Source organism: Chelmon rostratus, chromosome 17 (assembly GCF_017976325.1).
Source record: "Chelmon rostratus isolate fCheRos1 chromosome 17, fCheRos1.pri, whole genome shotgun sequence".
Taxonomy (NCBI): domain Eukaryota; kingdom Metazoa; phylum Chordata; class Actinopteri; order Chaetodontiformes; family Chaetodontidae; genus Chelmon; species Chelmon rostratus.
Genome location: NC_055674.1, coordinates 657,501 through 710,000, shown reverse-complemented (window position 1 = coordinate 710,000; position 52,500 = coordinate 657,501). Strand labels below are relative to the sequence as shown.

At 46.5% G+C, this 52,500-nt stretch overlaps 3 protein-coding genes across 3 annotated transcripts; 1 reads left to right on the top strand and 2 right to left on the bottom strand.

Annotated features, from left to right (window-relative positions):
• Positions 1–5,375: 5,375 nt before the first annotated feature.
• LOC121620698 (keratin, type I cytoskeletal 13-like) lies at positions 5,376–11,487 on the top strand. Its single transcript, XM_041956858.1, has 8 exons — positions 5,376–5,897; positions 7,569–7,651; positions 7,988–8,144; positions 9,354–9,515; positions 9,611–9,736; positions 10,184–10,258; positions 10,345–10,490; positions 11,164–11,487. The coding sequence occupies exons 1-8, from the start codon at positions 5,418–5,420 to the stop codon at positions 11,234–11,236; spliced, it is 1,302 nt and encodes a 433-aa protein (XP_041812792.1). The 5' UTR covers positions 5,376–5,417; the 3' UTR covers positions 11,237–11,487.
• Positions 11,488–12,629: 1,142 nt separating this feature from the next.
• si:dkeyp-113d7.1 (uncharacterized protein LOC407709 homolog) lies at positions 12,630–20,118 on the bottom strand. Its single transcript, XM_041956854.1, has 3 exons — positions 19,915–20,118; positions 16,991–17,721; positions 12,630–15,351 (listed from the first exon to the last, which is right to left on the bottom strand). Exons 2-3 carry the CDS (start codon positions 17,456–17,458, stop codon positions 14,251–14,253), a joined length of 1,569 nt encoding a protein of 522 aa, XP_041812788.1. The 5' UTR covers positions 17,459–17,721; positions 19,915–20,118; the 3' UTR covers positions 12,630–14,250.
• Positions 20,119–21,256: 1,138 nt separating this feature from the next.
• si:dkeyp-113d7.10 (zinc finger protein 263) lies at positions 21,257–43,992 on the bottom strand. Its single transcript, XM_041956855.1, has 5 exons — positions 43,576–43,992; positions 31,720–32,019; positions 30,487–30,837; positions 29,569–29,804; positions 21,257–29,044 (listed from the first exon to the last, which is right to left on the bottom strand). Exons 1-5 carry the CDS (start codon positions 43,982–43,984, stop codon positions 28,814–28,816), a joined length of 1,527 nt encoding a protein of 508 aa, XP_041812789.1. The 5' UTR covers positions 43,985–43,992; the 3' UTR covers positions 21,257–28,813.
• Positions 43,993–52,500: the final 8,508 nt, after the last annotated feature.

Sequence of the window (52,500 nt, the reverse complement as noted above, 5' to 3'; positions counted from 1 at the left end):
TCTGCAGGCTGTCGACTGTACCTGGACAGGTGTGGACACGAATAGAAACCCACAAATAACAGTCTGTCATTCGCAGTTTTCACTCAAAGATAGATAGATAGATAGATAGATAGATAGATAGATAGATAGATATACTTTATTTATCCCAAGCTGGGAAATTGCAGTGCAGCAGCAGCATTACAGTGAAATAAGTGAAAATAAGACTATAAAGAACAAACTATACATAATAAAATATAAAAATAGCGAGCAGTAAAAAGTTAAAAGTATTGCACAAAAAGAATATCAAATGCAAAATGAATATCAAAATAAGAATATCAAAAGCAAATGGCAGTGAAAATAAAGTGTATTATATGTTGAGTTAGTCGTACTGTGATGTGTCATTGATCACTAGCGTTAGCTAACAGGTTGTTTATATAATTCTTAGCAGAACGTTGTTAATGGTTCCAAACTGAGGCTGTTTATTCACCGTCTGCACAGTGAGACATCACACGTGTCAGTCCTGGAAAAAACCTGTGACATCTGTGAGAACAGCAGCTTCCTCAAACCCATTTATCACCTCTTTGAGATCCTCCGCAGTACCGAGGAGCGAGGTGATCCAGGCCCGACGACACAGCTTCGGTCCAGACAGCAGGGGTCGTCTGCACACCTGGGTCTTACAAATACCCAAAGTCACATGACTTACTGGTGTTTGTTTTGTCTGAGAACTACAGGGCCCAGTTTCCGGGTGGGTCCAGGATAATGAAGCGTGTCTGGGTACAGCTCTATAGAAGCCCTGGTGTTTGATGTCAGATGGTTTGTTGCAGCATCACAAAGCTCATCAGTCTATCGTTCAGCTGCTCGAGGGTGACGAGTTCTTGTTTGATCAATGAGCACGTCGTGCACGCCATCATTAACTACGTTGCCAGTTAACAGTAGAAGTGAAGGGAGGAAGACTCTCTTTTAATGCCAGGTTCATCCTGGAGCATCCTCAACCAAGGACGCTCCAAGGTTCTCCACTCCAGCTTCAACAGAACCTGTGTGGTTCCAGGCGGAGCCGTGATTCAGCATTCATGCCAAACCTTTTCACCTCATCACACGTGAACACTGCCAACGAGAGGTGAGACTTCAGGCCAAACATTACAGACGTCTCACAGGCGACGCTGAAGAGTCGCAGTGGAGAAACGAGGGGATCACTTCCAAAGACTGAGCCACCTCGTCTTCACCGCTCGAAGACTTTCTCCGCTGTTCCTGGAGCAAACATGAGCTTCAGCAGAGGTTTCAGACTGAAAGGCGTCCTGAACTGCCGGAGGTTTCACAGTCCCTGTCTGTCCATCCAACAAAAGGAAAAGTTGTTCTGCCTCAGGCTGGACAGAGAATCCAGACTGGATGAAGTCCTTCATTTGTTCTCTGTTTCAATGCTTCAGCTGCTAATGCAGACTGCTCTACTGGTTCCTCTGGAGTTCCTCTCTGAACAGATGTTATTTTCTCTTTAGACTACCAACGATGTCTCTGATTAGACCAGCGTCCCTGATCCCACTCAGTGTCTCTGAGGACTCAAGTCTGTTGCCGTCCTCTGAGAGGTTAATGTTTGATCTTAATTATGTATTTAGCAGATGCATATCATCACATAAACTGGGGTCGCACCATCACAGACCTCATCAGTTTGGATTGAGCAGCTTTAGTTCTACTCAGGAAACAACAACTTTACTTTCTTACATCATGAAACATTTGACATGATCTCTTGTTGTTGACCAGCAGATCTAATGGACGCGTGGTCACCGCGGTCACAGAACTTTACTGATACCGGCTCGGACTGGACTCTCAGCTGACTCATTTCATCACCGTGGAGACACGAGACTGGCTACACGACACGACGAGCGCCGGCAGCCAGCAAAACCTCCACAGTAGACAGAATACGTATTGTCAACATCATGTCTTTGAAATGTTCAGACCCAGACAGCCCACAACACGACAGCTGGAACCAGGATCTGCTTTATTTCAATAAATCAGCGTTTGTTTACGAGCTGGAGAACAGATAATACTCTTCACGGTGTTGATGGACCACGTTTGAACGGCGCTTCATCCTGGATGAAGGATCCAAGTGTGCAGAATCCACCTGGGTGATGCACAGCAGCCATTTCCACCACAACACCGACTACATGGGGGGTGATTCGGTCCAGATGGGGCGAGTCCGGTCGGGAACCTCCTACTGTTTACTGTCAGTACCTCGGTTTAACGTCTCAGCCAAACGATCTGCACACAGTGCCCCCTCCCCGCATTTTTATTAGGACCAAATGGAAGACTGCCCCCTACTGGCCCTCCAACAACAACCTCCGGCAGCAGCTCAGTGTTTCGCAGCAGCCGAGCCCCCGGCTGCTCAGAGACAGGCTGCATGCTGCTGTGGCTGCTGGTTCATCCAGCTGTGGTTTGTTTTTCTGTCAGAGCAGCTGCTGGATCACACCTCTGGATCCTCTGAGGGATCCACCTGCAGTCAGGATGAGCTCACTTTAACTTATTCTGGTTGATGATGACCGTCAGGATAAAACTGACAAAAACAGAATCTGTTCATCTGGACTCTAAATATCTGCATCGTGACCTGAACTTCTGCTGCTGATGTGTCACTAAAACATCCTTTAATCCAACCCAAATTAAAGCCAGGCAGCAGGGAGCTGAGCGTATACCTGCGGGTACTAAAAGTTCCTACATGAGCTTTTAATAATGCACAAATTCCTGCCGTCAGTCACTGCATGCAGAGACAGACGAGCCCACAAATCACCCCGTCAGTCAGTGCTGCTGGCTGCAGCTCCTACATGTGACGGCACATCGCTGCCCATCAATCAGATCCACGTCGTTTCATTCCTCAGATCAGACCTGAGTCCGCCGCCGGCTCAGAGGATTAACGCTCATTCACATATTTATACAGTTCATTGTTTGGTGGGATCAGGACTCTCTCAGTCAAACTGTGTCCTGGTTTGATTTCACTCAGCATCAAACCACGGAGGTCGATCAGCTCGTAACGTTCTGCTCGTTAACCCGTTCCTGACTCGGTGCTGCAGACAACAGATCACGTGTCTGGAGTGATTCTGGATCTGGTTTCTGGATCTGGTTCTGGACGGTTTCCTCTCTGCATGCTTGAGTTTCAGCCCCGTTTGAAGCTGCAGTGATGAACTGTGGTCACAGTCGATGGTTTCTGGAAGTGATCCTGAGTCCACTACAGAATCCGGTCTGTTTTCAGACCAGGACCAGGACCAGGTGGTGGTCTTCAGAGACTTTTAATCACATCACGTTCTGCAGACGATGGAAACCACAAACTCGTTGCAGTTTTAAGTTGAGAAACATTTTTCTTTAACTGCTGCAGTATCGGCCACAGAGAGGTGAAGCCCCCCCTCATCCTCACTTCAGAAAGCTCCGCCTCCCAATCATGTTACTCACCTGCAGCCAGGTAACCTGATGAGCTGTGAATCTTCCACCAGCTGGTTTCTTTCAGTGTTTCACAGCTTTTCCTCTTTTGGTGCCACAGTCCCGACTTTCAGAACCGCGATGCTGCATCAAACCTAAACGAGGAACCAACGAAATGTTTCAGTTTCAACAGCTGAAACGTTGTCTTGTTTCAACGTTCAGCAAATCATCACGTTCACTTTGATCTTTACGAAGTTACTTAATTATCTTTATTATTACAGCAGACACACAAACAAACACACACACACTTTTTATGAAGAGTTTATAAAATCTCGTGTTTTGTTCTAAATTAAACGACCAATCAGATTAAACAAGTACGGCAGAAACAATTAGTCCATGAATCAATCAGTGGATTAACAGATAATTAATGATCATCTATTGATGATGTTTCAGTGATTGTTGATGTTTGATCTGCTGCTTTTCCTCTCAATGATCTGAATGATCTGAATGTGTTTGTAATAATGTGGAGCTTTGGACTAAACAAACACTGTGAAGGCGTCACTTTGGCCTCATCGTCACCACATTTCTCACTATTTTCACAATGTTTCCAAACCGATCGATCGATCGATTAATGGAGGAAACTTTGGTGTGAAAACGGAGGAAGTCGAAGCTGAAACATGCTTCAACAGAAACATCGTGTGGCTCTGGATCATCTGTGAGTCCTGGAGACGCCTCCTCCTGTCTTTCGTGGGGTCCCTCAGGGGTCTGTGGACTGTGCTGGAAATGTACTCAGTAACTTTTCATAACACTGTGTACTTATATTTTGTGAAGGTAGTGAATGCCTCCTCCTCCTCATGAGCAGCCCAGTTTATTGTGAACAGAAATAACTCACCTGGCTGACAGGTGAAGTGAAGCCTTATGGGGGGAGTAAAGTTCAGTTGGTTCAAACACTGAAGTCACACGATCACATACCGCAGCCTACGGGAGACCCTCCATGTTGCAGGTCACCATGGCAACACAACAGTCCCACTGTCTCCGGGCGTTTTCCCACAGAGTGCACCTGCAGGACGCCGTCAGACAGGTGAGAGCTCGGTGCCAGGAGGCATTTCACTCACCGCTGCCACTGCGAGCTCTTTGTGCTGAGAGAAAAAGTGCAGAGCCAGCAGGAACCAGATCTGCTGTTATATCACACAGCCAGGGGGAGGGAAGAAGCACGCCTGCTCCCGAGTACAAGTACCAGCTCCACACGGCCGAATACTTTTACTACACTACTACAAAATACAATCAGCTGATCTGATGTATCGATATGCACATCCAGTCATTAAAGCTCCAGCTGCAACAGGAAGGTGATGATTCATCAATAATCAGCATCCAATGACGTGACTCTGATTCTGCATAATGAGTACTTTTACTTTGGTGTATTACTTATATGGTTTAAAGTAAAACTTTTAATGCAGGACTTGTAACAGAGTATTTCTTATGGTACTTTTACTTAAGTAAATAATCTGAATGTTTTTTACACCACTGAGTAACAAGACAGCAATTTACAGTCGGTGTTGACTTGGTTCTGGTCTGCGGACTCGTTGGTTGGACCTGGTTCTAGTCTGCGGCCCGTTGGGGTGCGAGTGGATCTGTGCAGCGGGGGCTGACGGCAGCGTGGGTGGACTCGCTGAAGACTCGCTGTGGGAGGTTGTAAACGCTGGAATGGCGTGAGGTGGATGATGGATCTAGTTTCTACATGACAGGACCAGTCGTGTGACGAGGCTGTGAAAACACAGACCTGCTGCACGAGCACGAAGTCACAGAAAGAAGAAGCACAGAAATACTTACGTAAAGTGCAGGTACTTCAAAATCAAAGTGCAGTACTGGAGTCACTAAACTGTTACATTACACACCTGGGGGTGTGGACCATCGACCACACCCCTCACCTGCAGCTCGGCCCACCTGAGCGCCTTTAAAAGAAGCAAACTGATCCCTCAGTCCTCACTTCTCTCCTCTCGTACTCCCTCCAGCTGAGAAGACAGACCTCCTCCATTAACATGTCCATGATGATCTCCTCTATGTCCTCACGGAGCTCCCTGGTGGGCAGCGGCTTCGGTGGCAGCGGGGGCGTCGGCCTGGGTCGAGCATCCTACGGAGGCATGACCTCGCTCAGCGTGGCAGGAGGAGCAGGAGGTGGAGGAATTAGGGTCTCCCAGGCCGGCAGGAGCTTCTCTGCTGGCGGCGGCGGCAGCTATGGCTTCGGCGGCGGAGCAGGTGCAGGTTTTGCCGCAGGTGGAGGTTTCGGTGGCGGCTTCGGGGGAGGGGCCGCTATGGAAGACAGCGTCATCGGCAACGAGAAGTTCACCATGCAGAACCTGAACGACCGCCTGGCCTCCTATCTGGCCAAGGTGGCGGCGCTGGAGAAGGCCAACGCCGAGCTGGAGCTGAAGATCAGGGAGTTTGTGGAGACCAAGGTCGGCCCCACCACCAGGGACTACAGCGCCTTCTACGTCACCATCACAGAGCTGCAGGGCAAGGTGAGGAAGAGGGGCAGCATGGGAAATGGTTCAGGGTGACGGTTGGTCTGGTTGTCTTTTATTTCCTTTGTCAAAATTTGACTAAATAAAAGCAACCTTTAATCTATGGAAGACAAAACTTCTGGGTTTAAAGAGTTAATTATCCCGAGTTAATTATGTTAATTAATGCGAGTTGAAAGCAACATTAACGATGTCCACACAGAGCGCTTTTTACCTCCATCAAAGTTCAGCAGCTGAACGAAACAACAGACTTTAGAGACGTCTGAGGATGAAATCCTAAAACTGTGAAGGGATTCAAGTTATAACGGGACAATCAGGGACAAAGTCGTGTAATCTGAGGCAGTGAGAAGTGAATCAGGGCTCCCGGGGATCAGATACCTGTGTCTGACAACACCTGTAAGTGATCCAGGTGAGGCTGCCACGCCCCAGAAACTCAAGCTGCTGCACACAGACTGAAAGAAAAAACATGTCGAAAAGTCCAGCAGCAGTGATCATCTTCATCATCATCATCATCATCACACGGAACAGATACGAGGTCTTTTCATTACTTTGATGCTTCAAGTTGAGCATCTGATCTACTGATGAGCGGGTGGTTAACAAGCTTTCATTTCACTCCATCTGGACGACATATGTTCAGTTTATCTTATATTAATTATAATGAGGAGGATCTTTGTGTAAATGTACACAGAAATACACAACCTTTATATAAATATGCTTTAAGATAATCATAAGAATTACCTGCAGCTCCAGGTGTGAACAGTGAACAGCTCGTTAAAACAACATCTTAATCTGCAGAGTTTAATCTGAATCTAAGTCCAAAAAGGAAAGAAAACAGAAGTGAAGTGAAAGCTCTGAAAAAACTGTAAAACTATAAAAATAAAATAACCAACAGATTCATCAATCCTGAAAGTAATTACAGGTTTTAGCCTGCTGTGATTGGCTGGAGTGGTTGTGGAATAATCTGATTGGCTCGAGGAGGCTGAAGGAAAATCCCCTGTTTTTGTTGGTAAATTTGTTCTGAAAGGTTTCAAAATGTGGCAGCGCACAATAAATAAATCATAAGTGAGGCGTGAACCGGGGCCCCCAGGGACCAGACGGATGTCTGACTGCACCTGATCCAGGTGTGAGCGATCCAGGTGCTGCACACAGACGAGACGTTTCACTGCAACACCAAGAGTGTTCTTCATCCAGCAGTGTTCGTTTGTCATAAAACTCTGTGCCGTCATTGGATGGACTCGTGGGTGTGAAATGATGTCATAAGGTCTGATTGGCAGCAGGAGTTTGGAGAAACATTTGCTGATGTTGCTGCAGAAATCCATAAATGTTCTTCAGCTTTTCATTCTGCAGTGTGTGTGTGTGTGTGTGTGTGTGTGTGTGTGTGTGTGTGTTCAGGCCGATGCACAGTCATCGATCACATGATGAGCTCATATGAAAGCCGTCGCTCGGACACTCGGACAGTAAACAACTTGCTCTGTGTGGTTTTATTGCTGCTTGTTATCGTGAATAAGTCAGCGTGTTGAGTCACATGGTCCAGTTCTGCCGCCGGAAAACTTCACATTTTTCACCTTTTGGCTGATAAATTGACCCTTTTCCTGTCCTCTGATAGCGTGGGCGTCATCATCCCTTGTTTTCCTGATCTGTTGATAATGTCTTTACTGTTTGTGTCTGCAGATCCAGGACGCCATCCTCGCCAAAGGGGCGGTCATGCTGAACGTCGACAACGCCAAGCTGGCTCAGGACGACTTCAGACTGAAGTCAGTGACTCTTTCTTTAATACACATAAATAGACATTTATCACATAAAATCAGTGCAGAGTAAGACATGAGGCAGGTGGCAGACTGTACAGACTGGTGCTCTCCTCCAGCTGGAAGACTGAGAGCGGGTCCAGCTGACAGCAGCAGCAGCAGCTCCCTCTGCTGGCTGCTAAGGAAACTGCAGCTGGTGGAAAACCCAAACTGACAGCATCCATTTAAAATCACCAGTCGCCTTTAAGAGAAACTACGGGCTGAGATTAGGCTCAATAATGTTTTCAGTCTGAAAAGTAAAAAAAGCTTTCTTTAATCTCGTTTCTGCCGTTACAAACTGTGCAGGTTTGAGAACGAGCTGTCGATGCGTCAGTCGGTGGAGGCCGACATCGCCGGCCTGAAGATGCTGCTGGGTGAACTCAACGTGGCCAAGACCGACCTGGGCATGCAGATCGAGAGCCTGAAGGAGGAGCTGGTGTCCATGAAGAAGAACCACGAGGAGGTACTGAGATCAGTTTGAACACCTGACTCACCTGACACCTCACAGCTGACAGCTGAACACACAGCTGGGTGCTGCCTCGCTCAGTGGATCTCCAGCTGTTAGTGTTCCCAACACACAACCTCTTCTTTCAGCAGCAGCTTTAAACACACCGATCCAGCTGTGTCCATCCATAGTTGTCATGTACCCATCGTTAAAAAAGCAAAATGTGTTGTGAAAGGCGACATCGTCATGGCAATAGAAATATTATATAGTACAAGCATGTTTTTAAAAAGAGCATTTTGGGAACAAGATACCACTAAAACCGAAGACAGCCACAAGTTAAAATAACCCGAGAAGACATGCGTTAAACTGATGTGGAATGTAATGTTTAACATATTAACACATTTGGTATGCCATGTTAGCATAGTATCATGCTAGCTTCTGACATGATGGCACGCTGTTAGCATGTTGTCATGTTAGCTTCTGACATGATAGCAGGCTGTTAGCATGTTGTCATGTTTAACAGGAGAGCATTATGCTAGCATGTTGTCTTGATAGCATCCAACATGTTGGCATGCTGTTAGCGTGTTGACATGTTAGCATCTATAATGATAGCACGATGTTAGCATGTTGTCATGTTAGCATCTGTCATGAGAGCATGCTGTTAGCATGTTTTCATGTTAGCATCTAACAGGATAGCATGTTATCTTGCTAGCTTCTGACATGATAGCATGCTGTTAGTGTCTTGTCATGTTAGCACCTGACATGATAGCACGCTTTTAACAGGTTAGCATCTGACATGATAGCATGCTGTTAAAATGTTAGCATCTGATATGATAGCACGCTGTTAACATGTTAGCATCTGATATGATAGCACGCTGTTAACATGTTAGCATCTGACATGATAGCATGCTGTTTGCATGTCACTGTAAAATACTTTGTTGAGTTTTGAATCTAAAACTTTTCCAGAGTTTAAAGTTCTGTTAACTCTTTTCAGATATTTGCTTTTCTTGCTTTTAACAATTTGGATGTTGTTGCTGCACAGATGACGACTGTGCAGTGAACTTGTGCGAGTTCTTCATCAGCCTTTCTAGTAACAATGATTTTTCAGTTGTGAAGCAGGCTGCTTTCCTCAGGCCTCGCACAGACTGATCTTTAATCTCATCATACTGACGATGAAGGTCGTCTCACCTTGTCACATGACTGACCTCATCCTCCCTCCACCTGCAGGACCTGCTGGGCATGCGAGCTCAGATGAGCGGCCAGGTGAACGTGGAGGTGGACGCCTCACCTCAGGAGGACCTCACCAAGGTCCTGGAGGAGGTCAGAGATCACTACGAGGCCGTCGCCGCCAAGAGCCGCAGAGACCTGGAGAGCTGGTATCAGACCAAGGTGGGGGAGGAAGTCTCTGTTGAAGACCAATATGGACACACCTGCAAGTTGTGCTTTGTGTTTCGGTGACGTCCGTCTCTCTCGTCTCCTCTCAGTCGGAGATGATCAAACAGGAGGTGGTGACCACAGAGATGACCCTGAAGTCGACGACGTCGGAAGTGAAGGAAGTGAAGAGTCAACTTCAGGCTCTAGAGATCGAGCTGCAGTCACAGCTCAGCATGGTGAGGGGCACAGCGCTAGCTAATGTTAACGCTAGCTGTTAGCATGCAGTGACCATTGATGGAGTGAGTTTTTGAATAGTGGTATTTGTATGAAAAGGTTTCGCCTTTCAACGTGTTCGGATGTTTTTGCCAGTAAAACACGAGTTAGAGTTCTGAAGCTGGAGCCACTTGATTCATTGAAGATTAAGTCATTTTATTGAATCAGGGATCCTCGTGGAGACCAAGATCTCCTCACAGGAAACACTTACAGTCACTGTGGGAGCCTCAACAGCGGAGTGTGTTTTTATAACGCTGATCACGTCCGCAGAACATCCTCCTTTCTGATTGGTGCTCAGGTGCCTGTTTAGAGACTGAATGACTTGTCCACAGAGAGACACACAGACTCCTTCATGTATTACCACTCAAGATGTCCAGATTCTGTCCTCTAACTCATCTGTCTCCCTGTAGAAAGCGTCTCTCGAAGGCACGCTGGCCGACATCCAGAACCGCTACGGCATGCAGCTGAGTGCGTACCAGATGCAGGTGAGCGGCTTAGAGCGAACGTGTTGAAGCGTGTTAGCTGCTTTAGCATCAGCTGTGACACAGAATCCACCTGTGTGAGTGTGCAGGTGAGCGGTATGGAGGAGCAGCTGGTGCAGCTGAGGGCCGACCTGGAGAGACAGGGACAGGAGTACCAGATGCTGCTGGACATCAAGACCAGGCTGGAGATGGAGATCGCCGAGTACAGGAGGCTGATGGATGGCGAGATAGGCGGGTAAGAAGAGGTCCAGGTTCAGGTTCAACTGAGACCAGATCAGCCTGAGAGTCGAGCTGAGAGTGACAAAGACTAGTTCTGTTAGTTGTCCTGACGGTTGTGGACTCACAGAGAGCTGACGGCTTCATGTCAGCTGCAAGTAAACACTGGCAGAAATGAGTAAACCACTAATAAAACAGTAGATAAGGTAACGTCATCAGCGGCTTGTGGCGTCGGCAGACACACCACCACAGTGTGAAGGTGTCCAGTCTGACAGGATGCCGCCGGAGCTCCAAAATATTAAACAATGAATTTAAAGCATTTCAAATTTCGGTTTCCTCCTATTGTGGCACAGTTTGACCAAACTTCCTGCTGTGTAAATAAGATTCACTGGCTAATAGAGATGACCAGCAGGTGGAGCTGATTCTCCACTCGGTGCCATTAAACCACCACAGAGGAAGAAACACGAGATGATGTCATGAACAGAGCTGCGTTCAGACTCTGAAAACATGACGGAAAATAAATCAAGATCAGTTCTAAAAAAACCTGAACAGATCGCTGCAGGAGACTCAACGTTCTCCTCTGCTCGAAGTGTTTCACGACTGACTGGTTTCATTTGTTACTGATAACCGTGACGACCAGTGGTGACATCACAGCGTTTGTTCTCTAACTTCCTGTCACGTCTCCCTCTCAGATCTTCAATCTCGTCCTCCACCACCACCACCACCAGCAAAGTCATCACGAAGGTCATCGAGGAGACCATCTGAGACCAATCACACGTCTGTCTGAACCTGGGCGGAGTCAAATCTCAGCCTATCGCTGTCCTGCATCTGAGATCAGGAGCACGATGAAGAGTGCCTCCTCTTCGCCGAGCTGCTTCTTCACACTCATTTTCTGCTGTAATTGAAATCAGGTCATCAGTCAAAGCTTGTGGGAACTTTAAGCTTCCTGGATGTTCTGGGTGGGGCTCAACTTCAAACCTTCTCTGATTCTTCAAGGAATAAAACTGAACTCTGAACAGAAAGTGTCCGAATGTTTGTGAAAAGCAAAATAATCTGCGAGAAATCCACCGAGAGAAGCTGGTTTACTCTGAACTACCGTTACTGACACAGCTGAATCTGCAAACTGCAGAGGGCGGGGCTAACGGACAGGGGCGGGGTTCAGAGAAGGGTCAGTTTGATGGGAATAGTATTCAAGCTACATGTTAGCATGTTAAACTATGCTGAAGAGGGTAAACACAATCATCAGAATGTTAGCACACAGGTTAGCCTTTAGCTTATCGTTATTTATTCTTTTATTTAACATTGACGTCAGTTTCTCACGATGTTTCTCGGTTTCACTCGCCGCTAAAATTCTTTTCTACAAACTTTTGTTGTAACAACACAGAAGTTTATTATTTCCCAAAAGCAGCAAAAGTTACTGGTCTCGTTCGAGTTGTTGTCTGAGGAGACGCCGCAGCGATCACATGACACGCAGGGTAAAACTGAAATCGTCTTAATGTTCCAACACACTAAACATCACGTGCCCACGCGACCTGTGATGCGCTAATCAACCTGCGGCAGCAGCTAAAGGTCAGTGTGGAGGATTTACATGGACTGGCAGAATATAAGAACATGTTCTTTACTGTTTTCATCACCGTAGAAACACCTGAAATAAAAATCACTGGTTTTGTTACCTTAGAAACAGTCTTCATGTCTGAGGACGGAGCAGCTCCACCTGCACCATGCTGCACCGCCATGTTTCTACACGAGCCCAGAACAGACAATAAACACTGACTGTGCAGAGACCTTCACATTTTACAGGACTTTCAGGTTCTCACCACTAGATGTCACTAAATCCTCCACATTTTACCTGTAGATCTGAGCCGCAGACTCTGGACAGAAGATACTGAACCGAACCAACAGCAGCAGTGAGACCACATGACTCGTTCCCTCGAGGTCTCAGACTGAATCCATCCGTTCAGATGTAATAACGAGGGTCCAGCCAGCAGATACAAACACTTAGATACGGTGGTGCTGCTCAAAACTGGTGGAAACGTGGGCTGGTTCGGCTCCAAGAACCCTGAACCGAGCCGGGTTCAGAGCTGACTGGTGGAGCGGACTGATGGATAAGAAACACAAACGGCACCAAAGCAACAGAAAGAAACGTGGACGGCAGCGGTGTCATTAGTTTCTTTAATAATTCTTTTTCCAGTACAAGATGCTGCATCACTTTGTCTTTTTTAGGAACGACATTATCAATAGAAGATTTTTGTACACAGTGAGCGATCTGGATTGGGGGGGCGGGACTTGTTGGGTTCCTTTGTGCTGATGTGTTTGGTCCTGCCGGAGCCCAACGACACTGAAAACTGAGTTTGTGACGTGACGACGCTGGAATGATCTGAAGGAATGTCATCAGCAGATTATCAACAACAAAAATATCACTGTGGCGCATCCTGATCAATAATCAATACTGGTCAATAAAAAATATCAAAATTATATCATCAGATTTTTAACAATACAGTAACAGAGTGTATGCCTGCGAGTACCCACACCTGTAAGGAAAATACTAGTAAACTGGCAGCAAGTACTCAAACAGAAGTACTCACACATGGCTGGTTAAAGTACTTTAACTGCTGTAAAGACATACTGAGGAATCTGAACCAGGACCCCGTCTATCAAAGCATCGGAAGGCCAAGACGGTTTTAATCCGTCTAATGAAGTTCTTAAAGAGCATCGTAGGAGACTCGCTGACCATTTAAAGTCCGTCTCCATCGTGAACACTGGTGGCGCTGTTCAGTCATGTGACGTACATCGAGTGATGAGATTAGAAAAGATCTTTACTGACAACCTGACAAGGACGATCCTAAACCAGATCAGGTGTTCTGTTTCTGACACAGAACTGACGACGTGTTCATCGACACTTCAGCAACCGTTAGCTTGCTAATGCTAACCTGACTTATATCTCGAGTGTTATCATTACAGCTGGTGTAACATAACATTACACACTTCATCTTTACATTATGTGTTTGTTAAAAACACGATGTATCGTCCCAAATCTTCATCAGCATCAGTCGGACTATAAACACCACCCGGACCGGAGCAGGACCAGCCTGGATTCACAGGGAGCTCAGACTGGAGTCAGACCAAAGCGTTCAGAGATGAAACTCATCTGATGAAGGTGACGGTGTGTTCAATGACCTCTGGAGTTTATCCAGATGAGAGAAGCTTCATTTTCAGTTTGAAACTTTCCCGCTGTGTCGTTTACAACATCGACACGACATTTATGTATTAACACAGTTTACAGACCCACACCCTTCTCTGAGGAGTGTTCATCACTCTTCATCGCCACACACACGCGCACGCGCTCACTGGTTAACGGTAAACGGGGTCCTGGTTCATCGGGAGCTGCTGGTCTGCTTCAGTAAAAAACAAATGAAGTACTCACACTTGGTTACTGAAGTATTTGTGCTTGTGTAAGTACTCCAAAATAAGTACTGGGACTTGGTTCTCCAGAGAGACTCTACACTCACTACAGCTCACACAGACCAGTTTAAAGATTATCTACAAGCCCCTCAGTACCACACCCACCCACACACACAGGACACAACATGTACACACACACAGACACTTGCATAAGAGCAAATCAGTCAGTCCACCCTGCTCACAGATAAAATGCAAAAGAGCACAAAAGGTATGAAAATGTATGAAAAAATTCATAAGGAAAAAATGTATATATAGTATTTATAAAAAAGAGGAATAATACTTTGTTTTTCCGAGAGGTTAAAAGTCAGGAGTTTATTCTAGCTACTGTCGCTGCCCACGGTGCTGCTGCTGCTGCTGCTGCTGCCGGTGCTCGCCGCGTCCACTCGCTCTCGCTTGTGGATCTGCTCGTGTGCTTTGAGGTGGCCCGACTGGCTGAAAGTCTTCCCGCACTGGGGGCAGGCGTACGGCCGCTCGCCCGTGTGGATCTGCTGGTGAGCCTTCAGGTGGCCGAGGCGGCCGAAGCTCTTCCCGCACTGCGTGCAGCCGAACGGCCGCTCGCCCGAGTGGATCTTCTCGTGGGTCTTTAAGACGCCCGAGTTGCTGAAAGTCTTGCCGCACTGCGAGCAGGTGAAGGGTTTCTCGCCCGTGTGGATCTGCACGTGGTTGCGGTAGCTGGTCTCCTTGCTGAAGCTCTTGCCGCAGTGCTGGCAGCAGAACGGCCTCTCGCCCGTGTGGCTCAGCTGATGAGCCTTTAGCTCCTTCGATTGGCCGAAGCTCTTGCCGCAGGTGACGCAGATGAAGGGGCGCTCGCCGGTGTGCAGCCGCTGGTGCGACCGCAGGTCGTCGGCCTTGGTGAAGCCTTTGGGACAGTGAGCGCACACGTACGGCTTCTGGCCCGTGTGGATCAGCTGGTGGCGCTTGAGGTTTCCCGCCTGGCCGAAGCTCTTGCCGCACTGCGAGCAGGTGTAGGGCCGTTCCCCGGTGTGGATGCGCTGGTGGGTTTTCAGGTTTCCCAGCGTGCTGAAGTTCTTCCCGCACTGCGTGCAGGAGAAAGGCTTCTCCCCCTGCATGTTACGAGGTTTCCTCACGGTCGGGCTCTGGGTTTTGGTCGTGATGACCTGACTTCCGCCTCCTCCCTGCCCGGTCGCCGCCGCCGTCGCCTCCGCCGCCTTCCCCTCCTCGGCCAGCTGCAGCTCGTACAGACCCCCGCCTCCGAACTCGGGGTCCAGTTTGCCGATGCCGTCCATCAGCAGGGCGTCGGGCCGCAGCTTGTTGAGCTCGGTGCGGAGCTCGGCCATGTGGATGGACTCCAGGCCGTTGTGCTGCAGGTGGGTGGACATGGTGCCCGACTCCGTGGTGTAGTAGCACTGCAGGTCCACGTGGTGGTCCGACTTTATGTACTCCAGAGTGTCCGTCACCTGCAACGAACACATGCAGCTTCAGTCACACTGTCAAATACTCATCATCACATTTACACAAAACATTTGATTTACAGTTCAGGGTCGACTGAGTCCATCACTCACTGGTTTGGGACTCTGGTGACTTGCAGCTTTTTAGGGTTTTGGAGGGTAAACTGTTACTAGATTTAGATTTTGGTACTTGTAGTTACTTGACTTTTCCATTCCTTATGCTGCTCTATACTCTACTGCTCTGCGTCTCGCTGGTCGAGGATGATTGGTGCAGGGGGGATTTGCCGTGAACTTTGACCTCGTTCTTTGTCCAGTGCTGATTTACTCGTTAATAAGTACTGATGGACCCTCATACATATAATCGTGTCTTGTTAAGTCTCGTCTTTCTGTAAAAGACGTTGTTTTAAAAGTTCTCTGTGAAGAAACCGACTTCAAACGAGGAGGAAATTAAAGCGATGAATTTAAAAACAGTCCCGTTGGTTTTTGTCTGTATTTAATGCAAATAAACGTCCAGTCCTGCTCCGACCAACACGCAGGACTGCTGCCTGTGTGAATGAAGTCCTTCTGTCTGGTCCTGCAGCCTGACGGGAGCTGAGCTGAGCTGAGCCGGGTCAGAGTCAGCCAGCAGGTATTTGTTTAAAAGGATTTACAGCCGTCAGTTAATGATCTTAAAGATCTCTGCAGGATCAGGTTCAGACAGCATCTCTGCGGGGGGACAGAATCACTCTGACGTCTCCGCCTCCACCCAAATACAACACAGGTGGAGTTTCAGTGCGTTAAAACAAATGACGAGCAGCTCGTGTTAAAAAGCCATGTGTGACTAGAACAGTACGAACACATGGGGGACAGCTTTCAGAGGGACTCGGTTTCTGCTGAGGCCTGAACAGAACGTCCACACTGAAGGTGGATGTGCTCCAGAGAGGACGAGGACATGGACAGCAGACACCTGACTCCTCATTAAGCTACCTGACCGGCTCCGTCAGACACTCAGCAGCACAAACACAGTGTTGATCATTTTCACTGTCAGTGATCAGAATCACGTTTTCAGCCAGATGATGAAGATTTTACGTATCGACTGAACGCTGATGAAGTTTATCTGTTTGATCACTGTCAGAAAACGAGTGAATGTGTTTTATGTGCCGAGCAGCTGTTGTAGTTTTAATGTTCCAGACGGTGTTTTTTGGCTCACTGGGGGGAGAATCAGGATGTTGAAGCGGCCGTCTGGTTTTTCTCGTTCTGATCATGTTCATGTGTTTCATCAGGAGAGCGTGTGACGTTAACGTTAATGCTAACGAACGGACCTCCACCAGCATGGACAACAGATCGGCTGACGAGCGCATGCCGGTTTACAGCTGCAGCGACTCATCCATTCAAACTGATAAATTGATCGCTGTGAATGTGTTCACAGCCTGCTGGTCTACGATCAGCGATCTGAAAGGACAACATGTCTTCAGGCTGTCGTCACACCTGCATCACTCAGCCAGCACTTTGCATTAACACGTTACTTTACGTGTGAACACCTGACTCACGCCTGACATGTGCAGCCATTCAGCTAAAACCCGAATCAGAATCTACCTGCGACCAGGTGTGACCGGGTGAGACCGGGTGAGACCAGGTGTGACCGGGTGTGATCGAGGTCCATCTTTACCTGGGATATGTAGTCAAACACGGAGCTGGGCTCGTAGTGCGACTTGTAGTCCAGCTCTGTGACATCGGCGTGGTGGAAGTGGCCCAGGTGGTGGTCGCCGTGGTGATGCTCAGACTTGATGTAGTCGAGGCCGCTGATCTCCATCTTGATCTGGTCCTGGCCCAGCTCGGCGGTGGACAGCGGCTGGATCTCCGACAGGTCCACCGTCCGGATGGGCTCCAGGTCTCCGTCCTCCGGCTCGCTCTTCACGCACGGCAGCATCACTAGCGGCTCGGCGATCTCCGCCGCCAGCGAACTGAGCGTGGGCGTGGGGCAGTCGGAGGAGAGGAGGGCCAGAGTGGGCGTGGAGGCCGAGGAGCCGGGCCCCGGACCGCAGTCCACCTGCAAGGAGGGGTCCAGAGGCGGGGGAGGGGACCCGCATTCGGGGGGCAGGCCGAGGCTCAGACAGTCAGCCTCTAAGTCTGTCATGGTGAGGGGTGGAGCTAATCCTCCTCACCTGAGTCTGGTTCAACACCTGAAGTATTGCTGAAGTTCTAAAAGTCCACTTTCTTCCTCTCCTCTTCCTCCTCCCCCTCCCTGAGTCCTTCCTCACTCCTCTGAAGAGATCTACCTGTCCTGAGAGGAGAGGAGCTGGGAGGTAGGGGGCGCGTCCCTGAGCGTCTCTGGGAATCCAGCAACCAGTCGGCGAGACGTCCTGCTGATGTCACCACCCACACCTGACTGGGACCAGCCTGCAGAGAGAGAGGAGACACTGCAGTCAGGTTCAGGAAGAGGCTTCACCTCCTCCTACGAGCTGCATGGAGAGGAGGCCAGAGGAGGCCAGAGGAGCTGCAGGAGCTCTGACCTCCTCATCACAGGAACTCTGACGCTGCATGCATTTAAATCTGAGGACAGGAAGACGCTTTCAGAGCCAACAAACCTCTAGATCAACTTATAAAGGATGAATCTCAGACCACATCTTACTGCGTGCTGAGTAGATCCAATGATCCTAATGATCGGGATCAGGGCTGATCTGGGCACGATTTACTGAAGCTGCTGCTCCCCTTAACAAACAGCCCACAGTGCAGCGTTTGACAGTGAACCTCACAGATTCACTCAGACGTCAACAGATCTGTGATGATCTCTTATCACTCCTCTCTTATTCTCAAAGCTCAAACCTGACGGGATCTACGATCAGCACGAGATCTGACACAGTCTGACGCGACGCACCTGAAAACCTGCCACAGGAGCAAAAGCCTGTTAAGAATGAAAAGATGAGGAGCGGATCAGGATGCAAACAGAAAACAAACACCCGAACGCGTCGATCAACAGAACGAGACAGAAACCGAGAGGAAGACGAGTCCGCCGTCGTCTCGCTGCAGAGTCAGAGCTGATGCTGCAGGAGGATCTGTGACACACTCGGTCTACAGAAGACTGGGTTAAATATGTATGTGTACTGTATGTATGTTAGTCTGGTGCCCCGCAGCTCACAGTCCTGACCTTTGTGTTATTCCTTCTTATTGGCAGCATGTCAGCCACCGACGGCCTGAACGGTTACAGTCAGAATTCTGGCCAATGAGCCGCAGCTGAGTGTCGCATTTTTTAAAATAAATTCATATTTCCTGCATTTTTTTGTTTTATTTCTGAGCTGCACTGAAAACTACTTTTCTCTACTGTTATAGTGATCAGCTCTTCATCTTCCTGAAAACAAGTCTACTTTGAATCAGTCTGACAGCAGCCAATCACGTTAGATGATCAGCAGGTAAAGGTGTGTGTGTGTGTGTGTGGGCAGCAGGTGAACCTCAGATGATCAAACTCAGACGTGAAGACTCAGCTTCATCAACTAAAACCAGACGGCAACACGCACTGAAGCGAGTGTGTGTGTACAAACCTGGTGAACACACACTTCATGACTCATTCGGTGCTAAAAACACAAAGTTCAGGACTTGACCTGGGACTGGTTGGTCCAGACTCAGGACTTGAGATGTTCTTGTGACTTCATTCCACGTCTGTTGTCACTTTAAACTCAAGAACAATGACAAAGGTTCACTCTGGTAGAAGGTGAAGTTCTGTCCTGACAAACCTCAACACACACACACGCACGCACGCGCGCGCGCACACACAGAAAAGTTTGCAGGCTGCTGGTCCCAACTCTGGCAGCCTTTAACGTTAAAGCAGGAGTCTGCAGACAGGCCGCAGTCTGAGCTGGGACCTCCGCAGCCTCCTGTGCGGGCTGAGGCGAGGTGCCGCTCGGCTTACCTGTCCTCTCACACGCAGGTAGCCGTTTGAACACGCCACGCAGCCTCTGCACAGACCGACTGACTGCGAGGATCTGGCGGTGATTTTTTTCTCGGGATGTCTCTGCCCGCTCACACTAACTCGCCATCCTCCGCTTTCTGAGCACCAACTTTTTGTTCCGGCGGTTCTTGCGCTCAGAGTGAAAAGTGCACATGACAGAGGAGGGAAACGTGTTTAAAGCCGCTTTCTGGCATACAAAGACAGGGCAAGATGCCATGTCTAGCTAGCTAGCAGAGCTAGCCAGTGGCCATCTTGTTTATCACACTAACGTCGTTTGCAGCCTGCTAAGCTAACTAGCGGGGCTAGCTGCAGTTAGCATGGGGAGAAAGTGAGAGTGAAGCGGGGAGGAGAGGCAGGCAGAGGGGAGCAGCGGTAGTTAGCCTCCTCCGCCGTCCGGGGCACATTTCGCAGGCGGGGAGCGCAGCGGGGAGCGGCTGACAGCCCCCACACAAAAGAACCCAACTGTGTCAGCCCGAGCGACGCGTCCGCCGCCGACACTCCGGTCATTATCTGTCAGAAAGCGCCGCAGCCCGGTCGGAGAAGCAGGAAACTGAGCGCAGCGGAGCGGCAGCGAGCTCGGCGGGGACATAAAGAGCACACCGCAGCCGAGCGGGGGGCTAATAACGGCGGGGACAGCGGTACGTTACCTGCGGGGGGTCCGGTTCATGGCTGGCTGTCCGCCTCGGATCGGCTCCGCTGCCCGTCACTTGTAGCTAACTCCGCCGGACCCGCCACGTCCACCTCGGCAGAACAACCCGCCGCCTCTCCTCCTCTCCTCCCCTCTATCACTGACTAATTCCGCTCCCTCCTTCCTTCCCTCCTTCTTACCTTCCTTTCCTCCCTCCTTCCTCTCTCGCTTCTTTCCCCCCTCCGCTACTCCTTCCGTCCTTCCTGCCTGCCCACTGGCCGCTCGTGCACACGCGTTACCCGTTCAGGCGGGTATGTTGGTAACTACGGCAACGGTAGTAGGTGGGTATAGTTTTCAGTAGCGCGCGCAGCACTGATTCGTTTCCGCGCGCCGCGCATTGTCAGAGAATCACCATCATCACCTCGCGCTCGTGTTGTTGTGCTGTTTCTCCTTTTATAGCTCCACGCGCCCGGTGGATTGTGATGAATGAATGAACGAGCGAGCAGCACGCGCCCCGCTGATCCGGGTCAATGCGGTCAAGTAGCAATTCACTGACGTCAGACCAGGACAATTAACGTGCTTATTAAACAGCCAATTATCTCACACCGATGATACTAATCATGATATTTACTAGGATTTAAATAGAAGTTTGACAAACAATCAATGAATCGAAATGACCATCAGAGGAAAAGACAATGAAAACATTTGTTGCAGCCCACGTTAGTAAGAGAAGAAAAATCATGGGATGGTGAATTTTCATAGGCTTACAGAAAGAGATGATTTAGGTCACAGCAGTTACTGAAAGTGCACATCAGTCCTTCTTACTGTGAAAGGATGGATTCATTTGATTACGCTGTTCATATTCCACATTTTTAGAAATCATAAATTAGAAACCTTGGATTTTTAATTTTTTCCCCCATAAAATACAGTAATCAATAAAGGTCAAGAGCATCTGTAACGCGTCAGCTGTTCGGCTTCATGTCACACAAAGTTATATAGAAAATAAAAAGGAATAAAAACCCACCAATAAACATCTCACTATAATTAACTTCAGCAGCGGTTAAACGGAGCTACCGAGAAACTCATCAAGTCTGCAGACCAGTTCTGATGGTTTTTCCACCACTGAGCTCTCAAACATGACCACTGATCACTTCCTGCACTGACAGTCAGCTGAGGACGAAAGGCCAAAACCAAGAGAAGCTCCGTTTTTAAAAATGACCCATGTGACCTCATGTCCTGTCTACTGTGACCATACAGATGGAGCTCTGTATACGTGGGTTATGCTCGAGAAGTAGTCTTGCAAGTTTCTGTGGACGGTTTGTTCCATCAGCGGAGAGTAAATAAGACTCGTCAGGCCCAGCTGGCAGTTGTGAACATTTATTGGTTTTGTTTGAATTTCAACACTATAAAGTACCCGGTCTCATAGACTAAAACAGGTCATACAAATAAAAAAACACCATCACCATGGCCTTCATCATCATATCATCATGGCAGACAGTTGAAACTTGGCATAAATGACATTCAGACGGTGCTGCTGTGATCAACGTGGGCCACCAGGTAAAACAGCCAAACACAACAGTGAATATTCTCCATTTCACTGGTTTAAGATGTAAAAAGTTGGCAAAAATTCACTCAGAACTGACACTGGTCACGAAATGGTCAACGGTCATATCAATTTTGAGTTAATTTTCACATTGACTGAAATTTGAACTGTCCATTATCCAACTCCAGCACTTTTTCAGTTGTATTATCAAATAGGAAACTCTTTTAGATTTGGTTTAATTAGAGTGCTGAATTACAAAAAGGGCACATTTTATCAAAAGTATTGCATCAAATCCAAACACTGACGTGAACTTTCTTCGAAAACAAGATCAAGTCAGTTCATTAAGCTCATACAGGGAGTAGAAACATATTTAGAATAAAAGTAAAAAACCCTCAGGGATTTGAACATCAATCATTTCACACATACAGTCTGCTTAAAGTAAAACAATTTAAATGGAAAATAATACAACTTAAAAACAGTAAAACATCCCTTTCATCCCCTCATTTGCATCAAACAGTAAGAGGACCTCAGACAGTTCCCTGAGGAACCCCTCATGAGTTTTAGAAACTCCAGCTTCACTTCTACAAACTGACCCTGTAGGGTTTCTTTAAGGAACCCTGTAGAACTCTTTGCTTTAAAGATCGAGGTCCCTCCGGGCTCCCGGTCTCACCGCAGACGCGATTCCCTCCTTCGCGGCCTGCACTTTTAACGATGAGGCTGAACTGAAACAACATCGTCTTCTCTCCACGTGGGAACAACACAACCACTTTTCAGAAAACTGCCATCAAACACAATCAAAATCACAGGAGTGTGAAATGTACACGTGAATGCGTCTCAGTGCTTAAACTAACGTGATGAACGACACGTTAAAACTACAGAGAGGTTTCATGATCCTCCTGCTGTGAGAGAAATGCATCAGTCGGAAATGAAGAATTACTTCATGAGCTTTGATCACTAGGACTCGGCCTGTGGAGAGAAAACCGATCGTAGAGAAACCGGACGTTTCCTGGTCGTTCTGAGATACTGTATGAGACAACATTCAGAGCAGATAAACAAGCGTATCTCGTAATGATTTTAGCTCCAAGTTCTCATTAGTACATGAGCAGTATCACAGTTAATGATTTACTATCTCACAAATGTAAAGCGATGCTACGTCTTACATATAATTTCTGTATCATATAATTAAGAGTTAAAGACCTCTGTGAGTTTGTTTTCCTGTTGTTATTAGACATGTTTGAATGTCTCCAAATTCTTCCCATAAACCTTTGTGGACAGAAAAAGGTTTTCTGACAACAATCTTGTCCCTCCCGTGTCCACAGGTTAAATAAACTAACATTGTTATCGGTTCCATGGGTTATTAATAATAACTTTTTATTCGTGTTCAGGATTTTTTGAGGGTTTCCGACAGTTTGGAAATGACTTTCGTTTCTACACACAGCCGGTTTTCTCTCTGTGTTCCCTTTTTGTGTTTCCAGAAGCATTTCTCTCTTCTATGGCTTTGTAAACAAGGACAGGAGGAGCACTGATTGGTCAACAGGTCACATGATGCTGCTGCCGTCAGGAGAAAACCTGTTAACCACCTCTGTAGCTAATATTCACCTTTGTGTTCTGTCGACTGCAGATGTTTGCAGCACTTTAACATCTGGATCAGCTCGACGTCAGACAGCAGCAGAGGTTCATGTCTGGAGATACGAGGTTTTCCTCGCAGCTGTCCTTTCTAATCTGTACACAGTGCAGTGTAGCAGCTGCTGTCCTGTAAAAATCACATAACTGCAGTCTTGAAAGCAAAAACTAATTTTTTGTGCGTTTTTGGTTAAAAAAAACAAACAAAAGATGCACAGAAGCATCAGACAGCAGCAGAACGTGGAAATGGCTGATTATTCCTTCAAATTATTTCACACTTTTATTTTTTATCCTGTAATTTCATGTTTTAATCTCCTTTAATTTTATCTTTGTGTTTGATCTTTGTTAGTTTTTAGCTGCATTCATTTGAACTGCATCAATAACAGAAATGCCTAAATCCCTTTAAAGCTCTTTATAACTTAATTTAAAGGTGCTCCACAAACAGAAAACTGTCAGTCCTGATAATGTAAATCAAACTAAATGCCATTTAAATGTTTGTAACGTTACAGTTGTGTAACGAATGACAAGACTTAAAAAAGGTAAAACAGCGAAAGAAGGAACACCAAACAATTATTGATGTATTTCTAAATAATCAGAAACATCAGCCATCTGTTTACAGCTCGGTATGGAAGCTCATTCACACCAGGAAACAAAAAAAAAAAAGAGTTGTTAAGACTGACAAAATAAAAATACTCACGACAAGTAAAAATTATGAGGCTGTCAGATAAAGTCTCGTCATTTTTACCACGAGTATTAATATTTATTTATGTTTTACATTTCAAATCATTTCAGCGGTTTTTACCTTGGCGTGTCTGAGCTTCCAAATATCCGACCTGTTAAAACCAGTCAGTGTATGGAAGTCCTGAAAGATGATCGTTTGTATTCATTAAAAAATCTAAAGAGACTCCATCTTCAAACCTGAGAACTTTGTGCATTTGCAGTTTTGTGGTTTGTACCCGACAGCATCAGGCCGCGTTTTAAAAAGCTGAGACGCATTCAAGATGAAACAGAACAAATAAAAATACACATTATCGCAGTCAAACATCAACGGCAAACGTCTACTGAGGTAATGAGGTTCGTGTGGAAACGGGAAAAACGAAAAGTCTTGAAATGTTTCACAGGAAAAATGAGGAACAGTGCTGCGAGAGCGTCTGCGAAGCTTCTTCTGTTTCTGTTTCATCAGTTCTTCATCCGACAACGAGGACACGAAACAAAAAACACCTTTTTACTGAGTTAATTTAAACACAAGAGTCTTTGTTGGAAACAGTATGTGAGCCTTTGGTGTGACCCCCTGGACTTTTGCGCTGCTGGTGGGCTTCCTGCTCTCTTCAGGTCTTTCTGTGGGATTCAGGTCTGGACCACAGCTGGACCACCACTGGACTAACCACTATCCTATCTTCTCTACTGGAAGCGTTCTTTGGAAGACTGACTTGTGTGTTCAGGGTCTGCGTCTCGCGTCATGATCCTCCCTCTGCTGAGCTGCAGTTTTTGAACGGACACCTCGACGTTGTCCTGCAGGATTTTAAGGTATGACCCAGAATTCATAGGTCTGTCACCGACTGTAAGCCCTGGTCCTGAGGCACCAGACCATTCCCGGACCGCTACGAGCTGGTTCTTAGGCTGGACTGCGGCCAGCATTTGGTTTTCAACAAATATGCTCAATCTCATTTAAACCAAAAAGTTCTATTTTAGACTCATCCGTCTATGGAACGTTGGTCCTCGCTAACCTGTCACATGCTTCGTTCTGGTTCAGCGTTCGTCGAGGCCTGCGGACCCTTCCATGCTACCCGGGGCTTCTTCGTCACCTCCTGTATTTCGGTTGGAGGGATTTTTGTTGGACGATCGCTCCTGACGAGAGGAACGTCGTGTTGAATTTCCTGTTTGTATTGATGGTGGACTGATGGAGGACGAACTCTTTGGAAATGGTTTTGTAACCTTTTCCAGTCTGGTGACCATCCACAACTTTTTGTCTGAGCTCTGCAGGAATCTCTTCCTCGAGTCAGGGTGGTGAAGACCACATCTCTACTCTTTCAACAGGACTCTCATCCCTTTGATTCAAACACCTCCAGTTAGACTCTTCCAGAGGTTCACATACTTTCTCCAACAAAGAGGCTTAGCGCTGGAAAACACGGCCCAATAAATTAAAGCGTTTGTTTAACCTCCTCTTTATCTCTTTCTGGGCTCGAATGAAGCTCCGATCACATTTTAGGTGACGTTTATGGAGACAAACAGGAAACTGAAGCGTTCTCAAACTGTTCGGCAGCACTGTGAGTGAACACGTGTGGAGGCTGGAGTTCAGCCAATCAGATGACACGCTCGGCGTTTGCAGAAAAGCGGTTGGGTGACGCAGACGACAAGTCTTAGTTATTTAAGCGGCGTTCAGAGGCAACGACAGGAAACTGAACGGTAAATTATTAATCATCATTATCCTGATATCAAATTGAAGTATTTGACCCGAGAGACCCGGGTCACGATCCACCAAAACCAAACCAGCTGCTGTCAGCAGACTCTCTTCTACGATCCTCGCCCCACAAATCAAACTCCGGCCCTCGGCAGAGTTTTGGCTTCATATTGCTTAATTTTCTTTCTTCAAACAGGTAAAAAGTTTCAGTTTGCACATTTACAAAGCGTAAAAACGATGAAGAGCTGATTGTTCGTGCTGAAGCAACAGAGCAGAAACGACATCGAAACACGAGCGTCATACATTTCTCTGATCCTTCCATTCGCCACCACCCACCCCCCCACCACATCCAGAGTGTGCTGCACAGACACATGAACCGGCAGGAATGAGTCCATGAACAGAGGCTCGGCGGCGGGACAGTTTCCATGAACTCGTCTCTCTGGTTAAACTAGTGGACAGGAGTCTGGACACTTGACTTTCATGGTTTGATTCTGGTCTTTAACCGACACGCGAGGTGACGTAGTGCTGAATCTGGTCTTTGAGGTCCCTTCAACATATTTTAATGGAGAAAAAGATTATGTAGAGTAACAATGTGATAAAACAACGAAGCATCATGCGCTCGTCTGCCACAGCTTCATGTTTCCACTGATGGGACGACTAATTTCTGGAGCAATAATTTATTCAATCTAAAAAAATAAATAACTTCAGGGTTTAATTTAAAGAGCTACATCCTGAATGTGAGAATTTTTTATCAGTACAGATTTTAAAATCAGTTTATTTAGGCAGGAGCAGGCTTCTATATAACAGCACGTAACCGTTAAACAATGAAAATGAGGGACGTGAACAGGACTTCCTGTTGGGCTGAGCTCGTATTTGATCCAGCGTCAGGTGACACATATTTTATATTAAACCCATATTTGGTCCTAAAGCTCAGACAAAACAAAGTCCAGTTTCTATTCAGTCCTTTTCTATCTGGTCTGTTCAGAATAATAAAGATATTTTAACACTTCAGGTTCAGGTTTTTGGTCTGTTTCAGTCAAGAGAACAGGCTCTGAACGCTGCTGCACCAAAACTATCTTCTAACATCTGGAAATATATATCGATCATGTGATCAGTTATCACTAAATTACAACATTATTTCTGTTTTGCTGCTTTTCTCTGATTCTGCTTTGTGTCGTTTGTGTTTTTGGGCAGTTTTATATTTGACACTCGTCATTTTTTGGACATTAAATCTCTCATTTCTATCAGGTAGAAATATGGAAGCTCATTTCTGGGAACAAATATAATATAATTCATAACTTTTACCTCTCAAATTTTACAAACAAAAACAAAAAATCTCATTAAAAATGACTGAAAGCTCTTTGTCTCATCATGAATATGAGATGCTGAGTAATTTATTTATCTCTAGGATAAATGTACATTTTGATTTAGCGGCACATTATTTTAACGTACAACGAGTGTTTTTTTAATTTTTGTCGCTTTTCTGTTCTCGGCAGTAACGAGCTTCCATACGTGTCAGATTCACCAAAGAATAGAATTAGCTGAAGAACAATGGCTGGCAGCACAAAGCGCATGACGTGGTCTCCTTTGTTCGTCAGGAGGTATCTGTGTGTTAACATGAGGTCAAACCAACGAACGAGGGAGCGATGAAGGAAGGATGGATGTAAGGAAAGGAGGAAGAGGAGTAAACCGGCACAGATTTAAAAACCTTTCTCTCGTTTCTTCATCCTCAGCTCAGTCCGAAAAGTAAAAACTGTACAACGAACGTAAAAAGGATAAAAACTGCTGAGATTCACATTCATTGAGTCAAAATCAATGGTTGCCACTGACGAAGCTTCATCGTCCTTGTTTGTTTTTCTGTAAGAGCGACGCAAGAATCCTCAAAGATCGTCCAAAAGTCTAAAATATGACGACAAAACGCACCCGACGACCAAAACATTAAAAAAAGAGAAAAAACAGCTGGCTGAGAAAAACAATAAAGAGCACTTTAAAAACGAACAGGTAGAAAAACCAAAGGTCACTTCTTCTTCTTCTGTCCTTGTGTACAGGTCCACGGAAAACCAAAACCACAATCATCACCACTGGGCAGGGGGGGGGAGACAGGAAGCGGCGCTCCGACCGTCCGACCGCCAAGGCAACAAGCTTATTGCAAAAAAATTCACCTGCCGGGACAGAAACTCACCTGCAGCAGCCGGAGCTCGCTTCCTGTCGACGACGAGGCTTTTACGAACTTTACAGGAGGAGAAGAAGAAGAGGTGGATGTACAGCAGGAGGAGGAAGATCTGTTCTTGTGATCTGATCTGAGGCCTCCTCATCAAGTGTTCGGTTTAATTTCCTCTGATCTGATTCGTCTATTTCATCTCCTCTGAAGTTTTTACTTCCTGTTCCAGATCTACTCAGCAGGTTTCTGGTCCGCCGCTGGATTCAACTTCAAATCCTTTCGAATCCCTTTTCAAATCCATTAACTTTCATCTTAAAGTAACGTTAAAGCCCCTGAAAAGGTTTCGCTCTGAAGTGTTCATCCTCAACATTCTTCACTAAGTGAGCATCGTCACAGCTAACATGAGTCATTTCTACTTTCTAACAGTTTAACACTTAAAAACCGCCAGCTGTCCTCACATCTAAATGAAAACACCGACGTCGGGCCCCGCCACCGCTCGAGAAAACACGTTTTCGGGACCTTTGTGTTGTTCTTCGTCTCAGCAAAGTGACATCACAGATGAAACAGACTAAAGATTCGAGAAGCTTCTGAACTTAACGAATCCAGAACTGGACCGAATCAGAACCAGTGATCAGACTCCATTTGGTCCAGGATAATAATGGACCATGTGACCTGCCTCCAGAGACACTGTGATTGGTTCTCTGCTGATGATGCGGGTAGGCCGATGATGTCACTGTTGATTGTGAATTTCTTCTCATTGTTATCTGATATGTTTAAAAACAACAAATGTGACTTAATATGTCAGAATTATTAACAGCTGCTGCTCTGGAGACTAATAAGAAGAATAATCTCTAACGTGTCGGCTCACTGATAAAACCGAACCTCCGGGCTTCAGACTGTCGGTCGGAGACGAGACATCTGAAGACGTCACGTTGGAACTTTGTCATTTCAAAGACTAAACGATTTATTGTATAAGAGATGAATCTGTTTCAGAGTAAAAGCTTCGGTCTACCATCCCGCCGCTCCACTACTGGACTCAGATCCTGTTGGGTCCCTTTTGTGGTTTCTGGTCTCTGGTTCTGATCCAGTCTTCAGGCCTGTGGATCCTCCTCCGGTTCTGCTCTCCGATTTTTGCTCAGCCTTTGTCGGACTCTGTTGAAGCTCCAGTCCCGTCGGGTTCTGGACCCGGTTCAGTGCTGGGTCCGGATGTGGCTGTGGAGGCGGGTCGCGGAGGAGAACCTCTTCCCGCACTCCGAACAGCGCAGCGCCGAGGCATTGCCGGCCGGCGGAGAAGAGGGCGATGCGGCGTCGGCGGCGGTGTTTTCGGCGGCGTGAGTCTGACGATGAGCCTTCAGGAGAGACATCCGACTGAACCTCCGACCGCACTCCTCACACTCGGACCAGACCCGCCGCCTCTTCTTCTGCGGACAGGAAACGACAAACAGAGCTGAATGCTGCTGAGCGTCAGAGAACACCAACAAGTCCTTCAAAGCACCAACAGACTCTCGAGCAGACCTGCTCGCTACGCAGACTCCTTCTAGAACTGGATTAATCACGCTGTCAGATTAATGTGCTGAAGAAACGTTAGTATTTATTTAACTTTAGGGATGAGTCACGTCAGATCTACGATAATGGTTGTTTAATGACGAAGACAACAACTCCCATGATCCCACGCTGCTTCATGACATCATCAAACTGCGTGTTTGTTTGGACTGAGAGACCCCTGGTGGCAGTAATGGTGTACTGTGCCTTTAAGGCCCTTTGAACACTTTCTAACATCGACTTTGTTTTTTCTTCAGTTTCATGTAAAATGTTTTATTTTTACTTTGTTTCACACTTTTTTCATTTTATTTTCACAAACTTAAAAAATTAATAAATCAGTTTTTGTTTTTGCTCAAAGGCTTTTCATCATCGGTTCTTAAAATTGTTATTTCTCATAGTTTACCTTCCTCCCTTTGTCTTCCCCCTCTTCATCTTCTTCCTCCTCCTCTTCCTCCTCCTCCCTGGTTGCCAAGGGCGACGGGCACGTCCGGCCATCTCGGCGGTCGTTGCCGATGTCGGTCGCCAGGGCGGCGAGCGTTTCGTTGACAGCGGGGTCTTCTTCGTCCTCCTCCAGCAGCTGAGACGGAAGAGTCAGGAGACGATGAAGCATCGAGGCAGACGAGCGGCGACCTGAACATCCTGAAGACACAAAGACGAGAGTCAGAGCAAGCACACAGCAGTACTCACTTTACTCCTTTACTGCGGTACAAGTACTAATACACACTGTGAAAATACTCCTGTCCTGCATTCCAAACCTCACTGAAGTAAAAGTATGTGAGTACTATCAGCTGAAAGTACTCAAACAAAAACAATTCAGATTCTAAATCTTTACATTTATTCCTCGAACAGATTCAAACATAAACTTTATAGACATTTTACAAACTGAATGATGAACACACCTCAACATGTGCTGGAAGAATGAAGGACAGAAACGTGTATCTACTGTTTGACGATCGAGGTCATTGATCAGCACCTGTTCTGTGTCCTGCTGTTCTTCTGCTTCAGACTGAAGACGTCTCTTTGGACTGACGGGTTTTTATTTAAGTTTACTTTCTTGTCACAGTTACACATTTTTCATTTTTAGCATTATCTATCTTAATATATTTATTGTATTTGTACGTTCTCCTGTTTTTAAGGATCTTCACATGTCTTTAAATGTTGTTTTTTCAGTTTTCTATTTATCTGCTTTTCATTAGAATTTTTCAGAATGAGTATATTTAAAAATATAATTTCATTTTTCAGCCGTTTCTATCGGACATTTCATCTCATTTCTCAGCTGTTTGTGATGTTTGAACCTGTAGAATGAAAGTCTGTGGGTCACCTGTGGGGCTGAGGGGGGGTCCAGGAGAGGGTCTGGTCGTGGCGGTTCCTCCTCCTGCGCTCTTCTGACTGTCTGCAGCTTCTTCGTCAGGAGAAAACACCTCCATGTCCTCCAGCGGAGTCCAACGGGGGTCCTGCTGGGGGGAGGAGGGGGAGGGCTCCAGGCTCAGAGAGGAGGCGGAGACATGTTGCACCTGCTGGGCCCCTCCCTCACCCAGACTCCGCCCACTCCCTCCTTCTCGCCCGCCTCCTTCGAGCTCTTTGATCTCGCTGCACCACCTTTGACCAAATACCTTGTCAAGGATGGGAACCCAGTCCTGAGAGGCCGAGAGGACGGGGGGGTGCTCCGGGTCTGCAGGGGGGAAGAGGAGACGTGAAAGAGGAGGTGAGAGGAAGGATGGAAGGAAGGAGGTGAAAGAAAGGAAAAGAGAGAAAGGATGGAAGGAAATGAGAGGAAGGATGGAAGAAAGGACAGGAGAGGAAGGATGGAAGGAAGGAAATGAGAGGAAGGATAGAAGGAAGGAAATGAGAGAAACGAGGGGAGGAAGGTGATGAGAGAAAGCAGAAAAGAGGAAGGAGGTAAAGAAAAGAGGTGAAGAAAGTGAGGAAGAAGACATTAAAGAAGGAGGAAGGAAGAGGGGAGGAAAGTGACAAAAAGAGAAAGTAGGGTGAGAAAAGAGGAAAAGGGGAGGTAGAGGAGACTTAAGGAGGTGAAAGAAAAGAGAACGGGGGAGAGATGAATGTGAAGAGGGAGAGCAGAGGATGAAAGGATGAAGAGAACAGACAGAAGAAATTCAGAATCCATAACTTCATCACTCTGGACATTTGAGACAAAGCAAACAACAAATGAACAAAACTCTCGAGCATGGACAGAGGACGAGGATGAGGACCAGGACGAGGAAGAGGAAGAGGAAGAGGAAGAGGCAGTAAAAGCTCAACGCAGGCCTGAAGGAGACCAGGAACCATTCAGCTGCTGATGGTCCCTGTAGTTTCCACTCTGTCCACCAGGTGCTGCACTACAATCCCCAACAACACAGTGGGAGAAAGCAGCAGGTCGTCGCCATGGTTACCCACAAAACAGGCTGATGGAAAGTTCTTACCTGCCACAGACCTGACCAGGTAGTTTCACTTAACCTTTCCTCCACCTCTCACCTGTAACCACAGGTACACCTGTACATCCCTGCAGACAGGTGACAGGTGAGTTAAACCGATGCATCTCCTGCTCTTCACTCACCGTTTCTCTTCTCCGTCTCCTTGGACACTGTGACCTCAGCGACCTCCTCCCGGGCGTCCTCAGAGCCGCTGGGGGAGACCGAGTCATTCTCCGACCCCCTCCTCCTCCCCCCAGCGCCTCCTCCTCCTCCTCCTCCTCTTCCTCTGTCAGAGCTCTTATCCAGCCTCTCCTCCAGGACCTGCTGCTCTCGCTCCATCTTTGTGATCTCCAGCAGCAGGTCATCGAACGAAGCCTCCACGATCTTCGTCAGCTCGCGTACAGCGAAGTCCAGGACCTGCTCCATGACCGACTTCAGCTGGTCTGCAGGAGGAGAGAGACACCACTATCATCGTCATCGTCATCATCATCATCATCACCATCATCATCACCATCATCGTCATCATCACAATCATCATCATCGTCATCATCACAATCATCACCGTCATCACCATCATCACAATCATCACCGTCATCATCATCATCATCACAATCATCATCATCATCACCGTCACCGTCATCATCATCCTCACCATCACAGTCATCTTCATCATCATCGTCGTCATCATCACCATCACCGTTATCACCATCATCATCACCATCACAATCATCATCATCACAATCACAATCGTCATCATCATCATCATCATCACCACCACCACCAACGAGGCGTGTTGTGACGACCCTGTGCTCCTTCAGAAAACGCGTTCAGCCTGCTGGACATCGACGCCGCATCGACGCCAGCTTCTGTTTACGACATTTAACCAACGTTCATCATCCTCACACTAACCTCCACGTCGACCTTCGTCACCTGCAGCTCAGTTTCATGCTGTTCACTGAGTAACAGCCTGAAAACCTGAAAAATGTAATCGATCCAGAATGGATCCTGAATCTGACTGTAAGATTCCCTCGTTTTCAGTTTGGCTGTGGTGATACTCTGAGTTCATTAGCTCAGATCAGACCTCAGAGGAAGAGCGTCACAGGCTGCTTTGAGCTAGCACAGAAGCTAAGCTAACGTACTGATGTGGACAAAGACAAAGCAAAATGTCGCTTGAAGAAAAGGCCACATAAAAAAACTCATCATCAGCTGAAGAGTAGACTGTAGTTTGAATATTTTCAGGCTGTTTCTGCCATCAGACAGCCTTTCCTCTGGCACTACGTCTCCTCAGCTGGACGACTTCTGTATCCCTGCACAGAGACACAGCTGTGTGCTGCACCGGATCACGCCGCCACTTTCTAACCTTTATTCTCAACAGGTCCTACATCTTTCTGCTTAGACAGTGAAAGCCTGCACAGTGAGGCGTCAGCGCAGCGATGGCGGCTTGTTGACTTCAGCCTGCCCACAGATAATAAGTTCACCACAGATAGAGGACTTATGTGGTTTTAATGGCTGCCAGTGGAGATTACAGTAAAAAAAAAGACTGGGAGGATTTAAAAAAAGCATCATACGTCTCTCTCACTGCGAGAATCTGTCGAGATGGACAAGAGATGGACGTCAAAGTGCTCCAGGAACACTGTAAAAAATGCTGCAGGAACACTGTAAAAATGCTTCAGGAACACTGTAAAAAATGCTTCAAGAACACTGTAAAAAATGCTGCAGGAACACTGTAAAAATGCTTCAAGAACACTGTAAAAAATGCTTCAAGAACACTGTAAAAAATGCTGCAGGAACACTAAAAATGCTTCAAGAACACTGTAAAAAATGCTTCAAGAACACTGTAAAAAATGCTGCAGGAACACTGTAAAAAATGCTGCAGGAACACTGTAAAAATGCTTCAAGAACACTGTAAAAAATGCTTCAAGAACACTGTAAAAAATGCTTCAGGAACACTGTAAAAGATGCTCCAGGAACACTGTAAAAAATGTTTCAGGAACACTGCAAAAATGCTTCAAGAACACTGTAAAAAATGCTTCAGGAACACTGTAAAAAATGCTTCAGGAACACAAAATGTTTGAGGAAAAGACAAAAAATAACTAATGAATAAAGATATTTGCATGAATTTTTCTTCTTGTTTTCCTCGGGTTTCCTTCTCCTCACTTCATTTGTGACCACAATAAAAAAAAGGCCCACAGTGCTCGCCCCTCACTCGTATTATATGGATGAATTTATGATATGATCACAGCAGAAATAAAGCAAATCAACCCAGAAACTCTTCATCAAGTGAAACATTTACATATCAGCCTACTACTGACACACACACACACACACACACACACACACACACACACACACACACACACACAGGATTTCCAGCTGTTGTCAGTTAAAATGTTCTGAACACTGACGCTCAAGCTGAAACACTTAGTTCATCCATCTGCATGGTCCAATAAATCACAAGCTGTGTGTCATGTGACCAGGAGCAGCGCAGGATGACCCAAATGACAAACCATTAATCTGACTCTCTCTCTCTCACACACACACACACACATACACACACACACACACACACACACACACACACTAACAAACAAACAAACGACCTGCTGGGTCTGATTGGTTGAGACACGTGAAATTTTAAAAAAGGCTTATCAGAGTCTGTTAGAGAGTGTGTGTGTGTGTGTGCGTGTGTGTGTGTGTGCGTGTGTGCGTGTGTGTGTGTGGACAGACAGTGTGTCATGTTTTTGTGCAGATGGTGACGCCAACGTCCACATTGGTCACAGATGAGACCCCGATTAATCCCCGACGGGTTCATTCACATGTTGCAGCAGCGCGGCAGACGCCATGTTGTCATGTGGTCGTGTGGTCATGTGATGTGCACCTGCAGGCACCTGCAGGCTACAGGAAGTGCTACGTCGGGTTCAGACTGCAGGATCAGTCACAAAACTATGGCCAATCGTTCGACCTTTGAACAAAAATCTGATGTGGACATTTGGGTGATCAGTTTTAAGTCCTGGACGACATGTTGGACCCCGACCAATCACAGCTCTCTGTCTTTCACAACCTGTGTGATGTCATCAGCGCCAGGAACCGCCTTTCGGAACGAGAATGTAAACAAAGATGGCGTCTGAAGCGATGTCACTGTTCAGCGTCGCAGCACCAACTTCGTTTCTCTCTCACTTCACCTTGTTTACAGGTGGACAACATACTGCCCTCCCATTGGTCAGCATCACCGACACGTCATGAGGCGTCCAGATGAGACGACGTGTCATCCAGTTGGACTCACAAACAACCACCAACAGCCCGACCAGGTCAGGCTGAACCCAACACGCACACGCTCCCAAAATCCACGTCAAGCGAGCTGATTGGTCGATTAGCCTCTGCTGTTATTGATCAGAGTGATCTGGTGTGACTGTGTGTGGTCCGGTGCTGTGATAAAACACGTTCAATAACCAGTGTTTCATTGAGAAGAGCTGATGATTCGATAATAAACTGAAGATCTTTTCGGAACATTTAAAAACTCTCTGTGAACTTCAGGGAAGTCACTTCATCTACTTTCTGACCTTTCTGTGGACCAAACGATTGATTCCTCACAGCAGCGGCCCCGCCGAGGCCTTTAAATCTGGACTGGAATCTGTTTCCACTGTTGACAGCTGAGTTATTGAGCCCTGGCTGTTCTTTGCTTGGCGGTGCTGCAGTTTGTGACGTGAACCGGGACGCTCTTTCACACCTTCAATGAATTTACTTCCACCGCACATGGCGGTCGTACTGCAGACTGATGGAGGAGTCTGGAACCGGTTCAGAGCAGGAAATCCTCCGTGTGGACCCTGACAGCTGTTTCAGGTCGTGAACCACAGCTTCAGAAACAGTAGACTTACAGCTGAGTAATGACACGCCTGTTGCCATGGTAACCACAGGTCTGTGAGCCGTGAAGTGAGCCAGAGAGATGCTACACTTATCCAACACTTGTTGGATACTGTTGCTAAGCTAATTTAGCCGCTAGCTGAAACAGAGAAACAGACAGCGGCCAACATGAACAGGAGATAAATTTCTGTTCTGTGGCAGAAACACACGAGCCTGCTGCCGACCGGGGGGGGTCCATGTTTCAGGCCTTCTGGTGTAGACTGTTGATGGACTTCCTCTTCCAGCCAGTTTAGCAACCAACGTTAACAACAACTGGACATTTCAGCTAACTACAATAAACAAACAACATATTAACGGTCGCCAGGCGACAGCGTGCTGCCTCTTCTGTTTACCTGCATGTAATCACAGCCCGCTGACATGATCCATCGATTCTACGACTACAAAAGGATCCCGAACAGAAACCTGAACTGTTCTGAATCTGAAGGCCAGAGATTCCAGAAGTACCAGCTCATCAGGTTTACCTGCGGCCCTCTCTCCCTCCTCGTCTTCATCATTCATTGAGTCGAGATCAAACAGGAGAGTTTTTAGTGCCGTCAGAAGCAAATACAGGACGTTGACTTTAAAACTCGTTTCACTGATTCAGCTTCAACACTGAAGCTCCTCGTGTGTCTCGATGATGCTAATTTATGTTCACCTGCCAATAAGCTAACGGTGATGTACGGCGTAAAGCTACTGCTGATACTAGCTCAGCACTTCCTGCATGTCCTTCACAATAAAAGCACTGTGAAGGCGGTGTCAGGCCTTTATTGTGGGGAGTCCCGGCCGTCTCTGTGGTGGTTTAAACCCGTCAGCAGGATTTACCTGTTCGGACTGTTTCTCTGACCCACAGCTGCTCCTGGTTTACGCGGTCGGGAAACGAGGCGACACGTTAACGTGACACTTCCCGTTTCTCCACCGGAGTCAGAAATCAGAAGCAACTGTGCAGCTGAGCGAGGAGGAGGAAGAATCCAGGAAGACAAATCCTTCATCACTTTGTGACCAGCTGTCAAAACCGTCCAATCAGAAAGCGCTCTGTTTGAACTCAAACGTCGATGTTACGAGGGTTTAATGCTTCAGGTCATTGTGTCTTTACTTTATTTGCAGTGGATTGTGATGAGGGTTTGTGTGAGAGCAGCAGCTCAGAGTGAGTCTGTGTGGACGTTTGAACATGACTTTTATTTTGGAAAAGAGATGATCTGCGTTTGTCTTTCACGTCTTCGTCTTTCGTGCAGCTTGACAGGACGTCTGGGTGGAAACCTGTCGCCTCTCTGGCCTGAATAAAGGACCGCTTCCACCTCTTATCCTGTTAAATGTCTTCGTATCCGAGCTGTGTGAAGCCCAGGAGAACAAACCTCTCACTGCGTTTCTATTGGCTCTCTGAATCACAGATAAGAGCTTTGCTGATCTGAGAGCAGATCAGAGGACAGACTGAGAGTCCCTCTTAATGAGCCTCATCATGAGCTTAATGATCATTGATGGGAAACATAAACACCAGAGTCAGAGTCATCGGGTCAAACGATGGAATATTAGAACTTGACCTGCTCTGATGTCCTCGACATGAATCCACTTCCTGCGTTTTGTTACCGACAGTCGCCACAAACAGGCCGTGGCGTCCAGCATTGATAACTCAGAACATCCAATCACCAGCAGGGATCATGGACATGTGATGAGACGCCACGAACATCACGAATGAGCAGAAGGAAGTGATGTGGACCAACAGATGCTGCTTCTGAAGTGAACGTGTCAAATGTTATTATTATTCTCAGGGCTGCAGCTGATGATCATGTCCATTATGGATCATTTTCTTGATTCATTGATTAGTTTATGAAATTGAGTGTCTCTCAGAGGTCGCCGTGACGCCGACAGTTTGCTTGTCGTGTCTGACAAACGGTCTCAAAGTTTAAGATTTTTTGTCACAGGTGAGTCGCTGGAAGCCGCGACGCTTGAAAAGACTGAAATGATTCACTGATTATCAGAAAAGTCTGATTTTCTGTCAATCGACTAATCGATTAATCGTCAAATCACTGCAGCTCTGAGTGTTGTTATTAGGATGGCAACGAATCATGTTCATTATCAGTTCATCTGATGATTATAATGAATTAATTATAATAAGTCATCTAATACATGACTTCACTTGAAAACGGCGTCTCGTCTTGTTCTCATGTTGACAGATTTTATCACATGACTGCGACACCAAACACAGAAAAACAAACTGAAAAATCACTTTATCGATTAAACTAATGTCAAAACAACTGCAGATTAATTTTTGGTCAATCGAGTCACTGAGCGGTTGTTTCAGCTCTAACTGTTATAATATCATCACATGAATTATTCCAGCGAGCACCGAGGCTACTTTAAAATGATCCAAGGAAACAGTGATCGGCTAAATCAATCAGCAGCTACTCTGAAAACCAAATAATCGTTGTGATGGTTCCAGCTTGTAGTCACAGCCTCATGAGGACAAAATAAAACTCTTTCATTCATTCATTCATTCATTCATTCATCTTTCCATCGTTCATCAACTCGTTCATCTTTACAGCATTTTATTCAGGAAAGGTCTTCTGCAGCTTTTTTAAGAGCTGAGGTGTTTTACAGACCTGATCGGTCACACGATGCGACCTGATCCGTCACATGACGCGACCTGATCGGTCACACGATGCGACCTGATCCGTCACATGACGCGACCTGATCGGTCACACGATGCGACCTGATCGGTCACACGCTGCGACCTGATCGGTCACATGACGCGACCATGACGATGCACTTTAAAAACAGTTTTAGTCTGTATTTGGTTTATATTCATACGTAACTTTTCTTTTTCACTTCATGTTTGACCAGTTTGGCTTTTTGGTAAATTTAAAAAACTGTTTTGAGAATAAAATTTAGATTTTTCAGCACAGTAAAAAGACAAAAAGAGCATTTTGGGTTCGACTTGGACCTTCTGGTTTGGGGGTGCAGGACTCGTCCTAGTGTTGTGTGATGAGTCTGACTCTTGGTCCATATGTCCATATGTCCACATGACCACATGTCCACATGACCACATGTCCACATGACCACATGTCCATATGTCCACATGTCCATCTGTCCACATGCCTGTCCATATGGTCACATGACCACACAGAGCGAGGGGTCACATGAGAAGCTTGTAAAAATGATCTGTTTTGATGAACTAAACTACGCAGCAGTTTACAGACGAGGCTGAAACAACTAGTTAATTAACCAATTAGTCCACTGACAGAAAAATAATTAACAATTATTTTGTTAATTATTAATTTTTCAATAAAACGATTTCATGGTTCATGGTTTGCTGCTTTTCCTTTGAATCATTCCGATGTTTCTTGTTCACGTTCAGCTCTTGTTGTAGGTTTAGATTAGAGTGGCTGGACTCCACGTTTGTTTTTCTTTGGGGGGGGGGGCTCTGGGGGCTGAACATCTCTACAGGGGTTCATTTAATAACTTAAACTAACAAAAGTGGCCCAGCTTTTCTTTCTGTCCTCGTCCTCGCTCCGTCCTTTGTTCCTCTCCACAGCGAGCAGACATCAGTCGAAGCACAGCGACCTTTGACCCGAGTGTGTCGGGGCCACGGCCTCATTGTCTCATTGTCTCATCGTCTCATTGTCTCATAGTCTCAGTGTTAGCAGACGCTCTGCTGCTCTCTTAAGATGATGGACGGCAGCTCCCGGATACTCAACGACAAACAATAACTCACTGATCAGCTGATGGACAGGAAACTGCCCCGCCTGCACACACCTCAGAATGCTAACATTATAGCAAGTTAGCAGCTAACATGCTAATCTGCAGAACAACGAGCAAAGCAACATAAAAAGCGTCAAACTGTCCTTCCCTGAGCTTCAGTTCTAAAGTGGATCCTGTCTCATACTGGTCCTGGTACGAACTTTGCTTCCGCAGAGGACGTCAGCTGAGTGGCCTTCACGCTGCTAAAAGAAAGCGCTCTGAGGTGGTCCAGACCACTTCCAGATGCAGTCTGAACGGTCAGATCTCAATGCATCATCGGGCTCTTCCCCCCATGCACTCAGGGTGCATGTTAATGTCAGGTGCAAACAGGCCTGAGACCAGGAGAGACCAGATCAATCCAGATCTCAGGTCTGTCCACTGGCTTCCTGTGTGTCAAAGAACTGGTTTTAAAACACTAAACTTGGTTTATGAAGCGCTGAATGATTCATTCTGGTCTGCTGCGCCATGATGAAGCGTCCAGACTTCTCAGCCGGTCTGGGTTCAGGTCTGCTTCCTGTCCTCAGAGTCCAAGCTAACCAGGAGAGCATCGTGTGTATTCAGGTCTCACACTCGCTCCGACGGCTTCGCTCTGTTTCAGCTTCTTTATTTGACTCTTTATCTTTATCTGGTTCCTGTCTCTTACATAAAGCGCGAACACGCTCGCTGTCTGTTATTCTGTCCATGTTTGACTTCAGGACACATTTATCTGTGAATAAAATCCTGCTCAGGTCGGACCGTGATTGGCCGTCACTGCTGTGATGTCACCGTCCGTCCCGAGAGGCTCTCCGCGGCGTTGTCGTGTCGATGGCCTGGTTTTTGAGAGGGGGAGGGCGGGTGAGGAGGCTTTGCGTGTCAGCTGTGTGTTTGCGTTCGAGTGCACAAATGTGTGCATGCATGCGTGAGAATGCGGCGGCGGCGGCGCGTCCTCCTTTCTCACGTGTCTCTGCATGTGGAGAAGTGGATGTTTGTGCTGCTGCAGTCATGAAACACACCCAAACAAACACACAGCAGCATCTGACATCATTTCACACACACACACACACACACACACACACACACACACACACACACACACACACACACACTGCTGCTGCTTTCTAATAAATATCTACAGACTCGATCGATCAACAAACAACAAAAAGCAGATTGATGACGATGACACTTCTCCTGAAGAGGCCGCACTCTGACTCACTGACTGCTGGACGAATGAAGACAGAAAACGCTGCAGACTTCAGGATTTATTCTGTGTCTGATTTCTTCTCTTGTCTCGCTGTCTGTGTATTTCTTGGTTTTCTCTGACACTCTGATCTGTGTGTCCTCTGATCTGTGTGTCCTCACAGAGGAGGGAACAAAGAAAACGACGTCAGATGAAATGAGGACGATCGACGCTGCTTCTGCCAAATTCATCTCCAGTCAACGTCCAATAACACGAGCAGAAATTAGACCGATCCGACGCTCTCCGCTGACTCTGATCAACGTTTATCAGTATTTTCTGTCATTTTATCGACTCAACAGCTGATTGATTAACCAAATACATAAACAGACTGATCAATAACAAACTGAACAGTCTGAGTCACATGGTCCTAAAATCATATAACAATATAACAATTCATCTAAGAATTAATTAACCTGCAGATGATCGTTAATGAAAATAACCATCAGTCGTCACTGTCATGTGAAACTCAGATATCTAAATCTGAAAAATCCTCCTTTAAAGGATAACTTTGGTTTTTTACAACCTGGACCTTATTTGTAGCATTAAATACAACCATTTACTCCCCCAGACAACATTTGGAGTCGCTTTGAAGAAATTAGCCCCAGAGGAGCGGCGCGTATATCCGCATCCGTCGTATTTAAAGCTACAAATAAGGTCCAGGTTGTAAAAAAACAAAAGTTACCCTTTAAAAGGTTCCAACTGCTCTGAGTTATACTGACAGATGTTTCTGTTATTTTGTCCACCCTGCTGTATCATTGAGTAGTGTAACACTTCATTACAGCCTTCACACAGGAGGACGTGTTGCTTTGGTTTTAGCTCGCTGTACCTAATAAACTGGACACATCATATATGTTGTTGTACTGTTTCAGCCCCACAGAGCAAAGATCTCTGTGTTCTAATTTAATTAATTTAATTAATATCTACTTACAATTAGAGCTGCGACGAGTCAATTATCAATTCTGATAGGTGATTTAAAGCTGAACCTTCTCATGAGTCAGATCTGTCTGGTTTGCTCTGTTCTAGTTTTGGTTTTGTTCTGATAAATCAATTCATCAAAGTAATAATCAATAATAAATGACTTGTTGTAGCCTTGCAAACCTTCTGCCTGTCAGTCAAAGCGGAGGGTCACAGCACAGAGCCAGGCGCTCGTCTGGCTTCATCAGCGACACAAAGAAAGACGATCTCTTGACTTTCGGGACCACACGCGTCTTTACGGCGGCCGGCGGCCACGCCGAAGCCGTTTACGGCAGCTCGCATCCTGAGGGGAAGCCACGTGTCCTCGCCGCTCGGCACGTGTGGACGACATCTCACTGCCCAAAAAACAAGATTTCCTGTTTTCTTTCTTCTCGTCTGTGCTCCTGAGTCATAACTGATCAGTGATCAGCGTGTTTAACTCACATCAGTCCAGAAACATGAGGGAAACGCTGCAAACATCAAACACACGGAGGACGTAAAGAGACGCCGAGCAGAAAGGTGTTTACAGGAGGACAGATTTCTAATCCAGACTCAGGTAAACGTGTCCAACACGCGGTCTGAGCTCAAAGCTCTGGACCCCCTGAAGCAGGCCTGAACCCGGACCGCTGGTTTGATCCTGATTATTACCATCAAGTGTTTTATTCTTATTTCCATTCACCTTTTATTCCTGTTTTTATGTCCAGTCTGTCTTTTCTATGCAAAGCACCTGGTTCATGTCTCATATGACAGCTGTTATACTAATAAAGTTTATTGACCTCATTATGAAGGCTCAGGTCTTTCAGGTGCTCTGACCGCGATCACTTGAAGATTTTGGACAGCGGTGTTATAATTAAAGCTGTTCATCACTTTGCTACATGCCGATGAAGAGTCATGAGGTGAAGGACAGCTGAACACTTCAGCGTCCAATCACCTGAGGCCCGGTCTGAATCGACACCTGGACAGGTGTCAGGTTCCGGCTCACGTTAGAGACCGGCAGCGTCGTCGCTCTCTCATCAGACGCTGCTCACTGACGTGCAAACGTCCTGAAACAGCATCAAATGACTCAGTGCTGGTTCCTTCATCAGGACCAATCACAGACAGCGAAGACATGAGACAAGACGCCGTCGGCTCGACGTCAGAGTTTTAAAAAGCTGACGGTCTGCGCAGACTGTTCTGGACTTCAACCATAACTCTGCCGGTTTTAAACTGATGTTCTCTGGACAAAGTTCTCGTTCGGTTCCTGTTCCCACTAAAAAGCATCCGGCGGTGCCGAGCTGTGACGCAACCCGTCTCGAACCCGCTCGCATCCCGTCGTCCCTCCAGACAACAGCAAAATGGACTCCTTCCTAACCTCGAGTCAAAGCTCTGAACCACAGTCAACACCCCCCTCCAGGCACTTCTTGGCCTCTGGAAGCTGAACGTGTGACGCATTCAGGCGCTTCTCTTGGTGATAAATGCGACCTGACACCTGCACAACTGCTGAGAGGCTGAATACGTGAACATTCGCCGGCTGAGCTACGTCTTCGCCCCCCCCTTCGTCCCTCCTCAGCTCTTTTCTCCTCCAACAAAACACAGATTAAACCTCATGTGGGTCGACCACCAGGTTGTCTCCAACACTGTGCTGCGTCTTTGTCCTGGTCCCACCACCACCCCCCCATTCCTGAGGAGAACATGTCGAGGCGGTAAATCTTATTTTATGATTGACAGGCCTCTGGAGCTGAGGCCTGATCATTTTTTCCACCTTTGCAGCGTCTTTGTTTTGCAGCCGTGTTGCTCAACCTCTTCAACCTGTTCTGTCAAAGAGCTTTAAAGTCAGCGCCGTGATCCGACGTGACAGCCAGATGTGGATTTAATGGAACAGGAGGCCTGTCGGTCCTGATTTTCCATTATACTCATTATATTCTGCATCACCTCCATTCTGATCAAATTAAACCCCAATTAAAAAGTTGTGTGACCCATCTGAGGCTGTGCTGTCTGCAGACTGAAGCGTCCTCCTGCTGCTTCCCGTGAATTTGGGTTTTTATCACCTGCAGGCCTCTCTCTGTCTGCAGCTCAGTTTACTCATAAACCCTTAAAAAGCCTGCAGAGTTACGCAATTCCAGCGTTAGCGTGCTGGCAGGGAGGAGTGCCCTGGACAACGGCTTGTTTGCGTGCCTATGCGTGAAAATGAGTGTGTTGTGTAACGGGTGCCTACCCACGACTCGTCCTCTCTGCTCCAGGCGGCGCGTGTCGGTGGGCACGCCGGGCTCGGTACCCTGCCCTCCGGGGGCGTGTAGCTGCTGCTGCTGCTGCCTCTGCTCGGGCTTTGTTCTGCCGCTGTCCGCCCTCTCGTCCCCCGCCGCCTTGCCAGCCTTGTTCTTACCAGCCGCCGGAGAGCCCCCGCCGTCCGCGGGGTTGGTGCTGGCTCGGCCCCGGCTCTCCCGCGACTGCAGCTGGAGCCTGAGTCGGCGGTTTTCTTGTTCCTTGACGGCCGTCTCCAGCAGCAGCGTGTTCAGGCTGGATCCCACCGTCTTGCTTATTTCCTGGACGGCGAGCTGAACGACTTGTTCCAGCACGGACTCCAGCTGGCCCTGGAAAAACGAAATGTACACGGCCCCGTTCATGTTTTCGCCCCCTCTGGCAAGAGGGCTCTCTCATTCTTCTGTACCCGAGCCCCCAGCCCACCCCCCTGCCCTGTCTCCCCGTCGGAAAACTGGCTGAAAATCGTCCCCGGGTCGTTCGGCTGTTCCGGCAGCTGCTCGGCTCGGTCCTCCGGCTGCTGCTGCTGCTCTCTCCGCCTCGGCGCACCTTGCGTGTCAGCCCCTTCGGACGCTGCCGGAAAGACCCGAGTAGAGGCGCAGCGGAATTTTCCCGCCCACATGTCTTGGCCCGCGCGCGCCGTGCACGCTCGCGCCCTTGCAGTCGGCCATTTTGGCTTTCAGAAAATAACATCAGTCATCCTCAAAGTGTGTGAGGAAGGACTGAGAGCCGCGTTACTGCTCCAAAACACCAGAAAAATGACACCATGAGGCCACACGGTGCAGTATGAAACCTCACATTAACAGGGGTCTTTATATTCCATGACATATGATTATTATTATATTAGTTATTAAAAATCTCACGGTTTAAGAGTAACTGATGGACTAAAATCATTTCCTTCAGCTAAAGAAGCTAAACTTTAGCTTCAAACAGGCTGAGCTTGTTTTGCCTTCCCGCCTCTTCATGTTTTATCTGCACTTCTTCTCTGTCCATTCTTCGTTTCCTCTTACATGTTCAAGGTAAACTTCATTGCTAATTTTGTTCATTGATGACTACATTAAATCAGCATCTGAAATCGTACAATCTGTCAATACCTGTCGTTGTTTATGGGTCTGATCGTCAGCAGGTCACATGTCCTTCCAGAAGCAGCTTCTTATCAGGACACTTCAGGTGGACTCTCACTATAAAGACAGCATGTTATAGAATATATATAAATATATATATACAGCATGTACAACACTCACACATGCAGTACAGAGCTACTACTGCTTCTACTACTGCTACTACTGCTTCTACTACTACGCCTACTACTGCTACTACTTCACATATAGAACTGAAAATCTGTGTGATTTGTTGTGAACTAAATAATTCATTCCCAAGTTTCCCTGCTGCAGTGATGGAAGAAGTATTCAAGTATTCTTTACTGAAGTTAAAGTACCAATACAGCAATTTAAAAATACTCCACTGCAACAAAAGTGTTGCATCCTACTTAAGGAAACGTCTTCTCAGCTTCAAACCATAAAAGTATCAACAGTAAAAGTACAGCAGTGTTGTCAGCTTCGTGCAGTAAAAGTACAGCAGTATTATCAGCTTCGTGCAGTAAAAGTACAGCAGTATTTTCATTTTCTGGACTTTGTCTTTGTTTTTCTGTGAAGTTTTCTGTTTAGTCAGAGGAAACAAACTAAACACGAGCAGCTAATTTAACCTTAAACAACATATTTTACTTTTTAGTTTATTATATGTTTTTATTTAAAATCTTAATCATAAAAATAACTACGTAGTAAGTAAACATGTCAGATTAATGTGGGGGAGTTTCCGTATGAAGTAGCATGAAATAGAAATCCTGAAGTAAAGTACTTCAATGAGATGGTGTGTTTCACAGACACACACACACACACACACACACACACACACACACACAGTGAATGGCTCTTGTGTAACATGTGAAACCTGAACAATAACCTCACTCAGCTCAGCTCCAAGTCATTTATCACAAAGCCAAAACAACATGAAGTTCATTATGGGATCCTTTAAGTCCACATCTGTCATCAGTGGCATTACACAGCGTGTGTGTGTGTGTGTGTGTGTGCGTGAGCGCGTGCGTGTGCATGCCGTGTTTTCCTTCTGCCCGGATCCGGAGCTCCATCATCATGTGATCGTGCAGATGTTCTCCACCACTGCAACATGTATTATTACTGTCATCACATTCTGTGGTGTGACATGTGAGCCCCACCCACTTCCTGTTCCCTGTCCACTGGCACTTTGTAGTTTCAGCAAAGATAAAAGACCAAGTGTGAGACTGAAGAACTACAGTTCCCATCAGGCATCGGCAGCCGTCATTCAGGTCAGAGTCAGTGGGGGGGCGCTGTCCCTCTCAGCCTCGTGGTTTTACTTCAGTCACTGTCAAAGTCAACTTTACTGTCAGTTTCAACAAATGTCCAAGACGGAGGGATGGAAGTCTAGAGAGTGTGCAAAAATATGAAGGTAAAAAAAAGAGAAAACAGGACAACAACAAGATATGAGCACAAACTGCTGAACGGACGAATCAAGAGGATTAATAACGACCATATACAGTATGTATAGACAGATATAAATACTATAAATACAGTGAGTCCATCGTGTAAGAGCAGACAGTTCCTGGGCTCAGGCTCTCAGAAATAAACAAGTCATTGAAAGTTTCATTTAAATAAAACTGACATGAAAGGATTCCTTCAGGAGGAGTCCAGCAGAGACCTGTCAGGCTACACATGTTCATACAGTAATAACATCTACGCTTTTCTCTTCTGTCTCCGTCCTGTTTTTACTGTGCAAACAAATAAAACACACACACATGTGATTACATGTCCGTGTGTGTGACAGCAGGATCCCAGTGCCCTGAAATAAAGTTTGAATAAATGAGATGTAATGTTGCTGCTGAGCTGGTCTCTGATGGACTGATCTGAATCTATTTTAGATTCAGCTCTTGTATTTTTCCTTCTGTGTTACATGTATTTGATCTACTGTAGTACAGCACTGTACTTAATCATCCATTTCTACCATCTGCACTTTCAAAAACATTTCCATTAGCAATATTATTTTTGTAAAAATCTATATGTATATAGTTGATTCTTCTTTTTCTATTTTTTATTCCCTTCCTGTTACTTTCCCCAACAGAGGGGATTAATAAAGTTGTATCTTATCTTAGTATGAGTAAGTTTTGTGTGTGTATTGATGACTGATCAGAAGGTCTGAGCCCAGATTATCCTCATGTCATCCACAGACAGGATGAGATAATCCAGATTCTACCTGTGACCTGCAGGAGGAACGTGGTCCTGTCACATGACCACATGTGCTGTAATAACCAGGTTTATAATATGATGATAATAAAGTGAAGTTAGCGTCAGTGTCCAGCGGATCACTGCTCCGAGCAGCAGGTTCAGGTAGCTGCAGTGTTTCTGATGGTGCGTTCAGGGCCAGTGAACTCCTGACTCATCGGCCCTTTAATTCAGCATTACATCACTGACAGCATCGCAGCGTGTCAGCGGCGGAGAGGGGGGGGCGGCCCTGCTTTGTGTCCGCGGAGGCAGCGGCCCTCCTCGGCTCTGATTGCACGCATGCCGCAGCAGAGGGACACTCCCCCTAAAAAAACCTGCGCGTTTGCTCGGGGCGGTACGGTAGCGGCACCGCGCGTCAGAGGGGGGCGGGGCCAGCATCACGACCGTTTTGTTGTGAGGGGGCCGGAGGAGCCGAGCTTCACCCGGCCGGGCCACACGCCCCCTTTCCCGCGGACTCCGTTCCCGCTGCGGCCGGCTGTGTGGAGCCGTGAGGCGGCCTGGAGCCGCAGCAGCGGCCGCTGACTGGCTCCTCTGTGAGAGGCTTCCGGCCTTTCAGGCCTGCAGAGCCCCGCCGTGTTCACATGATGACTGCAGGGGGGAGAGTGGGGAAGTGGTCTGAGCAGTTCCTTCTGATTTCTCTTGGTTTGCACGCATCAGTGATCCTTTCAGAAGAGACTCATCACTTCAGCTGCACACACCCACCAATATAAACCAGCTCCCCTCATTTAGCGCCTGAATGAGTGAGCTCTGAGGGCCGGCCCTCCCAACATAACATGAATTAACTGTTTAAATCCCTTTAATCAGGACTGCAGCTGCAGACTGAACATTTATTATGCAACCAAAAAACATCAGCTTTAAGTGAATTTATTTCATGGACATCTTGTCTGGATATGAACCGTTTAAAGAGGTTTAAAGGATTAAAACGAAGGGATTTTGATCCTGATCAGCTTAAATGTTTCTGTTTTTGATGGATGGACCGCAGTCACACGGCGGCCATTTTTCTCTGACATCACATAATACGTTTGCCTCCAGCTTCAATAAAAGTGTCCCCGATGGTGCAACGATGTTTCAGAGTTCATTTACGTCTGTCCTCTCGTCTCACGTGACGCCATCAAACACTCATGTTAGCTAAGAAGTGGTTGATTGCTAACGTTAGCTGTTTTCAGTAGCTAATGGATTATAATTATAAGTAGTTTTACCTTGAAATGTGTCCTGAGGTCCATCGTCCATTCGTCAGATTAACTGCGTTTCTACGTGCGACATCATCCTTTTGATAACAACATCACAGGAAAATGGCAGCCGTGTGAATATTTCCTGTTGTCATGTTATAACCACGGTTTGGAAGCGTAATTGTGCCAGTAAAAGAATGAAATGGGTAAAAGTAAAATAGTGAGTTCATGGTCAGGTAGAGGCCGTCCTGCCTGGTGTCCATGTGTCCAGGCAGGACAGGACAAACTGCCAGCAGCCCAGTGAGGTGGAGGACATCTGTCCACGGAGCTCAGGGCTTCAGGAAAGTCAGCAAAAACATGAACTCTGCTGTCAAATTTAATATAAATTAATATAAAGTCAAAATGTTGAGATCATAAACTGTCAATTAACACAAAGTCAAAATTCTAAGATGAGTGAAAATGAAGACTTCTTAGTCAAGATTTGAACATGTTTACTTATTTATTTTCATTTTTAAGAGACAATGTTAAACATTTTTTAAATCAAATGTTAAACATTTGATTTATTGTAGCAGAGTTAGCATCTAGCTAACATCTAGCTTAGTGACAGAACGGAAGACAAAGACACAGAATAGAAAGTTAAACACGACACCCCAGTAAAATGTTCTCACAGAGATGAGAGGGTTCTTTACAGGATTTAAAGTTTAAGGTAAGTCACACCTATCAAACAATTCTGAGGCAGATTTTTGACTTCATAAACAAACGATTTAAAACATGAAAGTCTCACTTTTCATGTATCATCTGATCATTTGTTGTTGTTTTGATATTTTAATGTTTCCCGGCACTAAACTTCCTCCATGTGTCAGAAAACGTTTCATTCCTTTACATTAATTGACACTTTGCTGATGATGCCGACACGTTCTTCATGTTTACTGTTGAACTTCTTACGTTCTGCTGTGGATGCTGATGCTTCTTCATCGACATGTCCGACTTTTCTTTTCCTCCAGCTCTCCATTCGTCCCCACACAGATCATCAGAGTTTCATCTTCCTGAAAGAAAGAGCGCTGTTCAGGGGGGAGCGCTGGTGACCTTCACATGTAGTTCTCAGATTGGGGGTTGTGGCTGACGTCGGCCTTCTTCCTGCAGCAGAGGGGCCCTGGTTGGTTTTACGAGGCATGTGTGCCCGTATGGGCCTGTATATTCAGCCCGCTGCTGAGGCCGATCCTATAGGCTGCTCCTACAGAGATTTTATTGTCTCCGCCTTGGATACCAACCCTTCCTTAGGAACGCTTGTTTTTAAGAGGTTGGGTGGATCAGAAATGATCCAGAGGGAAAACACATGACGCCTGAAGGGGAAATATAAATGTGGAGGAAGCTGTAGGATGAATGAAAGGCCTCAGTCTGATGATAGACTGTAGTGAAGCTGAAGCTTTGTTCAGTGTTTGAGGACAGAACAAATTCACAGAGTTAGACTTCATCTGAAGTCATTAACTGTCTCAGTGACTAATCCACAGGCTGATCTATCAGCTATGACCAGCGGTGGAAAGTAACTACGTACATTTACTCAAGTATTGCACTTTTAAGGTACTTTAGCTGAGTACTGCTGTTAGTTTATTCTCCGACTCCATCACATTTATCTGCAAACAAACATACGATACACAACCTGCTGTTCTCAACCTTTTTGACTGGTGAGCTCTTCTATAAAACCGGTTCTGGTGGAGGTTCTTCATCAGGTCTCAGACTCTCTAGTTGTCATCAGTTCCATCAAAGAGACGTCACATGGCTTCATTCAACAACTGTTCAAATGATCAATATTTCACAAAGAATGAAAGATAAGAGAAAAGTCCAGAATCAGAACTTCTTCTTTCCCATGAATCATCTGATGACCCCTCAGATTGATCTGGTGACCCTTGGAGGGGCCTGACCCCCAGGTTGGGAACCACTGGACTGTCAGCTCTGTCAGGTCTGATGGATCAGACTGTAACTGGGCTGATGTCCTGTAGTTTGAACCGACGGTAGAAGTCAGAAGAAGAGTAAACTGAGAATAAACTGATAGTTGTCAGGCCGATACCTGAAAGAGGACTCAGGTGCAGAGATTGCAAATCACACACTAGACCCAGAGACCTCTTTAGACCCAGAGACCTCTTCCCAGAGTGAAACAGAATGAAATGACACCATGAGGTGACGAGCAAAATAAATCATGTGAAACAACAAAGCAACAAAAAACGCTCCAAAAGGAGGAAGAAAACAAACAGCTATGAAAAGAACTAAGAAACTTCGGAACAAAAGTATAGAAACCAAAATTCACTCCTAAAACACGGAGGAACAATTACTAACTCTATATAAGAAACAAACCAGAGATCACTCTTATCCAGACTGAGATTCGGAGGCTCGGGTGAATCAACCGATGAACAAAGACACACCGGCACAAAACAAGGGAGACGCCGACTATTTAACACGTGGAGGGTAATCAGGAACAGGTGGAGACAACAGGTGATCAGGGCGGACGCACAGGTGACACATGAGGAAGGGAAGTGCTCTGAAACGAGAGGAGAGTTAGACTTTCAAAATAAAACAGGAAATGACAAGACAAAAAACCCAAGACGAGACAAACCTCACCACAGTGTGACAATAGTAAACTGAGTGTGAACTGGGTGTAAACTGAGTGTAAAGTGAGCGTGAACTGGGTGTAAACTGGGTGTAAACTGGGTGTAAACTGAGCGTGAACTGGGTGTAAACTGAGTGTAAACTGGGTGTAAACTGAGCGTGAACTGGGTGTAAACTGAGTGTAAACTGGGTGTAAACTGAGCGTGAACTGGGTGTAAACTGAGTGTAAAGTGAGCGTGAACTGGGTGTAAACTGGGTGTAAACTGAGCGTAAACTGGGTGTGAACTGAGTGTAAACTGGGTGTAAACTGAGTGTAAACTGATCGTGAACTGGGTGTGAACTGAGTGTAAAGTGAGAGTAAACTGGGTGTAAAGTGAGCGTGAACTGGGTGTAAACTGAGTGTAAACTGGGTGTAAACTGAGTGTAAACTGGGTATAAACTGGGTGTGAACTGAGTGGAAACTGGGTGGAAACTGAGTGGAAACTGGGTGTAAAGTGAGCATGAACTGGGTGTAAACTGAGTGTAAAGTGAGAGTAAACTGGGTGCAAACTGAGTGTAAACTGGGTGTGAACTGGGTGTAAACTGAATGTAAACTGGGCATGAACCGGGTGTAAAGTGAGGAGGTGTTTTCATGTGAATTCTGCTGCTCTCAGGTGTGAAAGTGTTGGTGAGGAGCTCAGAGCTAAAAACAGCATCATGTGGGAAAGTTTGGAAACTTCTTATTGATTTTGACTCGTTGCCCAGTTTCTCCTCCTCGCTCGCTACAGCTTCTCCTTTCAGGATCAACATTCACACTGAAATCTGAAACAACGGGAGCTTTAAGGATAAAGCTTCATATCTACAAACGTCCTGTGGCGAGCGACGGCAGCGCTGAATGGACGTTCTGTGTGTGACCTCCTGCTACAGGTTCCACCATTAAAACACATCAGCGAGCTGCAGACCTCAATGTGGAAGCTTCTATGGGAGGAATGAGGAGGATGACGTGATGAAGTGATATCACTTGTTAAGTTGTGGGGCGATGGACCGATGGCAGAGCGCCCTGCCCCCACACCAGCAGCCAGCACACAGGTGGGGGGCGTTCCGTTGTAGTTCTGTTTCTTTGTGCAGGTGATGGATGAAGCGTCCTGATTCAGCAGCAGTCCGCTTGTAGCCAAGCTGGTCAGTCTGGTCGGGGTCCTGGTCTTCATACGTGAATGTCTTGATTCTTCAAAATTAATCTGGAACTGTTGTCATAGCAACAGGTCCTTAAAGCCAAACCTGCAACTCGTTAGCTGGTTCATGTTGGTGTGATTATCAGAATGACTCATAATGAAGAATTATCTTTACTTCAGCATGATGGAGTCTACAGCAGAATAAAGTGATCAGGAACCAGATCAAAGTCCTCACAGGCTGAGTGGAGATTCAGGTCCTGTGATGAGTTCATGGTTCCTGGTTTTTAATCACGTCACTGCTGGTGTGAACACTGTCAGTGGAAACGTGAAATCTGGAAATCTGGAAATGTGAGTGTGAACGATGAAGAAGGCTGAGGAATGAATCTGCTGCCCCAGTGCATGCTGGGAGGCTTCCCAACCTACAGTCACATGATCAGCCAGTCGTCATCATCTCCTTTATTTCAGAATAAGAGCACAGTGTTAAAAATGATCTGCATGAGAACAAACAGGTTGATTTCAGCCTGATGAGAACATCTAAAGAACAGGAGTCACTTCTGTTCGGCTCATGTGAAGTCGTCACACTTTACTTCTGTTTGGTCAGACTCTTATTTTGAAACTTGTTTCTCTTGCTGTTAGAAGAATA

Coding starts and splice junctions, on each gene's coding strand:
- LOC121620698 (XM_041956858.1), top strand. CDS start 5,418: ATGTCCATGATGATCTCCTCTATGTCCTCACGGAGCTCCCTGGTGGGC. Junction 8,145..9,353: donor TGAAGAAGAACCACGAGGAG/GTACTGAGATCA, acceptor CTCCACCTGCAG/GACCTGCTGGGCATGCGAGC. Junction 9,737..10,183: donor TGCAGTCACAGCTCAGCATG/GTGAGGGGCACA, acceptor GTCTCCCTGTAG/AAAGCGTCTCTCGAAGGCAC.
- si:dkeyp-113d7.1 (XM_041956854.1), bottom strand. CDS start 17,458: ATGACAGACTTAGAGGCTGACTGTCTGAGCCTCGGCCTGCCCCCCGAA. Junction 15,352..16,990: donor TGTTTGACTACATATCCCAG/GTAAAGATGGAC, acceptor TGTTCGTTGCAG/GTGACGGACACTCTGGAGTA.
- si:dkeyp-113d7.10 (XM_041956855.1), bottom strand. CDS start 43,984: ATGAACGGGGCCGTGTACATTTCGTTTTTCCAGGGCCAGCTGGAGTCC. Junction 30,838..31,719: donor GGAGACGGAGAAGAGAAACG/GTGAGTGAAGAG, acceptor TCCCCCCTGCAG/ACCCGGAGCACCCCCCCGTC. Junction 29,045..29,568: donor GGGAAGACAAAGGGAGGAAG/GTAAACTATGAG, acceptor TCCTGTCCGCAG/AAGAAGAGGCGGCGGGTCTG.